The sequence below is a fragment of the Sphaeramia orbicularis genome, chromosome 15, assembly GCF_902148855.1.
Source record: "Sphaeramia orbicularis chromosome 15, fSphaOr1.1, whole genome shotgun sequence".
NCBI classification, from domain to species: domain Eukaryota; kingdom Metazoa; phylum Chordata; class Actinopteri; order Kurtiformes; family Apogonidae; genus Sphaeramia; species Sphaeramia orbicularis.
In genome coordinates this window covers 25,306,720-25,357,805 of record NC_043971.1, presented here as the reverse complement: position 1 = coordinate 25,357,805, position 51,086 = coordinate 25,306,720, and the positions used below count along the sequence as shown (strand labels likewise).

Genomic DNA, 51,086 nt, shown 5'->3' with positions numbered 1-51,086 from the left:
TCCTACTTCCATATCCCACTATTTAGTTATTTTTACTTATCAGTTTGAGTAAATAAATGACTTTCTGATTGGTATTTCTGTGAGTGGCCTCTTTTCTTGTTGTCAGACTTGAACCAGGTGGTGACAGCTGGAAACCCAGCTACTGTTAGTTCAGAAATGGAGTTACTGTAGCTAAAGTCAACAAATAACTGGCTCTGTAAGAAGGACCTTCAGTGGCTGGATGCATAGAGGAGGCTTGACTCATAGATTTTGGTGCAAACCCACCATGTGTTTATTCAGTCCTACAGGACAGGGGAAAACAGGCTCAGTATTGCAGGTTGTCTGGAGAGCAGCCTCTGATGGGAAATGGTCCTTAAATGGCCAACCACTGTCTGTTACCACTGCGTCACCATATTAAAGGCGGGTCCTCATTTCCTTTCAAATCACTTCCTCCAAAGAGATGGCAAAAGTCCTTCCTTCTGATCAATTCCCTCATTAACAAAACAGAGCAGGAAAGGTCCTGCCGTCAAATTAGTGGATCACTAACATTGACAAACATGGCAACTGTATTTAACAGAAAAGTAAGAAATACATTCACAACAGCAAAAATAAAGGTGGAGCAGCATACACAATAAGTGAGATGAGGCAAACTTTTAAATTCATACCAAATGTTGATATTTCTAAATCCAACAAAAAATATTTCACTTCTCATGTGTCTATGACTTAACTCTTCATTAACTGTTATTTCACTGTATGATGTACTGTTAGCAAATTCAGGAGTACATTTAGTTCAGTTCATCATTACCTCAGCCAGGAGGTATTATCATCACTTTGCTTTGTGTGTTTGTTTGTTTGTTTGTTTGTTAGCAACTTTACGGGAAAACTATTACAACCATCTTTACCAAATTTTACCCACAGATAGGCCTAGGTCCTGGGACGAACCCATTAAATTTTGGGCCAAGTAGGCCAAAGTTCAAGGTCACAGCAAAGTCACAAAATCTCAAATTTGCCTATCTCTCATCACTGAGCAATTTTCGAAAATTCATAAAAAATTCAAAATGACTCCGATTAGCCTCCAGTTTGATACACCCATAGCTTATAACAATATCTTGTATCTGGCACAAAATATTCCACATCCACTATGGAATGTGGACTCTGTGGACATTTCAATTTAACATTGCAAATCACATTTATGACACATTTTTCATTATAATTCAACAAATATTGATTGGAATTTAATATAATCTAACATACACACGACTGGTACCAAGCTTCAACTTTTTCTGCTGTATGGAACAACCTTGAAACTGTTCAATTTAAAAAGAAATAGTCGATCCACACATGCACAGTGTTCGGGGTGCTTGGCGGAGTTTGCGTTCTCTGAACACTTGTTAATTATTTTATTCTATTATGATTTAACTTATTCTATGTTGTCTTCTCCCAATATTTCTATCTTTTTCCTGATGTTATTTTCCTGTGGATACTTTGTGTATTTATTTAGAAGCACACTGTTTCTTTATGCATTGCTGTATAATGTGAATAAACCTGTCTTGTCTTGTATAGTAAGATTGCCTGATATTTATATTTAAATATATTTTGCACTGGTGACGCGAATGGCTCTTCATTCTCCCCTCTTTATTTACGGTTGTGGTTGACTGTCGTTCATTTAGTGGCATTTTTAAAAGACTTGTGCGGAGGCTTGTGGGTATATAACAGTGCAGATGGTCTGAAAGATCCTCACATACAACATACATCCTTGAAATTTCTTCAAAAGAAGGACTGAATCCTTGGAATGATCCAGGACACTGGAACAGTCCTCAGATAAAACAATGTTTCTATGTGAAATGAACCCTTCGCTGTGATTGATAAACCGGTAAGTTTCTTTACTCTGTTCTGCACCATGTGTTGTTGATTTCACATTTCAATTAAAGATATGAGTTTGCAAACAAGAGTTTCACAGCTTTATTAAAGACAAAAAAGAAGCCACCCACTGCATTCATTTAAAATAAATAAAAATGTATATTGATTTCACTCAAGACAAAAACAGAAACTTGTACTGTCCTGGGTCTCAGGAGGTTCAGCCATTCACCTATGGCTAAATACTCACTTTATCACATTACTCATCTAACTTCCTTGTTGCTCCCCAATAGCAAACAACCAAAATAAAATAAAAAGAGCCAACAACCCACAAACATATCCATAAATGAAATAATCATCAGTGTCTGGTGTTGTTCTATTTAACCCATAAAGACCCAAATGTCCATCACCGACCAAAAGCATCTACTGATCTAAAGTGTTGATCCATTAATCCTATCAAGGCATATAAATAATTGGTGTAAAATGTAGTTTGTCACCTTTTTATGATCATCAGATATGATCCATTTGGACGTTCAGAGGCTCAGTGGTGAATGTGGAAACACCGTCATCTTCTACAACACTGATTCACCAGTAAAACCCATGGAGTTGGATCAATGACAGTGGATGGACACACTGGGTTTATGCTCAGTTAATGCTATATTTTGCTGAAAAAGTCACCTTTTCTTCAGTTTTTTTCTGTTTTGATACAAAAACCTTTGACTTTACTATGAGCTTTTATGAATATCTTCATAACACGTCAATTAAACATAGGAAAATAGATAATTTTCACTGGTAAAAAAAGGCAAAACTCGGAGGATAATATTATAATAAATGGTGATAAATCACTTTTGGAATGGTTAAATAGAGAGAAAAATTCATTTGGGAATTGCCACAAAGGTCACACTGGGTCCTTATGGGTAAAAAGGACATATTTTTACAAAACCAGAGCAATATTGCTATTGAAAAAAGAGTATTGAAGAGAGTCTTCCTTAAAGGCTCCCAGCACAGCATAGACTCCAACACAAACTTCACTTCTAAGAATATAAGCATGGATAAACATCACATATTCAATCTTTAAAAGTATATTGGTTAGCAGAAAGTAGTGATAAGCCTCTAATACAAAGACAGTGCATTTCATCTCTACATTACTCTTCTAATTATATTGAGGAAGTGGAAGCTGACAAAAACCAGGCACTGCAGGCCGAATGTATGTAAAAGATTAATAAGTTAGGTTATGCATTGATGCAGACTTTATGGCTCTGCCAGTAGCACACATTGAGGAGCCAGGCCGTCTAATCGGAGCTGGAACAGAACACTCACGTTATGTTTTAGAGATTAGAGGAAGAGATGAGGGGAGCAGCACAGCCGGACGGCAACATGAAGCACTGATAGAATAACATCAAGGACCTTTTGTTGACACACAAATGCAACAGATCTGCAGGAAATACACATACACACACTGGACACATGTGCATATTCTTATTACATGGGTGCAGAGAAATAGACTTACACACAACAAAGACAAACATAAAGATGGATGTTCACAACTACACAAACAAACACACCCCATCACACCCAAAACCTCTAATAGGCCACTTCCTTTGCTCTTCAAACACATTATCAAACACTATTATCAGCATTTTTCTATGTGTGGACAACACACAGGAAGATAAACTCTCATCTGCACTTGATAGCTGAAATCACGGAACATCACACACTGTTAGAAGATGTTACTGTTAGTGTGGGTGATAAGAACTTAACATTCGGAGCTCATCATACAACAAAGTCTAAAATAATGCAGGAAAATACATACGTCACAATAGGAAGATCAGATAACATTATAATACATATATGTGTGTGTGTGTGTGTGTGAGTGTGTGTGTTTGTGCTTTACTGTAAATGTTGTGTTATTTGACTTTTATGATTTAAACACTAGAATAATGACTTTTCTTTTAAAAACAAGTAGATGTTAAAGTTGAACTTGAACATCATTACAGTGAAGAGTTTGAAGCTGCTTCCATTGCCTTTATGAGCAGTAAAACAAACTGTAACACAAAAAGACAGTACTGAACATGAAGTTAATATGGCAAACATGTTAGCAATGTAAACTATTTCAACACAACTATGCGATAAAAATCATGTGTTAGCCACATCTGAAAATGTCTATTTCAGCTGTAAATTGCTTAGAAACCCTTTATTTTTTAACCCTAACATAAGCACCAAGAGAAAATCTAACCTTAACTATGGGAAAGGAATGTCCTGTTCACTAGCAGTCTTGACCACTACTTCTTTCTTCCATTTTCATGTAAAACAAGACACAAAATAGTCACAATTTTGAGCAGAAACTGCCAAGTTTTGTAGATCCTATCTGCTTAGCTCATCAGCCCCTCAGTAAGGCTGCAGGAATTTTGTTATTGTCTCAAAAGGAGAGCAAGTGGAGTCTACATCCAGTAAGTATTTATTATTGGTGTTTATTATCTTAATGGACCCATAAACAGAGATGGATTCTGAAAAACATCATGGCAAACAAATGATGATAAATGAATTAGAATTGTTATTAAAGAGAAGAGAAAAAAAGAAGAAAAAAGTTGTGTCCAGCTGAAGTAAACAGTTTGGCAGCTTGGCTGCATGACTTTGCAGTGTGAAGGTTACCCAAAGAAGGAGATGATTTCAAGATAGCAGAGCACAAGTTCCTCATGAAATGCAGAGTAGATCATAGCTCATTTTAATACCTAAAACTGAGCGGTCAACCACACTGGTCTATAAGTACAGTGTCTCAGAATACAAGCAGTGAAACATTACCATGCCTGAATCACTAATGAAGACAAATGATGTCAATACTGGTTGACTGTTGTCTCCTAGATACAATCTTGGGTTAAAAATGTCCAGAGGATTAAACAGAGAATGGATTTTACAAAAAAGGAATGTTTGTCTACCAGGTCTACTTCAAAACCCTGTCTACACATGACAATACATTCACTTTACAGGTTCTTTCTAGTGTAAGATTTTTAAGTCTGTTGTAAAAATGTACATAAATCAATAAATATGTGTAATGACACTACATTAACAAATCAACAACAACTAATCAGGACTTTTATAATTTATTTTCCAATTCATTTTATTAAAGTATGTAACATGTACATTTAACTTCTGAGTCAGATCATTTCTTAAAAAAAAAAAAAAAAAAAAAAAAAAGCAATTGTAGACACGTGTCACATCATCAGCTCTCAGTATAATCAGCTCTAAATAAAACCACATTTACTCCAACCTAAGTTTAGGTCAGTTGAACCGTGTTGCTTCCTCATGTTGAACTCATCACAAAATAATAAACTCACATGGCCCACACTTGCCTTGTTTTTACGTTTTGGTTTAGCTCATGCACTTTTTAGGTCACAGACACTGAAGTTGGAAATGATGTGAGATTTGACTGTGATGTGGTTTGATGACATACTTAACCCTCCAAGACTCAAACAGCCACTGGCAACCAAAAGCATCTGCTGATCTTAGAGGTTAAATACCTGTTGAAACCCTAATCCTTTCAATACATGTAAATAATTTTGGCAAAATACAGTTTTTCATTTTTTCATGGTCATTACATTTGACCCATTTGGACGTTCAGAGGCTCTGTAGTGAACGTGGATACACCGTTATCTTCATCAACGCTGAATCACCAGTAAAACCAGTGGAGTTGGATATATGATGGTGGATAGAGACACCCGTTTTATATTCAGTTAAAGATATATTTTGCTGAAGAAGTCACTTTTTCTCTGTTTTGACACAACTTTTGAATTTACTCTGAAATTTAAAAAACATCTACATGATGAGTGAAGTGAATATGGGAAAATAATTGATTTACACTGAAAAATGGAAAATTCATAGGGTAATTAGATGATATTAGAATAAATAGGGATAAATCAACTAGGAAAGGTGATATACAATGAAAAATGAATTTGGTACTACTTACAAAGGTAGCACTGGTTGTATAAATAAGGGCTACGTCATTATTGCCATCTTTACTGTTAAGTACAGATCTTATTCTTCAGTACAGCTACAGACTAGATCCACTCTCCTAAAGGGTGCAAAAAAGCTGCATCTCCATAGCTGCAAAAACATACTTAGTCACGCACTCTCTCTTGCTCTTTTGCTTTTATCTTTACCAAAGTTTCAATTCTGGTGTGCTGTGTTTGTCTTCTGAAGGCTGACAAAAGGTGTCTAGAGAAATGGGAGAAAGCAATGGAAATGCCTAGTGATAAAGGAGAAAAAAACAAAAACTGCAAACATTTACAGTCCCAAAGGATATTCAGGAATGAAGGTTCATGCGATGTAACAGTTAAAGAGTAACAGTATGAGATAGATACAGGTAAACCAACAAATGACCGAATCTGGTTTATAATGACAGTTATTCATTTTACAGTTACAAATACACAACTCTGTGACCTCTACATGCCATTTTAACCCATAAAGACCCAGTTCTACTTTTGTATCAGTTCCCAAATGAATTTTTCTCTCTGTCTAAGCTTTCTTAAGTAATTTATCACCATTTATTATAATATTATCTTCTATATTTTGCATTTTTCACTGTAAATCATGCGTTTTCCTATATTTAACTTCCCATAGTTTAATTTAGATGTTCATGAAAACTCAAAGTTAAATTCAAAGGTTATTATCTCAAAACAGATATAACCAAAGAAAGAGTGAGCTTTTCAGCACAATATATCATTAAATGAACATAAACCATGGGTATCCATCCACTGTCATTGAGCCAACTCCATGGGTTTTACTGGTGAATCAGTGTTGTAGAAGATGACAGTGTTTCCATGTTCACTATGGAGCCTCTAAGGTCAAGGTCAAGGTTACTTTATTTGTACCCGTAGGAAGATTTACTTTGCAGTCTAGGTGATTGCCTTGGCATTACAACAACACATACATTGAACATGCAAGACAGGCACTTGATCACACTTACAGACAGGACAAAAAGTGCTCAGTGTTCCACCACTCATCAGTATAGCAGCTTGGATAAGTAAAAGAATAAAATAAATAAGATCAAATAATTAAAAACAAGATGCAATAAAAACACAATAAAAACCAGAAAAGATAAAACCAATCAGGGATAAAAACCAGGATAAGAACATAAAACTTAAAAATTTAAAAATTTGAAGTCACAATAATAATTAATAGAGCAAAGAAATGGAATAAATAACTAACTAAGTTAATAAAGTGCGATGTCACTATTTCTTATTGAGCTCAGTGACGGCGACAGGAACAAACCTATTTTTATAACGCTGTGTCCTGCACCTTGGGACTAAGAACCTCCGTCCAGAGGAAAGGAGTTGAAATTCACCTCGTAAAGGATGGGAGTCATTGTTAAGAACTGATGAAGCCATCCTCTGCACCTGTTTAGTGTACAGGGAGGCGGGACAAGACTGGGACTCACCAATCAGGTGACTGGACCGTCTCACTATTTGATTTAGTGAGTTTCTCTCTGTAACTGAGGTCTGACCGAACCACGCCACCAGATAAAAAGATAAAATAGACTCAATAAAGGAACAATAAAACAAAGTTAAAATGGTTCGGTCAGTGTGGAAGTGTGCCAGTTTCCTAAGGCAGTGAAGGCGCTTTTGGCCCTTTTTACACACAGATCTGCAGTTTTCACTAAAACTCAGTTGAACGTCCAAATGGGTCATATCTGATGACCATGAAAAGATGAAAAACTACATTTTACACCAATTATTTACATGCATTGATAAAATTAGTGGCTCAGCAAATATTAAACATTTTACATCAGTAGATGGTTTTGGTCCCCAATGGTGGTTTGGGTCTTTATGGGTTAAGTCAGATTGCAAGACAGATGTTTGATTTTGTAAAGGTCATATGGGCGATTTCTCAGTACCATATCTGCATTTCTGATTGGACATCACGTACCAAATGATATCTACATAAACATGGAAGCTTGAGTGTGTAGATGAATGTTCAGATATGAATGCATGCAAAGCAGATGTAAGTGGATAGATATAACCCTCATCGGATCTTGTGGCACAGCGGGGAAAGAGAACACGAAGATAGTTTTGATGACTGAACAACATATTTCAACAGAATTTTATTTACATGTATTAATGTAATCTGTGTACTATTTCATTTAGTTCCCATTATGGTGCTGCCTCTATTTTCCACCTCATCAGCCAGAAACGGCATAAAATGTACTGTACCCTGCTTTGAATCTTAGAGCAGAGAGCCAGAGTGACTTGCATCTGTTTTAGGGTGGTAGCCATGTTTGTCTGAGGTTTATATTTAGGTTGCAATTAACCTCCCATTTAAAGCCTTGGGTGTTTAACAGCAGTTGTTAAAGGAACTTAATGAGTAGAGCTGTTGACACGAGCACTGACCATACGGTGCAAAAACAAACAGGTTGAGAAGTCCTACTGTGACGTAGGAGGTTAGCGGGCCAAAGCTCAACTCCACCTCCACGTCTCTCTGCATTTTGTCCACGTCAGTCTGTTTATCCCAACATGCTGAATTCTTTATGAGTTTGTGCACCTAAATGTGTGTCTGCGTGATGAGCTAAATCTGTGTGGTTGTGCATAGATAAAGTGAGGTAAGGGGATTTCCTTTCAACTTACAGAGAAGAGCAACATAGTGAAGCTATATTTGATCTAATTTATATGTAATTAACTGGTGATTTTTCCCTGCTTCTTCCAGTTTTTCTTTTATATTTTATGTACTTTAACACACATTTCCAGTGATATACTGTTAGTTACTGTCAAAAACATTTTATTTATTAAATAATCTCAAAACCAAAAGGGCTCAAACTTAGAGATATTAAACACTGTGGTCAAGCTCAAAACTTTTTCATGCTCACATATATATTACAGCTAGTTTTAAAGGTATAATGGTTGTCCCGAAGAACACAGTCATCGTCATTTGAAATAATATATTTTTTAGAATCTATTAGGGTATCTTTTTGCTCAAGCATCCTATATTTTAGTTGTTATTATTAAATGTGTGAGTTGTAATCAACAAAAATCAATGTTCAGTGCTGATGTGTGTGTGTCAGAGGAGGGCCCAGATTGTGATGACTGTTTTCTTAACCACACACTGACTGAACACTGCCACTATTCATCAAATGCCAACGCACTGTGGAGCCCAGTGGAAAAAGGACCCACAACACATACACACACACACACACACACACACACACACACACACACACACACACACACACACACACACACACACAAAGAGACGTCTGTGCGTTAGAAGTTGGAGATTGAAGAGGAAAAGTTCTGTGAAATTCAGAGGCCAAGGTGTTCTACAAGGCACGTCCACAGGTGAGATAAAAACACAATTAAAACACAACTCTTAGGACGTAAGTTTAATGCTGTGTCTGTGCTCTGTTTTTGCTGTGAGAAGAGCTGCTCATTAAAGCTGCAGTTTTTTGAATTGAACAAAGCTCACTATACATAAAATACTCATGCATGTCTGCAGGAAGACTGATCACAACCATCTGTACAGAGATGGCTCTGAAATATAAGGATATGCAAAGACTGCTGGAGTAAACTGCCAGAGTAAAAGAGGTACAGTAGCACCACCATGTGGACAAATGAAAATGTTGCTTTTACTGACCTGGAATGAAATGTTTATGGAGATAGATAGCGTATGTCTTAACAGTTGGCTTTATTTTTACCCTACAGCCCAGCAAGTAAGGTATTTCTCCTCTGTATTTGTAGGGTCCATACAGCATTAAGCAAATTCTTGACTACCAAAATATTGGACCCTATAGCATGAATCTATACATTTTATAGTGAAAAGTGAGTTTGGGTTACGGTAAAGTGGGTGGGAGAATGGAAACAGAACTTATGAATGGATGCACTGATGCACTTTTTTCCCCATACAGAGTTTGCATCCCCTCTTTGTTTCTTTTAGGTTTATATTCAGTCTTCAATCTTTTCATTATCATCTGTTGCCACATTAATTTTTAAATATTTCTGTGGGCTTTTATCGTGACTGAATAACAGCTGAATTTATGGCAATAAGCACACTTTTCTTTGGTACCTTAGAAATGCAACTATGTTCCTAACACTCTCCTGGAAACTGCAATATCTGCCAAAAACGTGTAGATATTGTACTTATAGATATATGTTATGTTAACTATGTGCACTATTAACTTACTTATAGTCAGTAATGTAATTAAAGGGTGCTTCTAAAGGGTTTATTTTATGAGGCTAGCATTAAATATATAGGGACATGTATGTGGGATGGAATATTGCCACAGAACTAAAGCATATATAGCCTAAACTAATTTGCAAAGTGAGTGGATGAATGAATGAATGAATGATTTATTTATTTATTTATTTTAAAAATTGGATAGTTTGTATTAATGACCATTTACATGTAAATACGAGAGATTACAGCCATATGGCTAATTTCCATATCAAGTCCCACTGGCAGGTAAAAAAAAAAAAAACATCTTACAGATGACACCATATCATAACTGAAGTAAAATTTATGAAAAGAAAAACAAGCAACAACACAGTGCACACAAACAGACAAAAACAGGGACCAAGGCAGCCACCAAGAAAAAATCGATCAAAGTTTGCTCATGAATTATATTAAAACTAGAAAAGCACTCAGAGAGCGCAGACCTCCGCCAAGGCTGATCAGTGCCCCCCCCCCCCCCCCCCCCCCCCCCCCCCCCCCCCCCCCCCGTGGCCCCCCCACGCCAAGGAGGTTATGTTTTTGCCAGCCCCCCCTGGCCCCCTGGGGGGCTGGCTACTGATCAGCCCCCCCACCCCCGATCACCACCAAAATGTAATCATTTCTTCCTTATCCCATTTCCAACAAACCCTGAAAATTTCATCAAAATCTGTCCATAACTTTTTGAGTTATGTTGCACACTAACGGACAGACAAACAAACAAACAAACCCTGGCAAAAACATAACCTCCTTGGCGGAGGTAAATATCCCATTGTTGCTATTTCACATGATTATATTATAAACATCCCATTGTTGCTATTCCACATGATTAATAGCAAGTCTGTCCGTAGGTCGGCTTTTAAAGGACATAAAAGTCAACATAAGAATAATAAGAATATAATAAAAATGAAAGTAAAAAATTAAGACCAAATAAAGATGCCTTTTTATTATATTGACTATACTATACTACACTATACTATACTATACTATACTATACTGTGTTGACTGTTGTGGAGAGATGCACAGTAGGTAAGGTGAAGGACAGCTGCAATGGGACACTAACCTAATTAAAATGCAGGATATAGAGGTATAGATGCCCGCTGCCATCAGACTCTCTAACACCTCAGTCTGATGATTCATGGACTGATGATTGCTTGTTCATTCATTCTCTCAGGGGATCAATACAGTGAATGTGTGTCTGTATCTGTATCTGTATTGGGTTGTCCAGTTTCCTCTACAGATCCTTGCCTTGTCTCTGTCTCCTGTCACGTTTCCTTTTCCAGATTTCTCCTTGGCTCCCTGCCGTCCAAGGCTCTTAGGTAGATGGATGGAGGGAGACAGGAGACAGATGGAGAAAGGTGCTCTGGCATGAGGTGAAGACTTGTAATGGCAGCACTGAACAACCGCAGTAAATGGATTAACACAGTCGGCTCTTTTATGAATCCGCCCTCTCTACTTTCATCTGTCAAAGCCAACCAAGCTGAACTAAGGCCAGGTTTCACTTCACTGGATTGTAACCTTGGCCATTTAGAAACAAAACTGTGGGAGCCGTCAGTACATGACACCTGCCCAGAGAAGTGAGCAGTGGGCATGAGTGTAATACAGTGACACAATCCTGTTATCCAATGTGCTACAATCAAGCAATTAACATTAATCTGGATCAAGATGATAAGAAGTCAGAGGGCTTGGATGGAAGAATGTGCATTAAGATGAGTGGGAGGGGTCTCTTCCAGGAGGACAATGCCTGCTCATGATGCAATGAGGATGAAAATTATGTGAATTATAAGCAGTGGCTTTCACAGTCAACAGAGTGAAGAATGACGTTCATGCCCGAAGTAGAGTTCACTGATTTGCAGAGAGAAGATGCAGTGTATTTGCAAAAAAGGCTGTCAAAAATGCTAAAAAAGATGAAACAACCAAAAATGCAACAGCCAGAAACAGAAAAATACAAAAATATATCAGCAACTATTTCCTTTATATCTACAATTTCTGTTTTGGAACAAGTGAAGTGCCTATAATTATTCTTTTTCTGCATACTGTTGTGTAATGTATAATACTTTAGTAGGGATTTTAAATGAAAATGAGGTAGAATCCTTTGGAAGTAGATGTTTTACCCAAGTTATTTCTGCATTTTTAACACCTTTCACATTTCATTCTATGCTTGCATTGTATTTCATATGAAGGTGGTGTACAGTGGTGGCCAAAATTATTAGAACACCTGACAGATCTGAAAATATGGAACTTTTTGTGCCTCCAAAACATGATTTCATGCCATGATGTTCATGAAGTGTGCAGATGGTTGTTCTGAGGTCAACAAATATTAGATGTTTTTATCTCCTTTTAACTTTAATATTTATTTGATGAAAAGGATAGGCCTTGTACATTCAACAGAATCAGACAGCTGCGTCCGAAGCCTCACCATCACCACCTGACAATGATCATGCGAGGAATGTGACTTCTTCTGCGAAGGAACGTGATTGTGTGACAGTGAAATAGGCCTAGGTTGTTGGCTCTATTCTATGGTTTATATAGCATAATGATGACTTTGTAAATATCATATTTGTTTAATGGGTATTTAAATAGCTAATTAAAAAAACAAACAAAAAAAGATATTAAAAAAACCCCAAAATAAAACAAAAAAACAAACGCAAATAACCAAAACAGATTATTTAACCTCTTAAATACGTGTGGTAATAATACTGGCCATCTCTGGATATGTATGTTTGCTTATAACCCTGTCTGAAACCTGGTTTTCTCTATAAAACTTAATTTATTTTAATAAAACACACTGATGAAAAGCAACTTATAATACCCATTCATGTTTTCATTTAATCATTTAAGATGTTTGGGTTTTCACTTCTTAACTTTCCTCTTCTGACCTTTTTTAGGTTGCACAGGTGCACAATACTTCAACAAAGTATTTAAGAGAGTTAATCTGTAAATAAGATTGGGAACATTCACATATTCAGCTGTCTTCATGTTAAATGAAAAGCCACTGGACCATATGGTCCATCTGGTCCACAGCACCTTGATGACTGTACAATCACGACTCCTCCTGGTGATAATGGGATAAAGCTTTTGGTTTGTGTGTGACTTAATCTTTTCTAATGTCCTGCACTGACATACTTACACAGTGTCTTTAGGAGTTCAGTGTGCAGACTAAGGGGAAAGGCGACACAATATGCAGAGGCTGTGCTTTTCTTGAAGCTAATTGTTGTCAAAAATTGAGTTTTTGGGAGAAAAATGTCTGTGATGCAACAATCAACGGCTCTGGAAAACAAAGAACTGATGACTTTGTATGGAGAGCGAAACCATTACCAAGATAAGGACTGTGAAGTAAGTAGAAACATGAAGTTTTAGTCCCTGTGGTAGCTTAAAATAATCACCTGTCAAAAGTATTAACATTATTTATTGTATGTTTAAAAGACTTAAAGAGGGTTTGTACAGTATGTTTTCCTGCACAGACACTGAACTCTATGGATACATCTTGTAGATTATTCAGTTAATTACAGTTTAATGATTTATATTTAGCTTTTACTTAATCTGGAATCAGGACAGTCAACAAGGTTTAGACAGGGCTGCAGCTATGCTTAAATCTAAACAAAAAACTAAAAATAAATGACATAATAATCAGTTCAGTTCAGACAACTTTATATTCATTTGAGCCTCCCAGTCCATAAACACATTCAGTTCAACAGACATGTCAATAACAGATCACGTAAAAATGTCAGAGGGCACATGAAAAAAAACAATAAATGCAATAATGTGTAAATCACTCTGGGGTGCTGCTAAGGGGTGGGGTGGTTAAACATGATACAGGGGTGATTGCAAAAAAAAATCCCAAACATTAAAATTGTTCTTCAAGTCATGTCATGAGGAATGGGTCGTTGGTGGGCCTACATCCAGCAATTTGCAGGTCTGCATAGGAGCAAATTAAGAGATCGTAGGCCCCAGAGCACTTCATGTAATGAGGGTTCTGAGGGCTCTCCCCTGAGAAAATTTTTAAAAATATAGCACCTGAAGTGCCTTTTCATGCAATTTCAAATGGGAACTGCTTGTTTGAGTATTGCACAAATACAATGCAGTTGTATTGCACCAGATCTACTTTTGGAAGTATGAGCTGAGCTTTCAACAGTGATGTAAGGCTTAGTGTAAGGCTTACTTAGGGCTTTTACTTCCCCATAAATAAGAGGACAAGGCCAAAACAACATAAATACATATAATCTTATTTTTTCACTGCTGTTTAATTCACACTGGACAATGAACGCTAAATCTAGAACAAAATTTTGAACAAAATTAACACATCTTTAAAATGTGCAAGATCATTTCTGAGCATGTCTTTTGGCAGAGTCAGACTTTAGATTATACTACAGACTAGTGATGCGTGGATTGGCCGGCAATAGTAAGGTGGCAATAATACTCCATGTGATGGATGCACAGCAGCTCTATGGCTAGGGTCAGCTTCATTTTGTGAAAGTACTTTTTTGCTGCTCATCACATATTTCAATGCGGGCAAGCATAATGTACAAAAACAAACACCTGGTAGTCTTAATTTTTTGCACCAAATGCTGTAAGGCTTTCCATCCATTCTCACCTCCTCAATCCACACCCAAAGGTATTCATTTTTCTGTCCATTGTCAACCTGCAGGATGTCTGTCAAGGACATGCCGCCAGTGTAATTTATATCCATACAAATGGTGTTTCCATGGCTGTAAATTGGAAAATATTCATACATTTGGCCCATAAAATGACCTCTTTCTAGGCAAATCATCCTTATGTTGCAGAATTGGTTTATTCACGAAAGAGTGCACATTGCCTCATGCTGTTCAGGTGCAAATACCACCTGCTGAAACCTGGTCTTAATGCAATGCACTCTTCACTCACTCACTCACTCTCTCTCTGTATCTCTCTGTTTCTCCAAATCTTTGAGTTTGTGAGAATTGATGAATTTGTGAGGCTTGAATGATATTGAATTAATGTTTGATAATTGGAGTTTTCTTTGCTGAAAGCCTGAAATATGTAATCATAGCTCTTTGAAAAGTCCAAGTCTGAAGGGTGAATTTGTTCAGCCACGAATGCTCTGGTTTTGCTTATATTTGAAAAAAGTGGTTTCTTGATTTCGAGGCCTGGCTTCAGTTTTGGTACATACAGGATGCCTTATGTGCTGCTTTTCAGCTTATTATGTGTTTATGGCTGACTTAACCTCCTAAGACCCACTATCCACATTTGTGGACAAGAGTTTCATAGCTTTATACAAAAAAAAGAAAAGAAAAGAAAAGACAAGAAAACTGTCCACCACAAAGGACGTGCCATAAAATGTTAAAAACTGCATCTGGAAAAGCTGTTGCATCATGATGTTTCCAAGATAGGCACTTATTTAATAAAAAACAAAAAAGCTTGTACTTTGTTGACATTTCCTGGGTTTTAGAAGGTTAAAATATGTGGTCTGAGCCTCAGTGAGGTGGCCTGTCATATGGAGTGTGGTTAGGGGCTGTTGGTGCATGGTTTGAGGTTCACTCACTGGAACAATGAGAGCACAGAGTTAACAGTGTGACTGTCTACCTAAACCAACCACAGCTGAATGATGAGAGGCATGAAACTCTTTATCTGCAGGGAGGGGTGCATTTCCATTTTATTGGATGTTCCTGTTTTTCTCTTGCACTTTCTGAGAAATAAATTCTAATCTGGGGCTTTTGTAATAGCAGCACCTTGGTTGTTGGCATGATGCCATTAGTGCAAGTCAATTCTTGCAACATTCTCACAACACCATGTCATAATTTACAAAACTTACAACTGCGTGGCATGCACATGTTTTGAAAGTGCTTTTCCTGTATCAGTCAGTGCTTTTCCTGTATATGTAATAATGCAGCTTGTGCAATGCTGCTTGATGTGCAATAGATGATGTGGTTAAACATATTTGATTGATACCTTCTTCATCGAAAAATTAGTCTGTTTCTCAAATGTATAATCAGATACAGATCTAGAGCTAATCTATATACATACAGAGCATATATAAAGTCAATTTGATATATTTTGTATTTACAGAATTATAGAATAACTCCATGTATTTCATTATGATAGGAGTGTGATCTAGATTCAGACTGCAGTGAGGAGGGAAAAGGCAACAAAGGGATCCGTAGTTCTCTGTCCCTGGAAATCTACGGGTTGCACAGAGAGCAGACGGAGCATCAAGTTTACTTCACCAACCAGGAATACTACAGGAGACTAGAGGAGCTCAAGAGCACTCACCTTAGGAACATGGCTGAGCTGGAGAAGATGTACATCAGCCAGAGCATGGAGAAACATGGACGAGAAGACGACAGAAGAAGGAGGAGCACAGAGACTGGACATTCATTCAGGTTTGTGTCAACTAGCAAAATAACTGTTGCTAGAACATGTACAGTACTGTACAGGTCATCCTTAGTTTGATTGTTTTGCAGGGCTGAAATTAGTATACGTATTTATTTGTCATCCTATTTTCTTTAGATACAAGAAAATACAGGAAATATAAGTACAGCCTCAAAAGACACACAAACAGCTGAACTAAATAGGTTGTAAAGGTTAAAGTCATTATTTAATGCGACCCCTGACCTCAGGACAAGAAGCAGCACAAACAGTGAGAAACATCTGACATGTGTTTGAATGAAAAGTGATATAAAACATCAGAAAATCTCATATTGCTTGAACAAAAGGGTTAAAAACATGCTGAGTACAAAGGGGAGGTCACACTAAATACTGCATCTGTGGTTTATAACATGGTGTGTTTTTTCCTTGAAACTTTTGTTTTTACTGCTGTACATTCTTCACATATATCCAGATTTGATCTTAATACTGAAACTGCTGAGAATGCATACATGTGGTCATTATAACTTCACTCAACCAACAAACCTAATGTTAGCCCAGGTCTTTTGAAACACATCCAGGACATGATATGTTGAAAATGTCAAGAATTTAGTTTTGTTATTATTATTTTTTTGTTAACAATATACCAAAAAACAAAACAAAACAAAACAAAAAACATACATGCATTTATTTGTGTCTGTCTGATGCAGCCACACCTTTGGAAACACAAAAAAGATATTTTGGTAAAATTTCATGATAATATTTGAGATTGTATAAAGTTTTGGGGGTGCCTGAAAACTTTTTCTCACTACTGTTTCTGCAGACTTTCCTGAGGAACTTGCCCATAGTTCATAGTGACATTGGTGACATATAAACATGGTTGTCCTGCTCTTCACAAAGCAAAATCAATGAAATGTACAAGTGAAGTATGAAGAGTGAAGAGATGAAATCCACTGGGAAGTTAATTTATACACAGCTTTGGGCCCATGCTTGCTAGTAGTTTTTACCACCATCCATAAGATGGCGCTGTTGAATTATTTAATATAAATCCATCCAGTTGTCAGAGTTTGACAGACGTTCGTCCTGTCTCTCTAAAGTTCTATATTCATCAGGAACTTATACTTTTGTGTACAATTACTGTACAGATACATGACCATAGATGACTGTGACAGGAAGGTTGATGTCTCCACACTGATCTCTGCTCCATGTAGTGATGGTGGTCCTTCCAGAAGACTCCAGAGGATCAACTCCCAGGAGGAGCTGGACCTCCATGAGACATCCAGCGGTTCAGACCAGTCAGAGCTCTGTGGAGAGGAAAGGGTGGAGGAACTGGAGATGGACAAGCCACAAAGAAGTCATGGTCAAGACTGCACTTTTGGAAGGTTTGTGAAGCAAACAGAGATTTTCATAAAATCAAAACAGGTACTTATAACTAAACCTTTTCTTAATATACATTGTAATAATAAGAAGAAGAAGAAAAAAAGAAGAAAAAGAAGAAGAAGAAAAAGAAGAAAAAAAGAAGAAGAAGTAGAAGTAGAAGAAGAAGAAGAAGAAGAAGAAGAAGAAGAAGAAGAAGAAGAAGAAGAAGAAGAAGAAGAAGAAGAAGAAGATTGGCATTCTCACAGCTTTTTGGTTCTTTAATGTGAATTTTTTGAATCTGTCTCTTAACATCAGGTTAATAAAAGCCATATATGCATGTGTATGCTCTGTTTATACAGCTTCATCAGTTCATGTTGCAAATATATAGAGCCTAAAGTACTTTATTCTACCAATACTAATTTTAAATGGAACCAGTACAATTATGGCTTTTATATCATGGGTAGCTTTTAAACTTAATGTTGCTAGACCAGCAAAGACTTTTAGATCTTCATAAACTAGATTTACTAAAGAATGAAATGTTAAACTGAATAACAAAACACTTTTAAATATGCAAAGCCCTTAAAAGTTCTCTCTCTTTTTTCTTCCCAAGTCCACTCCTTTGTCACCAATTCAGACATACCAGACTCTACTACCTCATTTAATTCACTGTTTTCTCTTATAGAATGCTGCTAAGTCCAGAAGAAATGACAAACCAGAAACAGTTTTGGTTCCAGCCTAAGACCCGATGTCTAAAACCAGAGGGTGCACTGTCCCGTCCACATGGGGTTAAAGTTAAAGCCAACTCTAAGGTGACAGTGCCCAAACCCTTTCAGATGATGCTGAGAGAGGAGGAAAGGAAGCGACACAAGGTGCGGACCCGGTCTGAGGTTGAGCTGGAGAACACCTTGCTGAAACAGGAGCTGGAAGAGCTCAGAGAATGCCAGAAGCAGTTCAGAGCATCACCTGCACCGGCACACATCCACCTGCCCCTCTTTGACGTCATCAGTCGTAGGTTCAGACAGCGCCCTATTCAAAGCAAAGAATACCACAATAGAGGGAACGCTGGTAAACGGGACCCCAACAGCAGCCGGGCTTCACTCACTCGCTCACCACAACCCTTCCATTTCCTAGAGCGAGAGAGGAGGAAGAGGGAGGCGAAAATTGTAGCAGACCTGGAGAACCTGTACCCAAAAGAGGAGCCGTACACCTTCAGAGCGAGGCCCATGCCCAGATCAGTGTATGGCCCCAGATCCGTAGAAGACTTAAAGGCCTCATGTGTACAGCTCCAGGAGAGGGAGGCCACAGAGGGTGAGAGTGAACCCAACTCTGACCTGGAGGCAGAAGTGTTCAAGCCAGACGCCACAGCCCCTGAGGGAAACCTTCATGGGCCTTCAAGATGTCCATCCAGCAAAGCGGTGAAGAAACAGATCGAGGTGTCCATCGAAATGGTACAAGACCGGGAGTGGGCTTACATGGAATCACCCAAAGCCCCCACCTGCAACCTCTGCTCATCCCAGCAGAGGCCCTGCTGACCAATAAGAATGAATACATCAGTGTGTGAGACAAGTGAAAAAAAAATTAAAACGCTGACATCAGTCCTAAACTAAGCATTTTCGACAGTACTGCAACTGTATCTGGATTTGACACCTTTCATTTTCAGCAAGCAGCATAGTAGTAGTATGTACTATGTATTGTGTGTTGTGATGTTCCCAATAAATTTGCCTTCTACTATTAACAAAAGCAGTCTAGTTATTGCAGGAGTTTGTAATGTTTTCATGTCACAGTTACTGACAACTGCCCCAAGATCTAGAAATATGACATGTTTTGTGAGGATCTTTGTCTGCGCAAATGTAGATTTGACCAATTCTACACACTAGAATAATTAACTACAAACCCCAGAGTACAAAGGTCACACTGTCTGTGGCATCAGGTGTTGTCTCTGTACATGTAGGTGGTTAATTAGAATAAAACCATTTGATATTCTACATTCGACACTTTTCAGATTTAGAACAACTGGGAATTTTTCCTGACCTTAACTTTTTTTAATCCATGATAAAATGTAATGACAGTCACAATCGTCATGGACTCAGGCAAAAAGGCAGGATGATTTGTCCAACATTATTAATGTTAAACTAGTAACGGACAAATGGTGGTGAAAGGGACACTAGGACCACAGCTCGAAGAGACTGTGAGGTACCACACAGGCGCACTACTTTTGGACAAACATGCTTTCTGTCATAGGAACATTACCACTCAACACAATCATATGCCTCCTTCAAATCCCAACTTAAACACTGGATGAAAGAGAACTAAGCCTGTGACCATCAGTAGATTGTCCTCACTGTGTTAATTTTGTGTGTTTTTATGATGTTTTGTCTTTTGTCAGTTGTCTTTCTTGTCACCTGCCAAGGGACAACAGATGGAAATTAGCACTGTTGCTACAATCTGGCATATATACAGCTGCAATTGTTGTAGATGTTTATTAATGAGTACTGTCCCTAATAAATAAATCAATTATAATTTCTGACAGAGGTAAAAAAAAAACAAACAAAAAAACAAAAAACAAAAAACTGTCAGAGAAATAATATACATTTGGAGGACACTAGGGCATCACAGACATTATTTGTTGGTTATGCCTTTATAATGGACAAACATATTAATAATATTTGTATGCCTGTCTAAGGTTTAATCCATCTCATAAGAGTCAGATACAGATTCAGATACAGATGGACTTTCTTGATCACCAGTGGGAATTTCAGTTGTTTGAGAATCTGTGTCTGGATAGTTACTATTGTCATTGCCCTGTAGGCTGCACCAAACCTTAACCTTCCTTCATGTTCTCAGTGCAACACCAGCAGACATCCCCCTCCTCCCTCCTCCCTCTTCCCCTCCCCCCTCCTCTCTATAAAAATGAGCCCACATTGTGACAACCTGAGCTGAATTTCCCGAGACTGGGGAATTTTTCCTCTACATCAGTCAAGCTTGTGAATCGGATAGAAGTCTTCTGTTTGTTTTTCATATTAAATCATCTAATCCATTGGGTTAACCAGAGACAAGAACTGGTTCATACTTTTATTTTGAAGTTTTACAGAGGAAATTCAAACCACAATATCTAGTAAAAGAAATCTAGAGCTGCCTTAACAGACCCTCCCTGCGCGTGGCTATAGTAAATACTAACACGCTGTTAGTGCTGGCTGGCACATCTTGAAGATGGGCTGTTTGAAGATGACGATGTCTCTCCTTATCCTTATCGGTGAGTATTTTACGGTCAGTTTTACATCAGTCTGTAGATTGTGTAGCCGAACTTAGATGACATTAAATCTGTTTGCAGTCATTAATTTTTCTGATTTTGTACCGGTATTTGTGAGTTTATAAATTGCATCATCCAGTCGGACAGTGTAACCTCAGTACATGACTTACAAGTCAAGCCTATTCACTGAGGAAAACAACTGAGAAGTCGTTTGGATTAACGGTACCATAGATTATAGAGCACTTTAAGGTATTATATATCATATAATAATGAAGGCGTTAAATATTATTCAGTTCTTTATATTTCAGCTTGTATCCTATGTGGAGCACATGCATTGTAATTCATCTCCAGATTTTCGTTTAGGAAACACTGTGAATAGACATATTAATGAATATATCATTAAAAGTAACTTGTAATATAATTTAAAGTGACAGAGTGGAATTGTGGCGCAAAGTGGAACCCGGCGTGATTAGTAAAACAGTATAAAGAGGTTTTCTTGGTCATATGGACAATTCGTAATTTATGCCACAACTGGGGGATCTCCAACTGTCATCATCACGAGACCCGGGAGCGGCCCGTGCACCGTTTAGAGCGCCCTGAACGTACAGGTGGGGTGAGGATTGAATGCACGTGCCCGATGCAGGTCTGGGATGTGTGTGAGTGTGTGCGTTAACGGACGCAGGTGCGTCAGCAGCAGTTTTGTCGACGGACTTAAGGGTGCCGTCCTTTTGTCTTTTTTTTTTTTTTTTTTTACCAGAAACATGCGATGATGGAAAAAAAAAAAAAAAAAAAAAAAAAAATAGGTGTGGTTAATCAGAGGGGAAGCGCAGCAGCTGTTTGACAAACCAGGAAATGCTTTCACTTCTACGCACAGTCAGACATTTACTTTAGTGTCTGACCTTTTTCTACCTAATGTTTGAGAAAAGGGTATTATCCTTTTCTTGGAAACAATGCAGGTACGATGAAAAAGCTAATATGAAATGATATGTCAGATATGTGTGTGTGCTCTTTCTAACATGTTCGTCTTGTTTCTGCTCCAGGGGCCTCTCTGTACTTTCTATCCTGTTGCACCGCACAGGACCTGACCTGCACCGTCACTCCCGAGGCTGATGGCCGAACAACCTACAGGATCCCGGACTTTAACCAATCGCAATGCCAGATTTCATGGACCGATGCCAATGTAAGAATAGTTTTCTATATTTTGTGTGGTTGTGTCGTTGTAAGAGTGTCATAACCATCCTTTACACTAAACTGAACACTGATTGACATTGTTAGTAGGCCTACACATTCTGCACATATTTATTTATTCCAACCTATTTGTTTTTTGTGGGATAATGCACTCAGAAATGACCATTGCGGTACCTAAAGTATGACTCTTTTCCCCATATTGTTCTGCCCTGGTTTTAGTATAGTAGTTATTTTATTGCATTAAACTTATTTCTGAGGCATATCACGTGATTTGCTTCTTTTTTCCCATTGCAATTGACTCCAGTAGTGGTGTAGATTCTAGTATTTGAACATATTGTAACAGCTCTGCAGTTGATGACTCCCGAGATAGAGTATTAACCCTTTCATGCACTGTCCGCTCCAGTAGACAGTTATTCTCCAGCTGTTCTCTTTTATATTAATGGGTTTTGTTGTTTTAGTTCCATATCAGCCAACACAGTGGACGCTTGTGCACCATCCCATACACTGTAATTCAGATCATTACTGTAACTTTACTGTTCTTGATAAACCTGATCTGCACTAACATGTTTAAGTGTAAATCAATTGTTATTTGTTAGACAAGAAGTTTTTTTTTTTGCATATTATCTCCATGAAGTGAGTAATTACTAGCATTAGAATATGTTAAAATGTGAGAAGACGTCAGATTAGCAGCATTAAAAATGTTTTTATTTCATTGTTTTCATATCACTTTCTGATATTGGGTTTTAAACACGTTTCTTTACTTCAAAAATTAAATGCGTGGATATTTTTGTAACTCAATAGAAAAAAAAAACTCGATCGCATTGTTTTTTTCATGGCTAAACACTGAAGAAAAAAAATCTTGACTAAGGTTCTCATAATTCGTGCATGAAAGGGTTAATCAATGGAGCAGACAGGAACCAAAAAAACACTGCCTCAGTTCTCTTCTCGCTCACTACTTCCTCTCTTTCTCTCTTTGCACATGTGCTCAGGAACAAAAGTCACTGCATGAACACGAATACTCATGTAATGCATAACCACAAAAACACTCTTAACATGCTTAACATGGAACACCACAATCTATTTGACATGCAAGGTCTTTGATATTGTGTTTTACTTACACTTTACATTGTTGCCCATAAAGTTGGAATAAAAATACACACATTCTTCTTGTATAAACTTATGTACGTATGAATGTGTAGCTATACGGATGTATGAGTATGTGCCTGTGTGTGTGAATAGATATATAATTATAAAAGTGTAATGTAAAAGGAAGAGGGAGATAAATATATATTATTAATAATATTTTATGGAAAAGGGGTGGGATTAAATAAATTACACTTCTTCCCACTCCTTTTTGGGCATGAAAATGAAACTATTGTGGTATTTTTCAGTCTTAAGATAATCTTGATAGTTAATTTTTGTATTATTATTTATGTTTTGCTTGGTCGAATATATGTTAAATTTCATTGCATGTTCGGAATAAATCACTAAATCAAAATCAGTCTTTTTATTCCTATTTATTCACATCAGTAATCACCTTTGACCAGGTATGATGATTACATACTGAATCCCTGTAGCACTTTATCAAGAATAAATCACAGTCACAATCATATCATGAGGTAAAAATATTTGATTCCAACTTTATAGGCAGCCATGCATTAACTTTGTGTAACTGTTGCTGAAACATTATGATAGTTACAGCCGCTGAGTCAAAATGTGTCACAACCATTTCCAAGCATTTACTTGTTTGTAACCATGCACATACATGTGCAGTCACATTAGCAGAAGTCTAGATATAAAATTGATGAGTAAGAGTTAACAGGACCAGAGATTATTGCTTTGTTGAATTTTAATGTGTCAGTAAACCATGCTGATTAGGCAACTTTATTAACTTTATATAGGTTACTTCTGGGTAATAAATTATTATTGTCAAGGTGATTATTAAATTGTTGCAGAGAAAATGATCTCTATTGGAGCAGACACACCCTTAGACTATCACATAATTGATGTGTTCTGTTTTTTTTCTTCTGTTTGTCTTTAGAACACTGTGCTGGCCAGGCAAGACCAACAAAGAGATGACAACGTGGGGACAACTCTCATCACACCAACATGTATGGACATAGTCTTGTACAAGAGAGACTGTATTTCAGAGGTAAGCTGGTGTCCATGCAAATATTCAATGATTATATGTTTACTGTGGCAAAACAGAAAATGCACTAGAGTATGAAGTTGCAGTGTTGTCAGAATAGTAGCAGGTGAATTTTTTGTTAATCTGTCAGCTAATGTTTAGTTTCCTCTTTTTGTTTTATTTATTTATTTTTTTTTATTAAGGGGATTGTACAGACGGCAACCTGTAATGGTGAGTGTAACCCTGTTTTTCCAGACAGTTTTGTAGCAGTTTCTGCTTTGTGATTTCTACCTTATGATTTACTTCCTATTTTAAGGAATATCATTCATCACTAACGTTTACTTGTGATATTGAATTGCCTTTATCTATTTCCTAAATGCTTCAACAGCTGAAGTCCCTGTGGTTGGATCACTTAGGAATGGATTTAGCAGTCTGGATGTTGATTGGACAGAAAAAGAATTGTATTAGATGAAACAACCACCTTTCAGTGTGTGGTTAATATAATAATAATTTTTTTTTTTTTTTTTTTACAGCAACTTGCAATGGACCTGCTGGGCTTGTGACAGAAAACGGTAGCAAATTATTGTATCTCACTTTTTATTGTTTTTTCTTTCTTTTTACCCATTAAATTTTTTACAGTGATACAACAGGCTGAAATTCTAAGAAAATATATCAATAAAAATATGAAAATAAAATGTTTTAAAACAAAACAACGACCAAAAAAACACACAAAAAATACAAAAACAATAGAGTACTGTCAGTTTTGTTATACAGGATATGTTGCTACATTATAAATCTTATAAATATATATAATTATATTATATCTTATAAATCTTTGCAGGTGAGATAAGGCCTAGGCCAGGGCAATAAAACATTTACCATTTACCATATATCATATATCATGGGGCCAGAATACCAGTCTCTTAAGTTATCGTAGCAATACCCCAGACTGCAATCAGATCCGCTCAGTTATCCATTCCACACTTCATCCTAAACAGGGGCCCCCTTTATTTTTTTCTGTTATCGATTTTAAAAATCAGTTGTTCATAGCTGGCTATTTTAGTCATTTCCCCATCCATCCAGTAAAAGGTACGGTACTAGTAGTTTTCCAGTGCCTGAGTACTACTCTGCACCCTGTAAGAAGGGCCAGTCTACACCATAGGATTTGCTGAGCTGTCAGTCCTTCTCCCCTTGTACTAATTCCCAATATACAAAGTGCCGGCTCTTGCACAAATTTGGCACTAAGCACTTTGTCAATGAATGTTATTATATTCTCCCAGAGGTTATGGGTCAGCTGACGTTCATAAAGCATGTGCAGAAGTGTTCCTTTACTCCTGTGCAATCTCCCACGTAGGTCAGAGTCTCACAATTTCAATCGAGCCATTTTACCTTATGAGTCACTTCCTATTTTAAGGAATTTCATTCAGCACTAACATTTACTTGTGATATTGAATTGTCTTTGTCTATTTCCTAAATGCTTCAACTGCTGAAGTCCTTGTGGTTGGATCACTTAGGAATGGATTTAGCAGTTTGGATGTTGGTTGGACAGAAAAAGAACTGTATTAGATGAAACAAATCACCACCTTTCAGTGTGTGGTTAACATAATATTTGCTGGGCTTGTGACAGAAAACGATAGCAAATTATGATCTGTTGTAGGAATCAAATAGCTGCATATTGTGGTGAAAAATAGTGCTGCAACGTGCATATATTTTCTGTCTGAGTCATAGGAAATGACCTAAGCAGCCACGGGTGTCTCAAAGTAGTTCTATTCATAAATAGTACATAACAGATAACAAATCACAGTTGTTCAGTAAGTTAAGCAGGTTTCTTCAGAGCAGACTGTACCCTTTTAGCCTCTGAAGTTACCTTTGCAGTTGCAACATGAAACTGCCCATCATACCTTTAGTGACTTATCTGGATACAGTACATTGAACAAAAATTAGAATTTTCTTAACATTAAGACACGTTGCCTGATCATCTCAGCCATTCATTTGTAATTTCAGTAATTCACTATGAAAGGATTTGATCAGTTCATACAATGTACATTGAAACATTTTGTTTTTAAGTTATTGGCCTGTTATACCTTCAAGACAGTATTTAATGTTTTTCTCTACATGTTTTCTGAGTCTACATGCATCTGTGGGTTGAAGCCTTTATTTACACAATTGTTTCTCTAATGTCAGGTCCTCGCACTCATGGCATTATCATCTGTGTTGCTGTTGCCATCTTGGCACTGGGAATCATTACTGGTGTTGCTGTCTGGAGAAAAAGATCAGAGGTATGGTCAATCATGTATAAGTCACAGGCATTATACTGTTGTCATATATAATGTAGTGAATGATCGCAGGATTGAATGATCATTACTATGTATGTTGTGTTTTTGGCAGTACGTGCAAGAGACTTACTGAGAGGCCTCCACCCATATCTGCCACATTTTTGAAAACAGCCATGAACTACACTCCCACTCCAGGTCAACCCGAGGATGTTAATATTTAATCAGCCACTGGGTAGAGGAGCTGTCTGTTTTATGCTTGACAACCTACAATATTTGTATGATGAGTCTTCCCCTGTAGTGTAAGGTTAAGATTCCATTTCCTTGCATAAAAAACACATACATATATACTAGGGCCAGGCTGCCTTTTTACCTCTGAAGCCCTATGTTAGCCAAGCTGACATCCATCATGGACAACACCTGTCATCCACTGTGTCAGACCGTGGAGGCTCTGATCAGCTCCTTCAGTGGCAGACTGTTACACCCACAGTGTAGGAAAGAGCGCTATTGAAGGTCATTCTTCCCCACTGCTGCCAGACTGTACAACACAACAGTATAACCCTGTTCTATATGTCACATCTGTACTGGTCTGTGATCTTTATCCCATGTGAATCTGGTATATCTGTTATTTGAGAAGTAAAAATTCTACTGCGAAAAACCTATTTAAGCAAACACAGGGATCCCATTATAATATTCTTCTAGTGCAACTCAATGTTTCTGTGACCTGTAGTCATTTGCAACATTCTTTGTTTCCTCCGCACCAGGACTGGGAAATATTTCAAAATAATTTGATTAACTGAGATTAAACTTCTGAAATTGTGAAAAATTGCAAAATAGAAGTTATTCTTCTGGAGAGTTTTCGTACAACAAAAATAACCAATTTGCTTTCGCAATGCATTCATTGTGACTGTAACTGTGTCATATAATTTTAGTAAAAAAAGTATTTTTTACTCGAGTTTTGTCTTTAGTTCATGCAGCCAAAACACAATTGATTATGAAAATTAAGATTTAATCTTTTTGCCAGATTGCCTTCAGCTGATAAGCTATTGTGGGAAATATTAGATTTCCATGAAGTCATTTGCTCTGATCTTAAAACAGAGCACACCTCCCATACTCTCTTTCTCCTCTGTCCCCCTGTGTTGTCAAGTTACATTCCAGTTATATTCCAGTGTTTCATTGTTATTACATTCTAATGAATTTGTATGGAAGCACAATTAAGCCTCCATTTCCATTCTATTTTTTATATCAAGTCTTTCACACTTGACCATGACAGTTTTACAAATGCATTACTTGCATTATGTCAGTGCCATTGTCCAAACACTTTTTATATTATTATACTTTGTTGTGAACAGTGAAACAGATGTTTTACTAGTTGCCTCCTATCTTGCCTTTTGCACTGCTGTATTTTATACTTTGCCTTATCATTCAACCATGCACTATTTGTATTGCTCAGTGTTTGTGAGAGCAGAAAACTGAGACTGAACATCTGATTTATTAAGTATAAAATCCCTTTTCCTTTATATTGAAACAACTGAAAGACAAGCACTTTAGCCTGAGTTATCCTACTGTTTTCTGAGATCAGAATTGTTATTTTTTATCATCGTCTATTTGACAAATGTAGATGTGAAAACAGACTCAACCTGCACTTTTAACAAGCCCAGCTTTAAAGACAAATAACACAGCCAAAGTTTAGATCTGTTGTCTGTGCTCCACATAGAGGAGCATGTCATTTCATTGGGATGAAGATACTTGACGCTGTGGAAGCTGAGAGGTGGTTTCAGTTCTAGTTCCACTCAGGTCTGGAACATAAAACTAAAACTGTAGCATTACAGCCATCACCACGATCTGAAAAAAAGCACTTATTTACTTGATTTTGATAACTTGTATATCTAAATATTAAATAGTAATATTTACTGAAGTTAGATTTATAGTGATATTATAGTGTACCAAATGCAAATAATGATACTTAATAATGATGAAGTATTATTATGAATATTCCTAGTTTGTATGTTGGATTTTTAATATTCTGCTCTCATATACTAAAGCTAATACATTTGTAAGATATGGTTGATGTATTTTTTAAAATGTATGTATTTGCATATATTCACTAATGTATGTCTAGCTTAATTATAAACATTGTATTTTGTAATGTTATACAGTTCATGTTGTCTGTTTCACTGAACAGCATTAAAGCAAATATTGAAAAAACATATCTGGTTTATGCTGTCCTTTTCTTTGACTTTGCAGAGTCTTGCAGTAGCAGGTGTGTGTCTTTACTGCCACCAGTGACTGGTGGGGTGAGGAGTCTCATGACCGGAAGTTACGTGTAGCTGAAGTTGTTTAGACTTATGAGAAATAATACTGCGGGTGTGTGTACGGTAACTACTGAAAAGAAGTTGAGTGGAAAAATACCTCTACCCCCAATACAATTCTCACTCAAAGTGAAAAGTAATGCACCTCTGCAGTCCTTCTCTGGCAAACATTAACCCTTTGTGGTGCATGTTCTGAAAGTATGATTTATTTTAAATATTCCTAAAAATTCAACTGTTTGTTCAACAGCAGAAATGTTAAATTGTGCTGATAGAACAGGCCTTGTCCTTTCCATAGACATCTGAGCATGTTCAGTGCAGCCCTTGTGGAGTGGGGGGTAAAACACAGAGCAGTGAGGGAGACCAACGCGCTATAAAAAATAGATGGATTGGGCTTTTTTCCCCCTTTTTTTTACACTGTTGTCCTTGATGTTTTTTTGTTTGTTTGTTTTAACTGTTTGCAGTGTTGTGGTGATTTTCCTTTTTTCCCCCACTATATTTTTACTGAGTTTTGACCGGGCTTCCCTAATCCGAATGTCATATGGCATGGAATAACGAATGACCACTAGGGTTAGGGGTTAGGGTTAGGGGTTAGGTTTCGGTCATTCGTTATTCCATGCCATTTGCCATTCGGATTAGGGAGGCCCGTTTTGACTGTGTAACTGCTTTCCTGAGTTCAACCAAGTCAAAAAGCAGCTGGAGTGATTTAGAAAAAAAAAAAAGCCCCAAAACAGAAACTAGTGGGTCAAAATTCAAATACTTGTTCAGTGTGTTCCAGTTCACAGTTCATGTTCAACATCCTAAATCTCTCATTAATGTACATTCTGAGTGTCTTATTTAGTAACAACCTGTAAAACATAAATTCCTGTCCTTCCTGTCTTTTTCAGTTATTCCACCCTGTTTTGGCCCTAAAACACACAGTAAAGCAAAACCACTGAAGAAAAGGAACACAAGCACATACTCACAGCAGCTTTTATGACACTGAAACAGACACAAATTCACAGTAGCACGTTTACCTGGAGGGGTTAAAGGGTTAAAACATGTTTTTCTGAAATTATACAGCATAAACTTCATCTCAAGTGTTTTTAGAAAGCTTTTAATTACTTCTGAATTCAAGTTTAATAAAGAGAAAAACAAAGCTCATGGTATTTAACAAACATGACTGTGTTGTAGCTCCTGCATGACAACATTTTTTCACAAATGTATTAAAATAGCCCTCAAGGTGTTATGACATCAGACAACACGTAAATGGGTCGATTATAATTTAGCCAATAAGAAAAAGAACAAGAGCTATGCAAATCAGTAGTGTGAATGTGATGAAGCCAATGAAACACAGTAGGAAGTCAACTCAGGGAAAACCACCCCAGCCTTAACAAAGGTTGGGGAATTATTTGCTGCTGGGAAAACAGGTGACTTTACACACCCTCATTCATAGCATGAAGCCAGATGTCATTTCTGTGCTGACTCAATTTTTAGTGGATTAAAACATACATTCACAAACAAAGGGTATGAATCAGTTTCTCTAATTTAACCACTTTGTGTAAAACAGAAAAACAGATAAGATTGCACAAGTCAAAATTCATATCACTCACACGATAATCTGGTGTCACAACACCACCTTCAGTGTTGTAACCACTTCCACCTGTGTGTGTGTGTGTGTGTGTGCGTGTGTGTGTCTGAGAATGTTCATATGAGGGTTGAATGAAGTCAACCACTCCTGCAAGCTGCGCACATTCAGAGAAAAACACCACAGGGACTTTTCTCCATGAAAACACTCAAACACTCATCTTCTTTTATGAATGAAACTCGTTCCCACAGCAACCCATCACCAAATATCTTCACAAAAACATAACGCAGGTAATAGACAATTCATCTCTTCCTCTGTTCACCAAGAAACACCATCCATAAAATATAAAATATTTAATGAGGTTAGACTGTTTTACTTTTTATTTTCTATTTTTTTTCTTTTCTTTGAGTGTGTGGTAGATGTGAATAGTCTTTTGCAGAATGTGTTTACACTATTGTTTATACTGTTTTTATTTTATTGTTGTTCATACTATAATTGTGTTTCTCTGTTTGAAGACAGACAAGTATAACTTCCTCTTTTTTCATTCAAAACTTGACACAACAAACAGACAACTTGCTTCCTCCTCTGAACTCAATCCATTATCCAGTCACAGCTTTTCATCATTTTAAGTATCTAGGCATAATATTGGACTCCAACAAATAAGAAAACATGTAAAGTACATCTCTAGGAATTGGTTTAATGTATTTTAGATTTGTAAGATATCAGTGGCCTTTTGCAACTGCAAATGTATAAATGCATTCAATAATGAATAATGTGTCAGGATGTGGTACCAAGTAGGAACAGCAGCCCTTAAACCTATCTACACTTCTTACAAACACTCAAAGTTTGTGAAAAAAAAACCCATAAAAATCAGGAGCCAGAAATACAAATTATTCTATTTCAACAGTTTTCTCTGATCCATGAACACAGTTTTAATGTCCAACAAAATGAATGACATGGCACCGCCACCTTTGAACCAGTGTGTGTTACTCTGTAAAGACAATCAGAGGAAACTGCTCGATTACCTTCAAAAGAGCATCTTTTGGTCAATCCACCTTCTCTGTCAGAGCAAAAGAGAAATGGAACTCACTCCCTATAAACATTAGAGACTCTTGCAGCCTGACTATCTTTAAAAAATATTAAAAATTTAAATATGGCTGAAAGCAAACCCAACCTGTGATCTGTGACTGGCCTTTTGATGCTATTATTTTAAAGAAAATTTTACTGTTTTGTTAATAACATTGTCTGTCACAGTTATACGTTGACATGGTGTATTTTACACAGTGCTGTATTATGCATTATCTGTTTTTGTTATGTACAGTTTAGGTGTGTTTTAACCCATAAAGACTCAGTTCTACTTTTGTGTCTGTTCCTAAATCAATTTTTCAAAAAATGTAACCTTTCTTAAGGGATTTATCACCCTTTATTATAATATTATCCTCTGCATTTGGCCTTTTTTTGTCAAAATCATGTGTTTTCCATTATTTGATTTGCTGATCATGAAGATGTTTATGAAAGTTCAGATTAAAATTAATTGGATTTATATAAAAAAACAGAGGAACTGAAAAAAGTGACTTTTTCCAGTTAAATCTATCATTCACTGAACACAGACCCAGTGTGTCCATCCACTGTCATTGATCCAGCTCCTTGGGTTTTACTAGTGAATGAATGTTGTAGAAGATGACTGTGTTTCTACGTTCACTACAGAGCCTCTGATGACCATGAAAAATGACAAACTGCATTTTACATTAATTATTTACATGAATTGACTGGATGAGTGGATCAACAGGTATCATATGGTTTAAATCAGTAGATGGTTTTGGTTGCTGGTGGCTGTTTGGGTCTTTACGGGTTAATGTGTCCTCTCCTGCCCATTGATCACAGACACAAATGAACTTTTAGCTAAGTGGCTCAACAGATGAGTTGTACATGACCCATTAAATACTAAAGTAAACTAAAGTAAACTAAAGTAAACTGTAGTAAAGTAAAGTAAAGTAAAGTAAAGTAAAGTAAAGTAAAGTAAAGTAAAGTAAAGTGGACTAATCTCCAATCTCCCACTGCTCCCAAAACTATTTGAATTCCCGGTCAAATAATAATAATAATAATAATAATAATAATAATAATAATAATAATAATAATAATAATAATAATAATAATATAGATTTCTTTACCACTGTTTTTATCCACACATTTTGTGTAAAATACACTTGACAAGATTATTTTCCTTTGTGGAGGACAACACATTTTTTCCTTGAAATTCCTTCTCTGTCTATGTTATGCAACCTCCATTATGATCGTTTATTTGTTTTGTGCTCATTACCCTGATTCGGAGTCACTTCCTGAGAAAGTGAAAGAAAGGACTACTGTGTGAGGATCCTGGGGATATTTGGAGAGGCTGTCTAAGGCTCATGACTAGGAATCAAGTTTCATCTGTTACAAAGAGGAACAGGAGGACATCAGCACAACCCTGAAACTTTAGAACAGATTCTAAACACACCTGCAGTGGAAAAAAGGTTAATCCCAAGAGTTCGTAGATCACATGCACTTTAGCCTACATGTGCATGTGTATGAAAGTTCACGACTGCTGCTTTTATCCATTGCGCCTACAGTGTAATGTAGGCTAATCATTAAACTGTACTAGAGAGAAGCTGAACATTCTTAAATACAACCACATTGTCTTGCTGAAGTAGATGTTAAAACTAGAGTTAAAGTTACAGACACTGAATGACAATAACAGGCTTTAAAACTATGTAAATGACCAAATTAAGCATGCGTTTACTCTGCCTACTTCCTGGTGGAGAACTATAGTGGCTGAAGTGGAGACAAGAAATGAAGTTAAGGTTTTAGGTGCAAATTAAGAGGCTGTTGTAGTGATATCAATCAAATTAAATCCATCACCTTTTATTTATATTGTGCCAAGTCAAAACAAAAGTTGTATTATGACACTTTGCATATAGAGCTGGTCGAAAACAGGACTCTCAAGCCAGTTTACAGAAACCCAACAGAATCCTCCTGGAGTAAACACTTGTGACTGGTGACAGTGGAGAGGAAAACTTCCCTTTAACAGCAGAAACCTGGAGCAGACCCAGACTCCTGGAGGATGGATGTCTGCCTTGACCAGTTGGGTTAAAAGAGGGAGAGTAAAGGAGGAGAGAAAGAGAGAGAGATAGAGAGACTGGGGGAGAGGGGGAGAAAGGGGGGAGTAGGGGGAGACACATGGATGCAACTGATGCACAGCAAACTGAACTAGAACTGTCAAACGTAGGTAAGTTGGTGTAAGTATAAGTACCAATAACCAGAACAAATGTCCATAACTGTTAATACTACTGTTACATAAGTATTAACGGTGGATGTACTACTATTACTGCAACTGTTAGTACAAATAACAGAAACCTCTACCATCTATGGAACTATATAATAAACACTATCACAGCTATATGGATATGTGAGTGATGACGATGAAGGCAGGAGAGAAGAAGGACCACAGCAGCAGGTCCAGAGATGATCCAGGGAAAACCTGTGATGATCCATGGAAAACCTGTGATGATCCTGGGAAAACCTGTGACGATCCATGGAAAACCTGTGATGATCCTGGGAAAACCTGTGACAATCCATGGAAAACCTGTGATGATCCTGGGAAAACCTGTGACAATCCATGGAAAACCTGTGATGATCCTGGGAAAACCTATGATGATCCTGGGAAAACCTGTGATGATCCATGGAAAACCTCTGATGATCCTGGGAAAACCTGTGATGATCCTGGGAAAACCTGTGATGATCCAGGAAAACCTGTGATGATCCCGGGATGAGCCTATGAGGTGATAAAGCACAGAGACTCCAGTGAAGGAGTCAAGTCAGTAACATGTATTGCTGGGGTGTAAATAGAAGAGAAGGATTAGGAGAGAGAAGGTCAGAGAAGAAGAGGAGCAGAGAGGAGGTCAGAGAGGAGGAGGAGCAGAGAAGAGCTCAGTGTATCCAGATGAGTCTCCCAGCAGTCTAAGCCTATAGCAGTAGAACTAAGAGCAGCCTGAGCTGCCCCAGCTATAGGATTCATCAAAAGGAAGGTTTTTAGCCCACTCTTAAACATAGAGACGGTGTCTGCCTCCCAGACCGAGGCAGGGAGGTGGTTCCACAATCGTGGAGCTTGATAGATGAAGGCTCCAGCCCCCATCCTACTTTTGGAGATTCTAGGGACCACCAGTAAGCCTGCATGTTCAGAGCGTAGTGGTCTAGATGGATTGTATGGTACTAAAAGCTCTTTCAGATAAGCAGGTGACTGGCCTGGTACCTAGTGATACAGCATGGAGACAAATTCACTGAAAGAACAAACTTAACTTAATTAGTGGAACAAAATCTTAAAAGACAATGAGGTGAATGGTATACACAGCAGTGGATGGTCCAGACCATTTTGTTAACTTTCAGGGGGTTCAACAGTTCTCTGTTCATGGTGAACTTTAGATCTATGTCTGGTTTAACACACATTTTCAATGCTTGAGCTGATAAGCTATTATGGAAAATATCAGATTTCCATGACGTCATTTGCTCTGATCATAAAACAGAGCACATCACCCATACTCTCTTTCTCCTCTGGCCCTCACCTTTGTTCGTGAGTCCTGATGTCAGAGTTACATTCCAGTGTTTCATTGTTGTTCCAACCTTAATGTGTTTGTTGGAATCACAATTAGATTTCCACTTCAGGAGGTTTTTGTATATTAAATCCTGCTGACTGTATTGTGACACAGCTTTACAAACCTTCTTCTTAAATTATTATAATTGTTTTGAACATTGTTTCTGTACATGCTGTCAAGACTAGTGTGCAATAAAAACACTTTTTATACCATTAGACCTCTCATTTTAAGCTCATACAGATACATATATATTTATATTTAACTGGTTAAACCTTTGCTGTTCAGTTCTAATCAGTGAGACAGCTGTTTATACTTGTTGCGTCTTATGTTGCCTTTTGCTCTGCCGTAGTTTATACTTTGTCTTACCACTCTACCATGTACTGTTGGTGTTGCTCAGCATTTGTGAGAGCAGAAAACTGAGACTGAACAGCTTTATTAAGTGTAAACTCTTCCCTTTCCCATATATTGAAACAACTGAAAGACAAGCATTTTATCCTGAACTGTACTTCTCTTTTTTGAGAGCACAATTGTCATTTTTAATTATCCTAGTAACTGGTGCCCGTATCTGTTTCGCAATTGTGTCCGTGAAAACAGACTCAAACTGCACGTTTAACAATCCCAGCCTTACAGAGAAACGGCACAGCCAAAGTTTAGATCTGTTGTACTGGCGTATAGATGAGCATACAGTATCTATACACTGTGAGCCCGGATAAGTTGAGTTTACTTTTTTAAAAAAATTAAGAAAAGTGGTTGCCTTAAAAAAATAAAGTAATGATTACTGGACTTTTAAAGTACATTTAACTTAAAAACTTTTGTAATATCAACTGTTTAGGATAGTTGTTACACTTAAGTAATTAAGTGCAATGCTCTAAATTCCAAGTTGATTTGATTAAAAATATTTAAAGAGTTTAAGTTAAATCAACTTGGAACTACTTGTACTTAACAAGTTCATTAATCATTACTTAATTTTTTTTTAAGGCAACCACTCTTCTCAGTTTTTTTCAAAGTAAACTCAAGTTATCCGGGCTTACAGTGTATGCACAAGTTGTACTTATTTTTTAGCAACACAAAGATAGAAAATACACATAATATTCCCAAAAGAAGTTTTCTTTCTGTCTTTCTGTCTTTCTGTCTTTCTTTCTTTCTTTCTTTGGATAATAATCATTATAATTTGTTGTGTCTCTTCCTCTTTGTGTGTTTTGCACAACTGCTTCCATATCTGATTGTGTACGTGTATTTGGAGACTTCCTTGAAAGTGAATGACACATGACCATGTTTGGACATTACTTCAGTCTCATTTTAATATACTGTTGTTGTTTGTCCCGTACATGATGTGACCTCTTGATTATTTTTCAGCTGTTAAAAGGTTGGGCTACTGTATGGGTGGTGAGAGGAGGTCATGTGATCGGTTGCTAAGGGTGGTTGGTAAGACAAACATAACACACACAGCTGTACAGTAAACCGCTAGATCTCACCCCATGTCCTTACTGTGAAGCTGGCTGAGCATATTCTATGGAGGTTCCACTGCTGAGGTAGCTTCTAGCGTGTTCTTCATTCTTCATTCATTCATTGTTCTTCATACATCATTCTACCTCAGTTTCTACAGAGTCACTCAATATATTATCCTCCTTATCTGCTCTTCACCTAATGTTCCCCTTTTGTAGTTATTATTCTAATGTTTTTGAACTATTTATCATTTGATCTACCTCCACTTACCATTTTATTGTCACAGTTTCACTCGTAACAGTCGTCGTATTACACATGGGCTGTTTTCTTTTGTGCAGATTATTACCACGGCTATCTTCATGTGCAAATCTTCCACAAGAACACATTCTCGTATGACACTCTTATTGTACTGTATAAACTATTATGGTTCTGTTCCCATGATAGCCTGGTTTGTGGTCTAAGCTGGAATTCATGGCATGGTTGGCATTCACCTTCTTTCTGTGTTACAGCTGCAGGAACAGTGGAAAGATGTGTTCATCTGTGTTTTCTTTTGTAAGTTCTGCCACAAGAACCACACTTCCAATAAATGCACTGTTACCATGTCCTGCATTCAGTGCTTTGATCCTTTTTCCAGAACTATAGTGGATGGTCCTGGACTTATCCACAGTACTGACATGGTGCTAAAGACACAGAAATATAAATGATCTTATACTTTGGATATACAGCTCTGGGGAAAAAAAAAAGAGACCACTGCAAAATTATCACTTTCTCTGATTTTACCATTGATAGGTTTGTGTTTGAGTAAAATGAACATTTTTGTTTTATTCTCTAAACTACTGATAACATTTCTCCCAAATTCCAAATAGAAATATTGTTATGTAGAGTATGTATTTGAAAACAAGTTCATATTCTAAACAACACAATACTAATGCTGTAACTTCGGAAAAGTTCAGACATCAATATTTGGTGGAATAACCCTGGTTTTCAATGACAGCTTTCACGTGTCTTGGCTCTCCACCGTTGCTGTTGGATGACTTTATGCAACTCCTGGCAGAGAAATTCAAGAAGCTCAGTAATGTTCCATGGCTTGTGACCATCCATCTTCCTCTTGATTATATTCCAGAAGTTTTCAAAGTGGGTTCAGGTCTGCAGATTGGGCTGGCCATGACAGGGTCTTCATCTGGTGGTCCGTCATCCACACCTTTATTGACCTAGCTGAGGCCAGGAGCATTGTCCTGATAGAAGAACCAGTCCTCAGAGTTTGGGAACAGTGTCAGAGTAGAAGTCCAGTAGTTTTCAATTGTTATTTTCTGATTCCAATTGCTTTTGTGGAACTAACAGCACTGTTTTCACCTACTGTAAGAAGATAGTGATGGCCATAGTAGTGGTTTTTATACTTCTTCTAAAATAAGACATAGGTCAGGTGTTTCTTAAGTAGAATAAAGTGCGCTTGTGTTGGAATTCAACAGACACAGGAATGGAACGGCTGTCATACATGCACACATGCTGATTTCACAGGAAAGTGCAGTGGTCTCTTAATAAATTCCAGAGCTGGGGGTCAGAGCAGAGGGTCTTGGTTAGAATTAAGGTTAAGGCATTTTCATTCGCAGTAATATTATGAAAGTATTGTGTTTTTTAGCACATTTTATTATTATGTTAGAGGATATTTCAAGTACTAAAGGAACCATGGGAGCACCAGGATACTATTAGAACCACAGCTGAACACAATCCTGGTGATTTCACATACAGTATACTGTTTAGCCTGTCAAACGGCTGAACCTGCAATCTGACACCACTCACACTGTGGCATTACTTTTGCACATTTGCAGTCATTTACATGCAAACTGATACAATTCAAATGATCATAGTAAAGCTTCAGTTAAGTGGTGTGACATGATATGCAAAGTCACAAATAAAACTGGAAATGACACAATCCTCATGCCGTTGGCTTAACTTTGTACAGGACATTTAGATTTCTGGGAAGTCAAAGCTAAGGCCTCTCTGCTGGATATATTTGAAGTCATGTGACAGAGGGACAGTGCTGTCATGTGTAGGTCTGCTATCAGTGTTTGTATGTGAATCTGGGAGGGATTGTGAAGCAATGTTACTGGAAATTTCCCTTTTCTGCAGAAGAGTCTTCCTGTGAGCGAGTCTTTGCAGCCAGTACTGGTGAAGGTGGTGGGGAAGTGTTATTGTCATGTGCCATTTACAGTAAAATCCAGCATTACTCACTCAGCTATAAACCACCAAATACCACCAAAATACCAGCAGTAAACAAATTCCCCATATGTGATTTTCTCATGTACGATAACAGCTATTTGAGCAGCTTCATATGAGGAGAAGTTTGTTGAAAAATGCAACATATTATAGGACATGATAAAATATGTCAGTCAAAATCTAATATGTAAAGCAACAACAGATGAATAACTAACAAGGACTATAATTTCCTTAGAAATATAGCAATAGTTATGGAGTTATATTTAAACCTGTTAAAACTTTTTATTTGTCTTCATGTTTATTACATAAGTACTTAACAGTCACTAAATAGTTTTTGCTCCTGAATGAACCTGAAAGATAAGCTGCTTCCTCAGCTCAGTTATGTTTAGGTGTGTCTCTAGGTAATGATAATGTTTACACACGCGCTGTGAATTATTACAGCTACCTCTGATACACTAGTGTTTGCTTATTTAAGTTAAGTACTTTTGTTTAAACGATTATTGTTGTTGTTTTTTTTCCTACAATTTTGAGTTTCAACCCACAGAATAAAAGGGGAATTTTACCAACCCCGCCCTGAATGAACGCTTTGTTTGAGTTTATTTTAGTTTTATCAGCTGTGTTTGACAAATGAGCTCTAGGCACTTATGTGATTATTGATAGACTGTTTGCAGGTCAGTTATATTAATGTTTCATTGTGTCTCCAGATAATGTTTACACATCACCTGTGACTTATTACTGCTACTCACTGCTCATGTTCATGAACCTGTTTTTTTAGTCGTTTCCTGTCACCATCTCCCTGAATAAGAAGGGAGGTTTTGCTGACACTCTGAATACTCTTTACTTTAGTGGAGACAAGCCGTTGTCACGCAGCTCCAGGCACTTCCTGGTGACCCACATTGGAACTCTTCCAGCTCATTTTTAGCAATCTTACTCGAAAAATGACTGTATGTTCCCTATATCATTCCAATGAAGAAAAAAGTACCTACAGTAATGGCAGCACTTGTGATTTATCTTATTTTCATTCTTGCAGTTAGAATAAGCTGTTTGCAGGTCAATTTGTAACACTGAGTTTCCAGGCAATTAATGTGTCTGAGAGAGGAACGTGTTTTCATCATGACTCATGTTCCATGGCAGTTCATCTCGGCTCAGATGTTGAACCTAGAGGAACTACCAAGAAGTATGATGACCTGGGCACAGACATCATGACTCATGACATTTGCCACTTGTTACTTGTCCTTTCACTGCAGGCCTATTATGTTTACCTGTCTGCAAGCACAGGTGACATTTTGAAGTTTTTGAAACCAAATTATTGAAGATTAAAAAATGTATCTTACAGTTTGCTTAATGTACATTGGTCAAGGGTATAATAATGTTATTTTACAGCATGCAAGTCTATTTACTTTGTACTGTATATTTAATATTTCAGGATTAACTTTCATTGGATTTATTGTTCCTGTTAAAATAGTGTCATATTGTATGAGTGTTTTTATGTCCCATTTAATAAAGTCATACTTCCTCCTTATAACCACATAATTACAATTACACACATAATATCTTTGCTCACCTATTTATGTATTTTTCCTTTGTTTATCATATTGATAATATTCGTTTTGTATATATTGTACAAAACTTTTTTTTAATGTCAGAAGAGAAACTCAAATGTATGCAGACAGGCTCAGGAACACACTCAGTAATAATGACTCTAATCTAAGTACATGACTCATTTAATAGTGTGATGAGAAAATATCCTCCAGCCAGTTGCTGTTTTGTACTTCACAACCATCAGGTGAGGCTGGTGTTACGACCCATGGGTGGGTCTAGGTGTCCATCAGTGGGTGTGTCATTGTATCTGTGTGTGGGTGGTTAACATGTTGCAGGTGCTGAGCCAGAGCCTATGCACGGATTGGACCAGCCAGCCGGAGGTGGACCTACAAAGATGACGAAGCTGGGCCGGTCCAGGGTCACCGTTCCTCCACTCCCAACCCTGTCTTCATTCTGCCATTTGTGGTCCTGGTGGCAGCAGTAGGTGTGGTCTGCTGTTTTCTTTTGCCTCATTTTTTTCCTGTTTTGGTGAGGGAGGTCAGACTTTGTATTTTGGTTTCTTTCTTTGCAGGTCAGCCTTGTTTCTCGGTTTAGTAAAGTTTTGTTTGTTATTTTGGCCTGAGCCCACCCTGAAGTCCCAGCTGCCGTTTTGTTCAGTTTTCATTACCTGTCTTATCCACTGTGTAAATAAATCACTTATTTGTTAACATACACAACCTGCGTCCGGGGTTTTTCTCTGTGGCTTGAGAGTGAGGAAAGGTGTCCACGTCTTTTCATGCTATGCCCTAGGGTCTCCTAGCTGGGGGCGTAACACTGGGAATCATCCTGTTATTTTCTTGAATGTTGGGAGAGGAATTAAAAAGTACTGTATTAAACATTACTTGAAATCAATGGGTGCTATCAAAACAAATCTCTGTAAACCACAGATCTACAACTCAAAGCTCTGGTTCTTTAGCCTGTCTTTGTTCTTTTTCCCCATGGCTTTGTCCAAAAAATATAAGAAATATATGATTTTTTTTTTCTTTTATTAATCATTTTGTTGTCATTGTTATAGGCCTAAAACCACTCTGACACTGTCTGTTTGTAAAACTGTGCAGTCTGTGCAGAATGACAAACTAGCACATGCCAGTGTCTTTTTCTCACAGTAATACACAATAAAATATTTGTGCTTTGAAATTTTTTCCCAGGTCAAAAATGGCCCTTCAGATTACACAAAGCACCAAGAATGTAGTTACGCATCTGTTTCTTTTTGTTTGTTGGTCACACCAGCCGCCTCGGCCTGACTTGCCTGCTTGCCACTCCCTAGAATTTCCCACCCAACTTTGCTTCCATGTTACCCAGTCCTGCTTCATTTGTGTTGTGTGTTGTGTCTAGAAAATGTGACACTAACACAAACTCTTCAAGGTCACAAAAGTGCAAAATCATAGGGGTCAAAACAATAATGGAAGTCTGCTCCCACCCTGAAGTGGTCAACAAGTCAATGATATACCTTAATTTAACATATTACTTTATCTTATTTATATAATTTTTATTTTATTGTTTATTAACCTTTTAACTTGTTGAGATTAACAGTCTCTTTTGCAAGAGTGTCCTGACTGAGGCAGCAGCCACAGACATTGTAGAAAGTAGAAATTTCAGCCATACATCCTCACTAAAAACGTGCATAATACACATAGTAAAACTCAGTGCTAAAACCATACATAAAACATCACACCAAACACATACAAATAGAACACTGATGATTTAAATGATATTCAAAGTATACAAAAATGTTTCCTACAAGGATTTCTGAGTACAATTTATGTATGTCTGTAAATGTATACAAATGCATCTTGTTTGCTATTTTATTTAACACAAGCACAAAAAAGGTGCACTTCACTGTATGGATCACATGATGGCAGTATTCTACAGTATCTACCCAGACAAATGGGGAAGAGGAGCCCACACCCCAGATATATGTGACTTTCTAATTCTCACATGCCAGATATTTGACCCACTTGTAACATATTTTATTAAAGGTGTAAAAACATTGAATAAAACTGAGGCCTCTCAGTTCTGCTTCTTGTTGCGACTGTGACAAAACCTGCTGATCTTCTGTTTAATCGCCAGTTTGTGCTCTCAACATAATTACATAAATGTGACTATGTCTCTGAGTATTATGAAGGTGATATACGTGAACCCCTCAACAAGTGATCTGTTTTAAAGATCATGCCTAAACTCTACAATAGGGGTTCCCAAACCTTTTCAGCTGAAGCTCTAAAAGAGTCTTCCCAGGACCTACTCCTACTTTCAGCCGCTCCCTTTAGGAGTCGCCGCAGCAATTGTTTGCTTCGTCTCTTGCATCTTCTTCGTTCACAACCAACTACTTGAATGTCCGTCTTCACCACAGTCATAAATCTCCCCGTGGACTTTCCTCTTTGCTTCCTGGTCTTTCCCCTTCTCTCTCTGTCTACTTCCTCTCTTTCTTTGACCAACAGTAGCCTGGTTTCCATCTGTGCCCTGTTCACCAACAGCACCGTTGGCAGTCATTGTGATTTTCATGCTTAGTTTGGCAGAAGTTTTACACCAGATGCTGGTCAGAACGCAAACCTTCTAGTTATCGAGACTTGGGATCAGCACTAGAAAATAGAAACTCAGCTTGAAACTGAAACCAGTGGTTGTCTTCCAAGGACCTGAACCTGCCATAAAGTAGACAATTTTTTACAAACTTTTCTGCCATATTTATAGCTATAACAACATTCAGTAATGTCTACGGGCTCAAGTTCAGAAAAGAATGCACACAGCATTCAGATAAGCACACCAGCAAAGAAAAAAAAACAAAAAAAAAAACAGGACAATGAAACCACATAGCATTGACATGATATGGTGAATATGAACGGGTTTTCAGTCATTTTGGGTCCTCACCTTAATTTGGGAAAGACAGTTCTGTAAAGTGGATGTTACTGCTTTCATATCTATGCATTATAGATAGTTTACAAAGATCCTGTTGTGTTTTACAGTTTTCATAGTTAAAAGGCTGAAGGAAAAAAATGTACAACACAGGGACCATCTTGAGGGGTTTTTATGTCAGCGACAAACTGCTGAATCACAGTGGCAGAACAGTTTAGTGACAGAAAGGTTTCACTTTGTTGAATACATTGCTGTATATTATCTTTTACACGCCCTGTGACACTGGTGAAATGTAACCTGTTTTCAATCTGTCCATGGATGTTTCCTGTTGTTTGAGTGTGTGTGTTTGCAAGTGTGTGTGTGTGTATGTACTATTCTGAAGGATCAGATTTGGTTTCACTGACTTTCATACGGAACATTTTGTGGGACGTTGGACTGTTGGACTTAGTGGGCGTGAAGATCACAGGCAGAGCAGGTCATCATAAACATTCAGGGCAGTCTAAGGGTGTGGTCTGAGAGAAATGACTTACATGGCAAGTCTTGGATTATTTATACAAGAGAGGCAAACATATACAGAAAATGTTGCTCTACTCTTGTGTTATTATAAGTATAAAAATGTATAATAAATGATGATTCACAAATGTCATGTAACTTAGCTCTCAGAGACCTAAACAGCCTCTGGCGACCAAAAGCATCTACTGATCTAAAATGTTAAATTACTGTTGAACCATAATCCCATCAGTACATGTGAATAAGTTTCTCAGCTTTTCAGCAGCTTCAGACATTCAGGGGTTCAGCAGTGAGACATTGTGTAGCATTGATTAATACCACTGAACTGACCCCGGGCTTCAATGAATATCTACATGACCAATAATTAAATGCATGAAAATACCTGATTTCACTGAAAGGAAAAACATGGAGGATAATACTACAATAAATGATGATAAGTCACTTGGGAAAGATTAGCTGTAGAGAAAATATGTGGAAGTCACAAATGGAAGTGTGGATGTAAGTCAGAGACTGACAGTGAAAGACAGTGATTGTGATTTTTAGTGTGACAAAAGGTCTTCATCAGCGTCATCAGGAAATGTATAACTAGCTGCTTTAAATAAGACATGAAACATAAAGAAAAAATCTTAAAGGAAACAACCAATGCTACACACCCATACTGCTCCAGGTCAGTTATTGCAGTGTTAGCAGATAGGTGTTGGAGTTAAATTATGTTCTACGCCACAAAATCTTGGCCTGTTTCTCCTTCTCTATGCACCTTGGAAGTGGGTGGAGTTTACTGTTATTTTAGTCGTGGGTGGGGGTAGGATACAATGTGCCTTTTTTCTTGTCAGTAACCTGTAGGCTATACCATTATTACAGGCAATGAATTAGAGAAAGAAAAAACAATCCAGACAAACAGGGTTACAAGAGATGAATCCAAATATCACCTTAAACAGGTAAGGGTCAAACAGGAGGATCAACACCTGGATGGGAAACTGCACCAGGCAGGACTCAAAAGGAGGGTCTATTGCAGGGGTCACCAACCCTGGTCCTCGAGATCTATTCTGTATGTTTTAGACATTTTCCTCTTCCAGCACACCTGACGGTCGTTATCAGGCTTCCGCAGAGCTCGATGATAGGCTTATCTTTTGAATCAGGTGTGATGGAAGAGGGATATATCTAAAACATGCAGGATAGTAGATCTTGAGGACCAGGGTTGGTGACCCCTGGTTTATTGAGTATAGTGGACCATCAGACCCTCATTTTCCAACCTGCAGGACATTTACACAGAATGTTACAGGCAACACAGTACCATACACCTTCTCAACTGTAAATTGTACTCATATACTATGTGTATACCCCTTTAAGTTTACAGTTTTTTAGATATACATTTATTTATTTTTATCTTATGTCCTGCATGTGTACTTTCTATTTTACTTTTGGCTGAAAATACCAATACATTTCACTGTGCACTGTACCATGTATAAATGTGTACATGACAAATAAAATCTTATCTTAGCACTGTGAAGAGTTCATTAACTGTACTGCTCACAGGAACTACAGTGCACGTCTGCTCAGTGTGTGGCCCTGTCCCTTGTTCTACTGAATCATCAGAACAGATATATATTACGAAATCCAGAAAGCACCCAGAGCCCCAGAGGCTCACACCTGCGTATGAAAGACAGGCAGGGGTTGAACCTTTTGTGTTAATGTGCGTGTCCATGCCCATAAACCCTGTAGTCTATCAACACATATATTGATGCAATGTGATTATATTTCAGATAGGCATGTGCAAAGCAGACAAACTGGAATTTGACTCTCCCATCTTGCATATGTTAAGGTAAAATAGCAACATAAACAGAGGTGTACTGTTCATTTCTCTGTGCTTATCATAGTGTGACTCCTTACTTCTTTTCAACATATGATGATGACATGCAAACGTAATATTTACATGTGGGCCTAAATCTTAAAGTTGTCTGCAATTTCTGCACGTAAGGACCGATTGACACAGTTGAAAGCACAGCAACAAACCAATAATGATATTTCTAATGTGAATTCCATACAGATTTTTCCCCCCAAGCAGTTTTGAAGATTGTTGTGCAGTTGAACAGAACACACAACCTGAAAGGGGAATAACCATTAGAGCAGTAGCAAACTGCTTTATCACTGTGACTCTATGATTTTATACAGTTTATTCTCTGTGTCCTTGGATATTATTTTACATCTTGTATATTGAGTATTCAATCAAACACTTCAGTGGCCATTAAAACTTGCTTTTCAAAGCTTTTATATTTTTATCAAAGTATGTATAACCCTGTGTTCAACTGCCAACATGTCCAGGCTGCACCCTGTCTTGATCTGTTAGTAGCTGGGACATTCTCCAACAATTCTGCAACATTCCAGAGGATTAAGTGGTGCAGAAAACAATGAAACCTCAAAATATGTGTATTTTTATAGGTGCGTGTGAAAACTTTGACTTAATCTTAAAGGGTGTGAGCACATAGTCTTTAAGTTGAGGACGTCTGTGCAGGTAGAGCATGATACTACTGAGATGAAACTTAAGTGTTGATTTGTCCCTTTGAGCCACTTTTGCTTCCACATAGTCGCACGTATGCATGTAAACACACTGGTAAAAAGAATACAAAAGTGCAATTTAACAAGCTGTATATGTATAATGACAGAAAAACAGACACACCTTCTCCAACATTTTGAGCAGCTGCTGTGTGTCACAAAATGACTCTTTGCTATGACCTGTTTGTCTCTACAGTTTCAGTTTTAATGTTCAGCCCATCACTACCTCAGTCTGCTCATCCCTCTGACTGAAACTGCAAAACCAAGGAGCAAAAACTGAAAACTGCTCTCTAGTCCTGAACGTCTGAGTTCCAATTTTACTTCCTCCACCCACTGACCACAAATATCACCTTATGTTGTTTCTAGTCATATGTATCAGAACAGAGAACTTTTCCAAAGAGATAATAATATTCATGTGCATAGAAATAAAGAATAATTATTTTTTTGTGTGTGTTTAAGAATTCTATTAGAATCCTCATTGTGAATGCTGCTATCTGAAAAATAAATTGGTACTTACTGACTAAAGTTTTGAGGGGTGGATGTATTACCTCAAAAAATAGTTTTTTGGCTTTTTAAATACAGATGAAACCAAATAATAATGTGCTTGTGAATCTGTTTGTATTTTGCATTTATTTGCATCCAAACCGTGCTTCTCTGTCTTCAATTTACTGTGTGATTTTCATTTGGGCCACATTTGTTCAAAATTAGCTGCTGTGATTGTTGTTATTGGACAGAAAAAGAAAGAGGAAACTACTGTCCTGCTTTGTCTGAATAACATAATCAAAATTCTTTCTCCCATTGCTCTCTAACTTGGTAATCATGTCTTACAATAACTGAGAACAAGGAGAGATTTGTTCACTTACACTGAAAAAATGCCAGTGTTAATTTAACACCCACAATGTTGAATTAACATCTGCAAAGTGTCTATGTCCACACTGTACAGTGTCAAGGTAACACTTGTTAAAAATGTTAAAAGATTAACACCCAGTTTTAGGCTGGTTCAACACTCTTCATTATTAAAAAGTAACACCACACAACATTTTCCAGTGTTGCATCCACACTACACTAGTGTTAGTGTTGCGATACAGTGTAAAAAGTGACATTTTTCTCCCATGCTGTGAGTCTTCAGAACTTAGCATTTTATTTCTTTCTCTTCTTGTAAAAAAAAGTCAGCAAAGATAACCTACAGCCCTATTCTTAGAGCCTTAGAAATTCTCAATCCTTCCCTTCTTTAACTTTCCCAGAGCCATCAGGCACCACTGGTGTGTTTAATCTCTTCCACCAATGTGGTTGAAGGCAAGATCAGGCAGATCACCTGTTCTTGAAGCGGGCCATTTTAAAACATCATGAGTCCATGTGGCCTTGCTCATTCTGGTGCAGGTGTGGAACTGTTATGTGGAAGCATGGCCTGATCTATATCAATGTTAAAAACACTCTGATTTGTCAACTCTTATTTGTCAAAAGTAACAAGGCAATGTTATTTTATAGCAACATGGTGTTAATACAACACTAACACTCTGTAGTTAACACTGTTACTAAAATTTCAACACTCCCATATTTGCGGTGTCCTACTGATACTTTCTATGTTTCTTCCTCGTCCTTTGATTGACAGCTGTGTGGATGATGTTCAATTTTCTGAGATAACGAGGTCACTCCCAGTCTCTGTGAGTAACAAAATATGGCAGACTGGAAATTCTAACGAACGTGTCTCTATAAATAAAACAGCTCCGTGGTTGAAAGAAGCCAGGGAAGGTTCATGGTCATAGTATGTGAAGATGAGTGTTAAAGTATCTGTCTAAGTTCCTCAAAAAGTGTCACATTTCTGAGGAAAGAGATGAAGCCCAGGCTATCTCACTATCAAAGCCAAAAAACTGCTATTAAACCTCTGTTAATCTGAGAGACCTCCAACATTTGACATGTAGATGAAGGAATAAGATAATACTCCACATCTTGACAAAATTAGACTCACAGTGTCAAACAGGGAGGGACTCTCTCAGAGAATATGGCAACATTTGGTTCACCTGTTTGACAAATTAAAGTTGGTTTTCACTTAAATGTCTAACTAACAGAGAGTGCACAACACTTACATATCTGACAACCTTGTAACCTCTGTGTTCATTTATGTACAGCAGCCTGTTGTGTTACCACCAGTGAGTTTTGGGTTATTTTCCCTTTCATTTCGTTCACATTTATCAGGCATAAATTTCCATGAGATGATCAGTATAAACTAAGTTATCGGAATTTGCACTCATCTTTATTACAGTAAACAATTGTACAACCACCTCAAACAGCAGTCGCCACTTCTGTTCTGCTGTTATCTAAAACAAACAAAAGATTATGATGGGATGATCATGTTTAACTGCACTGTAATGTTACAGTATATTTCCATTACCTAAGGTGTCCAAATTGCAGAGATGTTTGTTTCACTTACATCAGTCAATCAAGCAGCGCCACCATGTGTTTGACATATGGCACTAATAAAAAACAATAAACAAAAAACTACTGTAACAGATTCAATGGTCTACAAGAAAAGTGCCGTCAGCATAAAGGAAGGTAAACTTTAACCGGTTTGAATCATAATAAACAAAAAAAAAGTCAAAAATGGCTGGTTGGCTGTAGTTTCTAATATACAGTTTTGGGTCAAAATGTGGAATTCTGAATCAGTGAGAGAATGGGTTTTACTCAAAGTAAATGTTTGTCTCAGAGCTACCAGATCTACTTCAGAACACTGTCTGGACATTATAATACATTCACATTTCAGGTTTGTTTCTGGTAGACAAAAATCTACATCTACTGGATCTATCTATTCTTCTGGAATCTATTGGAAAATCTATTGTATAAATGTACATAGACCAGTATATACGTATAGTAACACGTTATCATATACACTGAAAACATCAAATAACCATCACATTTGTTATTGATTTCCAATCCATCTTATTAAAGTATGTAAGATTTAGCATATTTGATCTCTGAGGCAGATCATTTCTAAAAAAATAAATAAATAAAAAATCTGTGTTACATTTTCACATTATGTCATTTGTAAACTCCATTTTCCTCTGCTGTTTGCAGAGGTTGATCAAAAGTCCTAGAACAAGTAACTGCCTGAATAATAGTCATATAATAGTCATATAATATAATATAATGTAATATAATATAATATAATTGTAATATAATAATATAATATAATATAATATAATATAATATAATATAATTAATATAATATAATATAATATAATTATATAATAGTCAGATGATACTGATCACACTGCCCTAAACCTGATAACATGAACAATGACTGACACTGTCTTCTGACCTGAAAAGGAAAAGAGGAAATCATCAGGTACAATAAATATAAATAAATAATAAATAGTAGATAAATAAAGTGCTGTCATTTTAGATCCAAACAGAGAAATGTGTTGCCTCCTTGACACTCATACTTACAACAACACACCATGAAATAACATAGATTAACATTTTTATTGACTCTTCCAGTGTCTGAAACTCTCTTTTTTGTAATATTTCAAAAATTTTTACACCATTTTCATCTTGTTACATCATGTTTGTCTTGATATGTTTTCTATCTCTTACTTCATGTCCATCTTTTGTTATGATTTTCCATCTTGTTTGGTCTTCTCTTTTACTGTTTTATCAAGTTACATCATATCCATCTTCATCAATTTCATCTTTTACATCATTTTTGGCTTTTTTGCAACTGATGCCTCTCTTCTGCATTTCACATATCATCAACACCTCTCCCAGGCAACACTTTTCCTCTGCTTTGATTAGGAAAATGAATTCACATGTAACATAATTACTATATATTTTTAATTTTGCCAGTTGGGGGCAGAACAAAAACAGCTGCAGCTCCACAACCCCATTTTTAGCTGTCAATAATTAATTTTGACTATCCAATGGAGGTTTTGCTTTATTATCCTAGGCCCTGAGCCACAACTTTGTAGATACCTGCCAAAAATGTTGAATTCTTTGCAGATAAACATCTATTTCTAAGGCTAGGTGACTTCACTGCAGCACACAAAGCCTAGTTGGAATGCAAAATCCTCTGAAACAAAAGGCGAATAATTTGATGCAATCAGAAGCTGAATCATTGGGGATGCTGGCTATAACAAAACAGAGAAAAGGAACAATGAAGAGAAGCAGACAGACGGGGATGGAGGGAGAAAAAGAGAGAAACGTCAAGAAGACAAAGGAGGAAGAACAAACAAACTTCTCTTCTATCACCTTAACTGTCTGTCTTTGTCCTTCTCGTCACAGCCCCCTCTCTTCTTCTACAATCATTAAAAAGCTCCCAGCCACATGTTACTTCAAAGCTGCCAGAGTGCATTGTGTGTTTGTATATTTATATATTTATTTGAGAACCGCAGGTGAAAAAGTACTAACAGTGTTTGTTTATTTTCTCTTTCTCATGATTAATTGTTTTCAGTGATGTAAAATGATATATCTATTTTTTGTTAGTTCTGTCTTTAATTTGGATGGGACTGAACCTGACCCTTATGGAACATGTTTTCCAGCTTCACCAACACCATTTTGTGCCTAAAATCACAACACAAAATTCAACATTGGTGTAACATTACTCAGTTTCATATGTGAACTTATCAGTGTGATTTTTGGTTGAAGGTTGGAGGAGATTCATTCATTCTACATGTTTTTTTATTAATTAATGTGTACCTCTTCTGAATCACTTCATGGTATACATATATACAGTACAGGCCAAAAGTTTGGACACACCTTCTCATTCTTCGCATTTTCTTTATTTTCATGACTATTTACATTGTAGATTCTCACTGGAAGGCATCAAACTATGAATGAACACATGTGGAATTATGTACTTAACAAAA

At 37.2% G+C, this 51,086-nt stretch overlaps 1 protein-coding gene and 1 long non-coding RNA gene across 2 annotated transcripts; both read left to right on the top strand.

Annotated features, from left to right (window-relative positions):
* Positions 1-13,155: 13,155 nt before the first annotated feature.
* Positions 13,156-19,462, top strand: LOC115434722 (protein FAM161A). Its single transcript, XM_030156814.1, has 4 exons — positions 13,156-13,362; positions 16,108-16,385; positions 17,580-17,750; positions 18,410-19,462. The coding sequence occupies exons 1-4, from the start codon at positions 13,270-13,272 to the stop codon at positions 19,257-19,259; spliced, it is 1,392 nt and encodes a 463-aa protein (XP_030012674.1). The 5' UTR covers positions 13,156-13,269; the 3' UTR covers positions 19,260-19,462.
* Positions 19,463-21,825: 2,363 nt separating this feature from the next.
* Positions 21,826-28,776, top strand: LOC115434723 (uncharacterized). Its single transcript, XR_003937583.1, has 7 exons — positions 21,826-21,933; positions 22,018-22,157; positions 24,207-24,317; positions 24,497-24,524; positions 24,827-24,865; positions 26,478-26,572; positions 26,682-28,776. It is a non-coding gene; the product is annotated as an uncharacterized LOC115434723 (long non-coding RNA).
* The last annotated feature ends 22,310 nt before the right edge of the window (positions 28,777-51,086 follow it).

What these genes read in the sequence shown, in the direction of transcription:
- LOC115434722 (XM_030156814.1), top strand. Translation starts at nt 13,270, where the DNA reads ATGTCTGTGATGCAACAATCAACGGCTCTGGAAAACAAAGAACTGATG. An exon ending in ACCAAGATAAGGACTGTGAA is followed by an intron (nt 13,363 to 16,107) that starts GTAAGTAGAAAC and finishes TCATTATGATAG; the next exon opens with GAGTGTGATCTAGATTCAGA. An exon ending in CAAGACTGCACTTTTGGAAG is followed by an intron (nt 17,751 to 18,409) that starts GTTTGTGAAGCA and finishes TTTCTCTTATAG; the next exon opens with AATGCTGCTAAGTCCAGAAG.